The sequence below is a fragment of the Vanessa tameamea genome, chromosome 27 (genome assembly GCF_037043105.1).
Source record: "Vanessa tameamea isolate UH-Manoa-2023 chromosome 27, ilVanTame1 primary haplotype, whole genome shotgun sequence".
Classification (NCBI taxonomy): Eukaryota; Metazoa; Arthropoda; class Insecta; order Lepidoptera; family Nymphalidae; genus Vanessa; species Vanessa tameamea.
Window position 1 is genome coordinate 1,649,102 of NC_087335.1, and position 56,694 is coordinate 1,705,795.

The 56,694-nt window shown below is 32.7% G+C and overlaps 3 protein-coding genes across 6 annotated transcripts; 2 read left to right on the forward strand and 1 right to left on the reverse strand.

The window, feature by feature from the left end:
• Window positions 1-3,866: 3,866 nt before the first annotated feature.
• Window positions 3,867-42,062, forward strand: LOC113404893 (uncharacterized). Of its 2 annotated transcripts, none has more exons than XM_026645967.2 (6): window positions 3,867-4,195; window positions 38,639-38,795; window positions 38,876-39,413; window positions 40,143-40,205; window positions 40,446-40,604; window positions 41,254-42,060. In XM_026645967.2, the coding sequence occupies exons 1-6, from the start codon at window positions 4,000-4,002 to the stop codon at window positions 41,368-41,370; spliced, it is 1,230 nt and encodes a 409-aa protein (XP_026501752.2). In that variant the 5' UTR covers window positions 3,867-3,999; the 3' UTR covers window positions 41,371-42,060. The 2 variants fall into 2 exon arrangements, with proteins under 2 accessions (XP_026501752.2, XP_026501753.2); XM_026645968.2 differs by lacking the exon at window positions 3,867-4,195 and adding an exon at window positions 14,732-14,938 and having other exon boundaries at window positions 41,254-42,062.
• Window positions 42,063-43,663: 1,601 nt separating this feature from the next.
• Window positions 43,664-49,843, reverse strand: LOC113404880 (uncharacterized). Of its 2 annotated transcripts, none has more exons than XM_026645943.2 (4): window positions 49,712-49,843; window positions 48,017-48,257; window positions 45,000-45,156; window positions 43,664-43,929 (listed from the first exon to the last, which is right to left on the reverse strand). In XM_026645943.2, exons 2-4 carry the CDS (start codon window positions 48,233-48,235, stop codon window positions 43,688-43,690), a joined length of 618 nt encoding a protein of 205 aa, XP_026501728.2. In that variant the 5' UTR covers window positions 48,236-48,257; window positions 49,712-49,843; the 3' UTR covers window positions 43,664-43,687. The 2 variants fall into 2 exon arrangements, with proteins under 2 accessions (XP_026501728.2, XP_064075333.1); XM_064219263.1 differs by lacking the exon at window positions 49,712-49,843 and adding an exon at window positions 48,747-48,858.
• A 1,880-nt stretch (window positions 49,844-51,723) lies between these two features.
• Window positions 51,724-56,415, forward strand: LOC113404902 (rRNA 2'-O-methyltransferase fibrillarin). Of its 2 annotated transcripts, none has more exons than XM_026645975.2 (8): window positions 51,724-51,880; window positions 52,321-52,506; window positions 52,986-53,064; window positions 53,686-53,788; window positions 54,570-54,740; window positions 55,176-55,297; window positions 55,535-55,658; window positions 55,946-56,415. In XM_026645975.2, exons 1-8 carry the CDS (start codon window positions 51,868-51,870, stop codon window positions 56,111-56,113), a joined length of 966 nt encoding a protein of 321 aa, XP_026501760.2. In that variant the 5' UTR covers window positions 51,724-51,867; the 3' UTR covers window positions 56,114-56,415. The 2 variants fall into 2 exon arrangements, with proteins under 2 accessions (XP_026501760.2, XP_026501761.1); XM_026645976.2 differs by having other exon boundaries at window positions 51,726-51,880; window positions 52,321-52,353; window positions 52,992-53,064.
• The last annotated feature ends 279 nt before the right edge of the window (window positions 56,416-56,694 follow it).

The window sequence follows — 56,694 nt, forward strand, 5'->3', positions numbered from 1 at the left end:
ATTTGCCTTCGCTGCTCCTCAGGTCCATTCTTTTATCCATATTTATTGGATAAAAGGATGTTTAATAAAATGGCTTTCGTTGGGGTTGTGGGGTTTGTGTTTTAGTGATTATTAGAACGATATATTACGGTTTTAAATTACTTTTTCTATAATGTGCTGGAAGAAATTTCAAGGGACTAGGTTAGAAAAGGCATCTTTATACTTAGTTGTCTTTAGATTCTTTTTTAAATTATTTATCATGTAATAAGAAGAAAACTTCTTTATTTCAAAATATTACACAGATACAGTGATGCTCTGAGGATGGCCATGATCGCGTGCCATCTTGCATTTAACAAAGTAGTCAGCAAGAGCTGGTACAAAAAATATAACATACACTTATATTTGAAATCTGCTTAATAATCCCTTTAATTTTTTTTTTTATAAATATTTGACAACATCACATACATTACTTTGATCCCAATGTAAGTAGCTAAAGCACTTCTGGAAAATCAGAAGTAACGACGGTACCACAAACACTCAGACCCAAGACAACATAGAAAACTGATGAACAAATTTTTAATTTCATTTGATACACAGTATATTTTTTAAAATGAATCTGTTACTCGATTGAATACAGTTAGTAACTCTTTTTTGGGGGACATGTATAATTTTATACCGTTCAAAATGCTTCTTGGCAAATTAAAAAAAAAATGTAAAGGAACGCCTGTTTGCAAGATGTTGTTATTATGTTTGCTCGGTGGTAGGGCTTTGTGCAAGTCTGGGTAGGCACCACTCACATACCGCCAAGTATAAATACTTTGTATTGTTGAATTCCCGTTTCAAGGATGAGTGAGCCAATATGACTACAGGCACAAGGGACATAATAACTGTCAATGTCCTCTAGTGGGCGCCATATTTAATTTAATCGTCAAATAGCCTTGAACTAGCGGATGAACAAGACACTTTTAACATTATAAAATTACTTCATTTGTCACGTATAATTGGAACTTCATAAGATGTGTTAGAATAGATTAACATACATACATAGTCTGTCGAAATCGTAATCCTATTCTTGTCTTCGTCAATTTAGTGAGTGATAAAATTAAACGTTATGTCAGAGTTATTTCCTTCCGCACTAATTCAAACAAGCATTAGAAATGGTAAATGGTCGAATCAGATGTTAGTCTGCAATTTTGTTTAAAGATCATCAGTCCGTCTCTTCAGCTCAATTGGCGACATATTTACTGCTATATACATGAGAATATAGCTATATAGAGGTGACACATACCAGCTGTTGTCATGTGTCCGTATGTTTAGATACTGGATAGAAATGTTAACTAATTTTAAATACGAAAGTGAGTTTGTTTAGTGTCTATTCAACCGATTATCATAAATTCTATTCTATTCTATTCTATTAATTTTGCGGACTCAGAATCAGGAGTTAAGAAAGGACATAGAGTACCTAACACTTGACATGTTCTTAAACGCGATCGAAACCGCGGGCGGAAGCTAGTTTATCTCTCTGATTTTTAGGCTAATCAGGTATTTGTCATAAAAATGTCCATATTTGGAATTTAAGCCTGCTTCATAACGAATTTGATCAAATTAGGTTCAGTGTTTTGGCAGAAAGCGTAACAGGCAGACAGACAGACACAGTTACTTTCGCATTTATAATATTAGCTTAGATGACGATACTCATCAGTAAAATACTAGCCCATGGACTATGCCTAAACTTCAGGTCATCTGTACATTTGCCTGGAGAGTGTCCTAAGTTGCATTTGCCGATCCACAGGCTTCAATCTTGGTTTTCTCTGTTCCAACATTCGTGAAGTCTTTTGACCTACGTGACCAGCTCACTGCCGCTACCGTCTGCTAATATTGCAAACTATGCCAATAATTCCTGTTCTTCCCCGGAAAACCTTATATTAAATTGAATTCGCTAGACCCTGATCGTTGCAGTCCCCGCCATGTAGTCATGTGGTTAATTAATGTTTTCTCTCTTTTAATTACCATTAGCTTTTTGGCTCCCTTTATCAATCGCTGTACCCCAAGCTGAGCCCCGCTTTGGTTAACCCCTAAATAGCAATATAATGTCTTGTTGTATTCCAGTATTCTTAGTTCCCATGGTCAGTGTAGCAATCACGATGCTTTCAAGAATGCTATGTTAATGTTTCCATGAGCTGAGGTGACCACTTACCACGTAGCCCATAGCGAGTCTGCCTTCCTCTTTCCTTACCGAGATAGGTACTGAAGTTAGTCAGAGACAGGAATTTAGGTGTTTTTGTGACTTTTATATTATTAATTTTTATAATTAGAATAATATTTTTTTGTTTAGTAAAATATACTTCAGTAATTCAATATTGCATTATATTTTGTTTTAATTTATCAATTAACTCAATACAGAGTAAATATTTTGTTGCGAGTTTGATTCTCGATTTAAAATATTATGTAACTCGTTGAATATACTTAAAAGCTCGGTGTGCTTAACAAGGCCGGACAGTATTTCACGTCGGCCCATCGCCTGAGACTATACAAGACGCAAATTCGGCCTCACATGGAGTACTCTAAGCTATGCTCTCACATCTGGGCGGGTGCTTCCCAGTACTAGCTCCTTCCAATTGACCGTATCCAACGCAGAGCGGCTCGAATTATCGACGATCAAGGCCTTTCCGATCTGCTTCATTCTTTGGCTTCGCGTAGAGATGTTGGATCATTCTGCATCTTCTACCGATTTTTACACGGGGAAGTTCCAAGTATCACCCGCACCACCTAGATGTCCGAAAATCCACAACAGCGCGATTTTTAAGACATTTTCTGCCTCGCACAACCACTCTGTGGAACCAGCTTTCGCCGGTTTTTTTTCCGAACCTATACAACTTGGGAACCTTCAAGAAAAGAGCGTACTCATTCCTTAAAGGGCGGCAACGCACCTACAAGTCCCCCGGTGTTGCAGATGTCCCATGGACATTGGTAATCACTTTCTACCAGATGAGCCTCCTGCTCGTTTGCCCTCGTTTTTTTTTTATAACATATAAAAAAAACGTTACTTAGATAACATTGATTTTGTATCGTGATAATGAATGCTTTTTTTTTTATAATCGCTAAATCTTACGCCGCGTGATGCTATGGCTTCTACTACGAAATTCGCAAATGCAGGTTCTATTCTGTTTAAGGACAAAAAAACTAAGACTGTCAGTATAAAATTCAAACACTTATATTAGGTAGCGCCCATTAGAATCACTCTTAATTAACACAAAATATCCGAACTGAAAGGTAATTATATGTCTACAATGTTACGTAAAAATTTATAATTTCATGTAATAGAATCGCAAGTCTAGACGAGAACTAAACACTGACGATGTTGACTGACGATTATGACGAAACGATACGGCATTTAAAATGTAATAATATTCAATACGTTTTAGAATATTTATTTTGTGAAAATTGTAACGTCCATCATTTAACAGCTCAGCGCTATCAGCCAAGATTACATTCTATGTGATTGTGCGCTTATTGCGTAATACTGAAATAATCACGAATGAAAACTACCCAATCTAACGAATAAATAAAAAAAAAAGAAAATATAGAAACTTCTTGTACTTTAATACTTATTAATTATTTTATTTTTTTAAAGTTACAGTATTTATGTACAAGGTATGATGGTCACAAGACGTCTTATCACGCTAACTTGCAGTGGTTACGAGTGCGTCTAAAATATTACTCTCGACTAAAATGTTATATATTAAAGCTATACCAGGGACTCTAGTCTTTTAAATTGGATACATGCATGCATCTTATTTATTTATTAGCGCGAGGAAGATATCGCAACGAGCTAACACCTATACGTTTCCCCGCCGACGGGCGGCCATGTTGCGCCGCACCGCGCTCAACCCGCCAGTTTCACGCGGGCATTCGGACGCGTGTCGCGTACCGCGCTCGCGGTCAACTATACGCACGAAATTCGAAATTTGAATATATTTTTTTTAATTTAAACTTTTATTTTCTTTTAATTTTTTAACAATGGTCCGCAATAAGGTGAGCGACGGGATCAAAAGTGATCAGATCGTCTCTGAAGTTCAGAAGCGACCATGTCTCTACGACACCAACCACATGAATTACGGAGATCGAGCGGAGAAGATGAGGAGTTGGGAAGAAGTCTGCGAGAGCGTAGTTCCCGGCTGGTACACGCTCGGGCTGACGGAGAAGTTTGCGGCCGGTATGTTCAGATTACCTTACCGTTTTGCGGAGACGGCGATGAAGGCGGGCGCGTGCGGCGCTCAGTCACTCTACAACCGGTCGGATTGCAATTGTCGCGTTCGACTTGCGTGCTCTTTGTTCGGTCGGTCGGATGCTTTCGAAATGTACCCGGTTCGAAATAACGTTTGCGTTTATATAGCAAGGCACGTGGTATTTGATTTTATTAAAAATATTCATAATTACAAATTTATGTTTAATTAATTCAAACTTTATACTTTTATAAGAAATACGGAAGGAGACGGTGCGTTCGTGCGGAAATTTTCGTTCCCAGACGTATATTTCTCACAGCTCACGACTTTAACGAGTTTCAATAAAATACTTTTTTTTTTCAATTAACTCAGTAATCTAAGATGTATATTACATTGTTAGATATATCTAATAAGGTTCGTTATTATGTGTCAATGGCGTTGGTAGCCATTAATCTGACGATAAGAACATAATAACAGTCCGCTATTGGTATATCGTATGTATTTATCCTTGCGTTTGTAACAGGGCGTCATCTTGCAGTGATAATGTAATTTGACTCTATTTAATTATTTTGCTATCATCTTAATATTTAATTTCAAGTAGGTACCTATCTGCAGTGACGTCATCTATGTATGCAGATGATTTAAGTAGTTACCAAGTTTATGTAACTAAACACATTGTTTTGTTAAGTTATTTTTTTTTTATAATGTACATTTATTTCTTAAACATGGCCGCTAACGACATGTATGTATGGAAATGAAGCGATAATTATTATCTTTTGAAATGAAAATAATGTTAAAAATTCACGATGTGATATTATTTCTGTTCAACAATACTAAATAGAGTCGCTTCGAGTAATTAACGTAGACTGTTTAAAGAATTGTTGGTGTTCAAGGACGAAAAAAAATATCTATTTGCAGATCACGTTGAAGTTCACATAAGTTTAGATTTTTAGAATGTATTCATTATGTAGCTTCAAATATTTCATAATTAATAATTATTCGTTATAATAATATATTTATTAAGTTTAGGTAAAGGGAAATTTTAAGTATTATTCTTTAATTAATAATTACGCAATATCACAATTATTGCACGTACGTTCGACGCATATTACATGTATATATTTTGTTAAAGTAATTTAAAAATAAATTAATTTAAATGCTTTTTTTGCATCGTTCACTCTACCTTATAAGTCAATAATAAAAAAAATAAACACGAGACTTAATTGAATAATCTAAATATTACTGATTCGATTTTTGAATTTACAAAAATCACTAATTTTGATTTCCCGGGAAAATATTGCTTCATCATCACAAATACTTATTTTCATATCAATAATCTGCGCTCTGACAAAAACTCGACCAAGTGTAGTTACGTGTCGCGTCAACCGCTTCGCGAACAAAGTTACCGAGTGCACTATTTACAAAGTGTACATTACTCGCTCGACTCCTTACGTTTCGAGACTTTTTTAAAGTAATCGAGCGTTGTAAATTGTTAATAATGAAAATGCCGCGTTTTGAATTATCGTCGAAGAATGCAGTGGTGGGTACGGTGCGGCGTTCGTGACTCAATCGACGCGAGGGGCCGGCCCATTGCCGTCCGTAGCCTCTCTTACACTCGTGCTCGACTGTATTATACATTGCAGATACAATACGAACTGTAGCTAGATATCACTACAATAAGCGTCAATGTAAGATATAAATTAATTAACATCTCTTTAAATTATCATTCTCGAACCCGTTTCGCTGTCTTGTTACAAAGCAATATGGATGCCGTTGAAATTGATAATCATTTGTTTTTATGAACTATATTAATATGACTAAATTTTATTGTTTTAGTTTCTAGCGAAAATCCGTTAACTTTGAAATTATTATATACATTCTTTTTTGAATCTTAATTTATCTAAGCCAAGTAATTTATTTTAGTTTGTAAATACATTTAGATTAAGGTGCGGTCCGTCATTACTATTATAAATAAAGTTAATCAAACGGCTGCAAACAGCACGCTATTACTTCCACAAAATGGCCGCAAGTCCGCAACTCACTTTACTTATCTAATAGGCGCGGATATTTGACATTTCATATTAATTTAAAATAAGAATTTACAATATTTATTAATTTTTTGTTATTGTTATTGCCAGTTAAATTAAGTTACTGATATCAAATTCCGCATTTTTAAACGTTTATAAGTAATATTTTAAAGTAAATGCTAAATTATATGTTCTCTTGGAAAAACATTTATGTTTTAACACTTATAAGTGTTACGACAATTTCTGACTTTTCCTTTGTTAACTAAATTATCAAAAGTTTTTATTAAAAATAGGCAATTAAATAAATTACCGTTGTTTTTTTGAAAGGGACATTTTAATTTAATGTGTTCTTTACTGGTTAATTATTTAATTTTAATCATTATTATAAAGAATTATTGAAGAACATAATGACTAATGGCTTTTTCTAAATTTGATTTACGCTCGTAGCATTATCATAGCATTTTTTTATTTTTTTGAATTGTCGTTCTAATGAACTCCTTCCAGTTTGCAAGATGAAAACTTATGTTTGTTTTTATAATTTAAATATATATATATTTTTTTTTATTTTATCTTTACAATATGCATATCCTTCTGTGTATGTTGTTATTATCCAGTTTGTCATATTATTGTTTACCTAATAATTATATATAACCTAATGAAATCCAATGACCTTAATGACATAGTTGCGGTAATTTCAACCATAATTTCAAATATCGAATAACTTCTTTCGATCATTGAATTTTTTTTTTTCGTCAATAGAACTACTTATACTACTATTAGTTAATCCTACCATCATTTTAAATTTCGAATAGTTATGCGAATTTTAAAATTATGGTAATGAAAAAATTACCACTTGCATAATAAATAAAATTTCGAATAATGCCAATTTTAAATTTTTTTTATGTCGTAATTTTTTTAAAGAAGTTTGTATTTTTATATTCCGCACCTATCCGATACTGAGTCATATAACAGTCACGAGTACGACGTGCGGAGGTACGCGTAGCTCGACGCACACATGAACACATTATATTAGTTATATGAGTATGTATGAATGTATTCTTTGTGTGTCAATTAATACATGAACTAGTATCATAAAAATTAGATTTTTGATGTACGATCATTAGTGTAAAATTGTTAGGTCGTAGGTGCAACGTTTTTGATGAAAATATGTTTTATTTGCGTTACGACTCACACCTGCTCCACGTTGTTGTTGCATAAACACTTTTATTTTTATAAACACTTTTTTTTTTTTTTTGCACTTATATTTCAACGCCCATTTTTATCTCGTATTGAAAAGATAAGTCTAAGGTACATTATCCACATTTTAAATGTTTATTTAAAATAATATTAATAAATCATTTATTGAATATTAGTGATTACGATTTATGATGTGCTGCATATTATGTTTCACTAATTTTATTTTATTTTTAAATCTTGTGTTTAATTTGGTATAGATAAGAATAAGTTTGACATTTTATTATTAAATAATCGGTATTTCGTCTTCTAATGCAATTGTCACTTTAAGTGTTGTAATCCGTTACACTCCAATTCTTTTAGCATTTATGTCGAAATATGATAGTTTTTTTTAATATTTTGTTAAATTATAATCTATTGAGGATATAATAATTATGTAGCCTGTTACAATCGAAAGACTTAGACAAACAAATATGATTAATATATTATATGTAGTTAGGTGCAACGCTATTGCACTTAACTATTTATATCCACTTTCATTTTACTTCCGAAGTTTCAATAAAAACTTCGACGACATTTAAAAAGGGATTTTCTCGAATACTTAATGAGTATTATAGATAATTCAAGATCTCGACCAATGATATCATGTCAATTCAATGTCGAAGGTTATTATTTGTCTATACTTCTGTGATTGGAATAGGCTGTAGCCTGGAATGGGTGGTACCCACTGACCAATCCAGAGCCTACACAACAGCACGTGTAAAAGATTTGCTGATGCGTGAAGATAGTTAGCGATTTGGCAACGACCTTCATAATACGCTGCTTATCTTTTTAAGAAGTATTAGCGAACTGTATGCAGGGTCAGATTTGGAGCCGAGAGCGCCCAGTGGTTAGACGATTACGGGTTGAAACCCATTCAAGCACCACTCGAACTGAATTTGTGCTCGGCGGTGAAGGAAAACATCGTGCGAAAACCGGCATCTATCTAAATTCAATGAAGCTCAAAGTTTTTTACTTTTTTTTTTACAATTTTGTGCGTTGTTATGCACCTACGTTGTATAGTATCAACTTATGTCTTCCTTTGTTTGGACTTATTTGTTCAATATTGTATCATATATTCACAAAGAACGTTGTATAACTAGGACAAAAGATTCGATACGAAATTGCGTAGATTTCTCAGAGTTTCGTCATAATGGTACAAGAGTTATGACTAATACGGCTAGTTCGTAGTAAGGTATCTTTTTGAAGTGAAATATCTGTTGGGCACCTTGGCGGAATACCGACTCTTATAGTCTGCTGGGCTAAGACCCCTCCTCATTTTGAGTAGATGGTTGGAGTTTATTCCACCACGCTGCTCGAATTCGGGGCGTTGGATACACATGTGGCAGAATTTCATTGAATTAAGACACTTTCAGGTTTCCTTACGATATTTTCTTTCACATCTAGCTCGAGAGGAATTGTAAATGCAAATTAAGCACATGGAAAATTATTGATACTTGCCTGGATTTGAACCAGCAATCCTCGGTTAAGATGCAAGCGTTCTAACCACTGGGCTATCTCGGTTCATATGACGTGATGCTAACCGCCGCCGCTCGCTATTTCATTGTTCGTGGCTCGTATACTATAATTTGTTGCTAAATATTATAATAATAAAAACGAAAGTACGTTTTGTTTATTGATTTTCTTTAACTATTTTTTATTAATATTAATTTCAAAGGTTCACATATCTTAGACGTACCACGAGAGCCACTTTTAGTTTATAAAAACTAGTCAGATGGATAATATACCCATGTGTAGATGGGTAGTAGTAAGATCTACCTTGTCTTTTTTTTCTCCCGCTTTGGTAACCTTCAGAAAGGTACCCGGTAGTAACCGAATTATATATGTGAATCTTACTTACTAAAACCATTGCGAAGGCGGTTTTTTCCTCGGATCGGATGCTGAATCGTGTCGATATAACGCATCCGCGGAACCTCCAATGCTGCGCTCCACTAGTGGCTCCGTGGTGTTTTACTGGGGGCAAAGGTGATCTCGTCCCCCGCACTAAGAGCGAGATCATCTCAGCCGTCGCCCTCTAACCCGTAGCTTAATTCGTCCATTCATTTATTTATTTATTTGGGAAACAAACAATTATAATTACACTTAATAGCAAAAAAAACAAATATAAGAAAAACATAAGTCAATCAAGTTTCCGCTTAAAATTAATACGAACAAATTACAACTTACATTAAAAATAAAAACAAAAACAGAAAGTATAAAAAGCAAGTAAAACAAGTTATAGTTTAATAATATGACGTAAACTAAATTTAAATTCACAATTTTTTGAGTTAAATATATCTAATTCTTTACAATGTATGTTATAATTTTTACACGCACGTAACAATAACATATTCTTTGAATAGTCACACTTACAAAGGGGTACAAAAAATAAAGTTTGGTTTCTCACGTTAAGGCGGGCACATTTAAAAAGTACATTATTAAGAAGACTCTTAGAATCAACAATGTTATGGACAATTTTATATAAAAAAATTTGGTCTCTTATATTTCTACGCACGTTTAACGGGATGATACCAGAGATATCACTATTTTCAGTATTATCGGAAAAGCCACCTCTAAATCGCAATGTTTAAAAAATGTTAACTGATTTTTTTCTATACGTTTTATAATAAGGGTTCCAAACTGTAGAGCAATATTCCAAGATAGACCTAACAAAAGCATTAAAAAGTAGAATAAAGCTAAAGCTATTTTTAAATTCCTTAGTCAACTTTAGAATAAATCCTAGCATTTGATACGCTTTAGCTGTTATATAATTAATATGATAAGTAAAAGTTAGCTTATGGTCTAAGTAAACACCCAAATCTCTAATCTCAGAAACTCTGACCAGACCGGTATTCTGCAATTTATAGTCAAATAATATTGGCCTCAGTCTCCTTGTGAATGTTAGAATGTTAATTTTTTTTATATTTAAGCTTAAAAGGTTTTTATCACAGCTATTATCTAAGTTATTGAAATCAGTTTGAAGTAATAAATAATCTTGAGGCGACTTAATTATTTTGAAAATTTTCATGTCATCCGCATAAAGTTGTATGTTACAATTATGAGTATATCGAATAATGTCATTGATAAAAATATTAAATAATAATGGCCCGAGATGAGATCCTTGAGGAACACCAGAGGTAACGGGCACAAACGATGAACAAAAACCTTTTATAGAAACAGCTTGACTACGATCCCTCAAATAAGATTCGAGCCAACGAAGCAGGTCACCGTGAATACCAACGGCAGCAAGTTTTTTGACCAACAGAGAATGAGAGATCTTATCAAAGGCTTTCGAATAGTCAGTGTATACAACATCCACCTGACCACCATTGTCCATCACTGTAGCAAGTTGATGAGTAAACTCACAAAGATTCGTTTCAGTAGATCTACCATTGATGAATCCGTGTTGCTGGTCGATGATAAGCGGCCTTAGAACGAAATATAACTGATCATATATATTTTTTTTCAAATAATTTAGCTATAGTATTTAGTTTAGATATAGGTCGATAATTTTGAATGTAATGCTTATCACCGGTCTTATAAATTGGTACAACAAATGATTGTTTCCATGCTTTGGGTATTTTACCTGTACGAAGAGATAATTTAATTAAGATAAATAAAGGTAAATCCAAATTACTCCAGCAAGATTTAAGAAAAATGGGATGTCCATGTTTTAAACAGTTTAATGTCCATTGTGGGTGTACTTACACTGGCTCACTCAACCTTCAAATCGCAACACAACAACAACACGGGAAACCATACACGTGCCGCTGTCATTTAAGGTATTGACATATTAAAAAACCGATCAAGTGCGAGTCGGATCCGCGTGGAGTGGAGTATCGGTATTATGTTTCTATAAGTACATAGTTCTATCTCTAGGGTTTCTAAACAAGTATTAAAAAAAAAAACTTATCAAACACATACTTTGTACTTTATTTTGTAGTTTACTAGTTCTCGCTCGCGGTCGCTCGTCAGGTGTTAGACGTAAAAGCGTTGCCTATGTCCTTAGCAACAGAGCGACAGAGTTACTTTCGCATTTATAATATTAGTATGGAAGAATTGATTTATAGTCTCAATAGCGCAATGGTTTTCAGGCCACCTAGCGATGTAAGGATCGCAGGATCGATCCTGACCCCTTGGGCTATTGTCCCCTCCTAACATGAAGTGTGAAAGTATTATAGATTATGTATATATTATTTTAAAATGAAAAAAAACCGTCAATGTGGGCCACGTCTTCCAAGAAGACGACAAGCTTGAAGTCCAGCGAAAGTCTTCTGATGTTTAGTAAAAATATAAAATGCCAAAATGTAAAAAAAGGGACGGACAACTGTGTGCCCGTGGATGTTGTAAAATCTAATCTAATTGTGAAAAAAACATGTCATATTACATTTTATTACAATCGATTCTCGATCGAACCTCTTTATATTTAATATGCCAAGCGTTGCTGTATTTCTTTTAATTTTCTAATATGCGCCTAACATCAACTTTAAATTAAGCAAGATGCCGTTATTGTCGTTTCTTGGTTGATAGAAATATTTTCCAGAAATCGCTTAATCTTCTTGCAGGCATGTACCTATAGAAACGCAAAATTTCATTTCCATCCCCTGGAACAATTTCTTTTAGAAAAAACTCGAACTCACCTCAGAACACGATATGAAATGTCAGAAGGTAATAAGCGACATTGTCTAAAATAATGATTAAATGTGTAGGATATAATGGTATACACCATAACCAGTTTTACAGAAGGCTAGGCAGAAGTAATGACGGTTAGTAGTGTAAATATACGAAGATGTTAGATACCTACGAGCGTTTCAATAAACGTCAGCTAGATAATACAAAATAGGAACCGTAAAACGAAACGTTTTTTTGAATAAGTAGCGTTGCTTAAGAGAATGACATTTAGTATTACTTAATTTTACGTTTATTAGTAATAAATTTGTATGATTTATGTTGTGGATAATTAGGAATATCATATTGTTTGTTTCAAGTGGGTTTTAATGGTCAATCATGCAATATAAATAAATATTTTTTTCCTTATTAGAAAATAAAATTGCAACGATAAATGTTGCCTTTTTCTGATGAAATTTTATCTCGGTTCTAGTAATAATTGTCGTTGGTAGTATTTTTTTTTATTTTGTTAAAATAGGCAAGAGTCTTTGTGCATACAGCCTAGTCGTTCCTTATAATATATTATATGCTGGATTAAGTTTATCTCATATGTGGCACGCGATTTAAGCTTATTTCATGAAAAAAACATCGGGTACTTTCCATGTGATGCAATATAATTATGTGTAGTAGTTTTTCCCTCGGAAAATCTATAAGTTTATTGCGTGTAATTTTTCCATACTATACAATAATGTAGTTCTAAAATCACATAATAGTTATACTAAAAGAGAATTATATTAGGCATTCAATAGTCTTCTTTTGCATAATTACAAATCATTAAGGAAAAAAAAATTTAACCTAATTAAGTGTTATCGTGTCTATAGAAGATTGATAATAAATTAAAGCGATATATATGTACGTACTACTAGCCAGTCCCGGCTTCGTCGTTTTCGAATCTACTCAAATACACACAAATATTACAAACCATTAAGAAGGAGTTACATGCAACCCTATTGAAGGTTTGTATATATATAAAGATTATAAGGCGAATACTAGATCCATAGCCCAGTGTTCGAAATTCAACCATAATATATGTATGTACATATATAGGAACATTTGAGGAAAACATGTATGTTTCCATGTTTCGAACGTTTGTAGTCTTATTTTTTTTATAAATATATAAAAAATATTGTTTGCTTAATAGATCAGAAAAAGGGATTGTATTGTTTTGTCTTTGTTTATATATATATATATAGAAAAAATTAAAGGACATGATTAATAAATATATTTTTATTATTAACTAGTTTTCGTCCGCGTGTTATTACGGGGGGGGGGGGGATAGGTATAAAAGAGGTTTAGTCTTGAAAGCTAAAAAGACATACGGACATGAAAGACACACAGTTTATTTTACTTACATTTATAAAATTAGTGTAGACTAGTTTATATGGTGAATTATTGTTTTGGTTTTATATTTTTTTTATGAATTTATTGATCGAGGCACTTCAATAATGTCGTAATGCTGGTCGATAATTAAATTGTATATTAAAATAATCATGTTTTTTAATTAAAGCAAAATATTATTACCTCAGAAATATATGTCGTTTTTACCTTCAAATATATTTTGTATCGTGTTCAAGATAATTATATTTTTATTTAATATAATTAAATGAGGTATAAAAAACAATAACTATTTCACAAATACGATTAATAAATGTACAAAGAAGTAAATGGTCTGCTAATGTCTCACTGTTGGGCTGAGGCCTTTCTCCTTTTGAGGAGATTGTTTGTGGTCTGTTCCACCAGGCTGCTCCAATTCGGGTCGGTGTTCGATTTTCATCTGACAAATCAGGCTTCGTTGCGTTGTTTTCCGTAATAGTCGACCATTTTTTTTTTATATAATAAAATAAACTCATAAAAATTAATTGGTGTTTACCCGGAATTCAACCCGCAATCTTCAGTAAAGATTTACGTGTTCTAAACGCTAGGTTGTCTCGACCCAGCAACAGATACGAAAATTAATGAATTGCATAATAATAATAATTAACAACGTACAATCGGTAATGATTGCAAAAGGACATAATACGAATTATTAATAAAACATATAAAATAAAATAAACAAATACAAATTTAACGAGAATAACAAAGCTGTTTTCAAAACAAAATTATTAAAAGCTTATTTATTAGACGATGCGATTCGCGATCTATTTATAACTTTATAAAATTTATTCGATCATCTGGCGACTGGTGAACGCGCGAACCGAGAGAAACCTCATTCGGCGAGTTCGCGTCGCTGAGACCGTTCCGTTCTGTGCAACCGAAGTCCCGTCTCCGTATATCAATGCTTTTACGTTATAAAATCGAAACGTGTTTAAATTTTAATGATTTTTTTCATTATCTGTGCTCAATTTTTAATCTGTGTTGTGTTGGCGGGTTAATATATTAGATTAAATTGAAATTAATTGCGCGTTTAACTTGCCGTATCTTAGTTTTCTTAAAAAATAAACGAATTTATGTGATTATTTTCGCTTGGTGTTTTTTTAAAATTTGTTAAATTACCTAATAATATGATAATTAATATTGTTGTAATTTGTACCTGTAGTTGAATGTACGTTTGTCAGACCGCGATGTTTTAATAGATTTATTTTTTTAAATTTGGAATTTGGAATTATTGTTTCAACTAACGATGTTGTAATTATCGTACAGATAAATAATATTGATAAGCAAATAACACAGTTGTGTCGTGTCGTTTATTTATTTTTCGATGTTTAATACAAACGGTTGCTTGGAACAATTAATGTTTAATTAAAAAGTGCATTTAAGGCCATCCTGAAGAGATTAGACGTAGCAGGATAAATAAATCTAAAATGGGTAGGTATTTATTTTAATTATTAATATCCATAGATTACTAGTGATTTTAAATAGTGACGTTCAGTTTTATTGCGATTGGCTTCATTCGCAACAAAATTAACTTTTATTTTAAAATTCTTGCGTGTGTTATCCACACCGATATGCGTTGCTTATGTATATTGTTTTACATGTGTACTGGTACATTATAATCGATGTGTGCGTTTGGAGTGAGTGTGTAGCAATATTATATATCCTATAAATGTCGCGAGAAAATTGTACATTACGAATACAATTTACTACTTTTTTTTATTAAGATTGATTTTATTTATGATATAGGAAGGAAGGTAATTGGGCTACCTGATGATAAGTGGTCACCACCGCCCACAGATATTGGCTACCTAAGAAATATCACCAATTCCTTACATCGCCGATGAGCTACCAAGCTTGGAAACTAAGATGTCCCTTGTATTCTGACTCACTCACCCTTCCAATCGTAACACAACAACGTTAAGTATTTCTTCGGCGGAAGAATGAGTAAGTTAATAATTCTTTTTAATCAACATATTTTATAAAGTCTTGTCAAATTTATACAAAACCTTTAAAATTTAATCTTATACTAAGTTATACTTTATAATGATGGTTTGGTTAATAAATGATACAAGACAATAGTTTTGTATCATTTAATAACCAAACGAACTATTGCGTGGTAATTTTTCGACGCATAATCTTACTTTCTATGTAATAAATAATACATTCTGACGACATAACTTGTGTGTTATAGTTTATTTTAAAATGAATTAACCTTGATATTTCTTTGTAATTGTCTCTACAAACGTGTCAACATTTTTTTTTCATTTATTCTACATTTTAAATAAGGAAATACTGGTTTACACGAGAACCGTTCGAGAAACGATAAATATAATTAAATAAATAAAAAATGAACTCTGAAATGTTATCATTTAAGCGTTTTAATCAAACGTATTAAGTTTTCTGTTTTCAAATTTAAACATTGTGTAAAGTGAAGTAAGAGAGTACATGTCCCAGTGCTGGGCTAAGACTCCTTCGTTTTTGATTGGTGGAAGATTTTCATTTAACACATGTACGCTTCTTTAATATGTTTTCCTTTGCCGCTTAGAATAAGATGTATTAAAAACACAAATTAATCACATGATAATTCTTTTTTGATTCACATGTTCTAACCAAACAGGCCATTACGATTTTTTTTTTAATAAGTAACTCATTTGGTTACTTATGTAGGTGTTTATTATTATTATAAATACAAGTAGGTAAATAATATGACCTTAGCTGAGAATCCGAGACATAGACGCCATTTTGTTTTTGTAATACAATAACCGAAAATGCTTTGTCAGTTGGAGGATCTCATTTCTTACTTTAATTTTAATAAACCTTGGTTAATATATAATTATTAATAATTTTACTTCATGCTTATATTATATATGCGAAAGTTTCGATGGATGAATGTTTGTAATTCAAGGCGGAGTGGATTTGAATGGTATTTGACATAGAGGTAGGTAATACTCTGGAATAGTACATTGGTTACTTTTTATCGTTAAGTATAAGACCACCCCCCCACACTCGGACATAAACTATTTGAATATATATCCTAACTATTATTATCAAAGACAAAATTAGTTGAGATTGAGAGAGAGAGGTGATATGTATATTTATATATTTTTATTACATTATAATGATTTTTTGTCCAAAGATAATCTGGTGAAGGTGCAGTTGTTATTTAATGCGTCTTGTGATATATTTTTTTAATTTTTTGTATGAAATCACGAGGTTTGTCCTTGTCGCTTAAATTATTATCGGAGAATTTAAAATGAATTGTACAAATAAATATAATATAACTTTTTTGACTGTTAAATGATATTAATAAACTTTGTGCAAGACCGTCTGAGTAGATGATATCTTTCATGATTTTTTCTATTCGCCATAAATTAATACTTTATATTGGGAGTGAGCCACACTCACAACACAATTGGATCTGCGATTGTTACTTTCTAAAAGTAAAATAATTATCAGTCATCAAACAAAAAGTGGCAGGAATATGTTATGTTTACGGAGATCATATTGTCTAAGGATGAATGGACAGTTACCATGGACGACTTGAGCACAGATGCATTTATTAAAAAAAAAAAAACATTTGTGTCATTTCTTGGGTTATCATAATACATGAACCACGAAATCTTAGACGATTATCCGAACGCACGTCCCAATTAAATTTTATCTACACTTTATGATAGTTTCTCCAGGCTGACTATGCAGACTTCATACAGCTAAAATACCTGATTCTAGAAAGTAATTTGGAACATTGCTTATGTATAACGTAAGCTAACGCTAAGGAATGAAATTTCAACTTTAGGGGGAGAAACGGGAGAATTAACTTTAGCCAGGGCTGCTAATTGTATTATAAAAAATCCTATATTTTAATACTTTTACGAAATTGTAACACAATACACCCTTGATCATTCTTATCATTATAACGGATATTCCAAGTGAGTGTTTTAAGTATCTTTAGTAATGTATTGATGTCGGTTACAGTGATTCATTTAATAAAAAATATTTCCACGTGTGAGCAATATGCATTTTTTTTTAAATTTATATTTATACAGTCTCACGTCCGTGCCTTTTTGTTTTATCTGCCTATATTGAGTTGCGTTACAATTAAATTAATTTATTGCAAAACATAATTGGTGGAATTATTAGTTTTATTTTCTTGTAGATGTAAAATGCTTGATCATGCCCCTGTGATTGGGGCAGGGTTGTCCCATTATCGATAGGAAAACGTTAAATTAAATGAATATTGAATAATTTGGTGATTCGAATAAAACTGAGATCTTGGTTAAGCTTATGAATAATGTGTTTTACTGCATATTGTATTATAATGTTACATAAAGCTGAATAGTTTGTACTGATGTCAGGTTTTCCGTCCGATTTACGTTAAATTTATATTTATTGAGAAAACTTATAATACTCATCGTTCATGTAACATCAACACGCCCCATGACAACGCAGCTGTCACCGTGTATAAAATATCTGTAATAAGGACTCATGTTTATCTATTAAAAGTCAGCTGGTGGTGGGGCTTTGTGCAAGCCATTGTGCCTCCCATCAGTAGTGAGGTGAGGAGTTTTCTGGCGCGAAATACATAACGTTACATGATAAGAGTACAAAAAGATTCATTAATAGTATAAACACCTCGCCTTTACACCGGTGACAGGAGGGCTGGTTCGTTTTTTGCCCAGAGGATCGAAATTGCGATTCAACGGGGTATAGCTAGCATTCTTTCAACTATTTTTGATTCTTATTTGTATATAATTAAGGACTTTATGTTAATAATTCTTATGTAAATAAAATCCCAATTGGTGATAACAGTGGTAGTCCGTCTACCTATGTGATATATTCATAAATCTAAAAAACATATCTATATAGATATATATCTGCGATTAAGTTAGAAGTATATGTTATTTGATTATTTCCAAGAATATTCATAAACAACGTCAATGTTTCTGCTAAAATTAATTTATATCCGGTTTCTGTTTCCTGGAAACCGCACATTTTCATGAAATATATTTTATATTGCTTTTTCCTAGAATATAGGGGTTGATTTTGTATTTATATCAGTATAAAATCACCTATTCGAATTTTGGAAAGTTTCCATTTTGGAAGCCTCTTCAATCTAATGTAAATATAAATATGTTAGTCGGTAACACACTCCCAATAATTATTTTGAGAGACATCCGTAAATTTTATAAAGTCCAATCAGAAATACTTTTACAAACGTAAACTCGAATCATCTGTTTAATCATTTTTTTAAATGACTGACTGACATACAACGCACAGCCCAAGCTGGTAGGTTAACGGGATGTAATTTTGCACAGGCATTTCTTATGGAATATTGGAAATTAATTCCCTAAGGGGAATTAAATGGGGTATATATGTTTGTATGGTGTAACGACAGTCACCGCAAGACCGTCTGGGTAGGTATTCATTCTTCTGCCGAACAGCAATACTTTTTTATTGATGTATTTTACGACCTCCGTGGTCGAGTAGTGTGTACACCGGTTTCCATGGGTACGTCACTTCGAGGTGCCGGCTTCGATTCTCGGCCGAGTCGATGTAGAAAAGTTCATTAGTGTTCTATGTTGCCTTGGGTGTGGGTGTTTGTGGTACCGTCGTTACTTCTGATTTTCCATGACACAAGTGCTTTAGCTACGTACAATGGGATCAGAGTAATGTATGTGACGCTGTCCAATATTTATATTTATTAATATTTATTTTGGTTTGAATTTTAGTCAGTTCCCAGAGTAGGAGTATGGACTAACAGAGCTGTCTATGATCAGTTGTGACTACTAACCATCAGGTAGCACATTTGGCCGTCAGTCTAACTATAGGTATCATAAAAAAAACCGTCATTACTGATGGTGGAAATATGTCGTTAATCCTCAAATCAATTATAACAGGAAGAGCAAATATAAATAAGGCCAAGTATGTTGGTTACATTGACATTAGAACATAACAGAAATATAGTATGTTATGTTTCAGAAATGAAATAAAATTAAAGAAATTAATTTATTTCATTTAATATTGCACATACCCCAATCCATAGTCCAGACCGCCTACACGTCTAGCCGCATGGCTGCGTGTGACGTAAATATATCCCCGCAAGCTTTGTCGTAGTTGCTTCAAGGGGTCTGCTTTTACATATAAATATATAAGTCTACTTTAAAATTGTTATTTTTTTTTGTTTTTTTTCTGTATTACATGTTTTCACTACGTATATAAATTTAGATTTATATCCTGTATGAAATCAAAATTAAAATATAATTTATTCAAATTGGCATATCCAAGAAATTTTGCATCGATATCTTTCAGAATTATCATACATGTACTTACCCGGTTCGGAAAGTAGATTCAAATGAAACACAACAGTTTTCCTTCGAATCTATTTAATATATTATATATACTTAATTCAGAAGTATATATACAATTAAATTTTTGCATCCTACAAGTCAAAGTAATTTAGTAAGTAATATATTTAAATAGTATTATTTTTAATTAGACTGTTTCCGAGGATTGCATGGAAAACATGAATACTTTAGATTTTGCGAAAACTCCTGCTTGCGAAGCATTATTAAATGCACTTTGAAGTTTCATTTAGCCTTCCGATTCTCGCTAAGTTTATACGTTATAAGCTTTAAACAACAGGTAGTGGGCATATTGACGTATTGCTTTGATGTCGAGGACTTCAAATTAGATTTATGAGTGGTTACTTTAAGCCTTTGTCTTCCTACGTTCTGAATACACGGTTTCACGGGCCACGGTTCTAGATTTAAAAATGAATCGAAACATTTATTAATCATTATTGAACCTGTATATTTCGTATTGCAGGAGTTTTTTTTTTACCCACCACATGGATTTGAAATATTAAGTGTGGACGGCTGCAGTTTCCTGGTTGAGTGTGTCCAGATAGCTGCTGGTGCAACTCCAATGGCATGCCTGTTCCCTTAGATATAAACAATATCCACGTGTAGCTAGAAATTTGGTGATGTACCCACTTTAATTTTTTATACAAATTTATACACCGGCCTGGCGAACGGTGTACTAAATAATTAAATATACAATCTTTGAATCGTCAGTGGCGCCTAAATTGTAATATTTAATAAGATAAATTATAACGCATTGAATTTTCAAACATTCCTTTTATCCCAAGTGACCCACGCTGAGTCCAGCTGGCATATTTTTTAAATTATCTATAGTACAAAAGCTGAAACTAAATTTGTTGTAACATTTATAAATTTTGGTTTCTACAATTAAATAGTTATATAACAGAATTGTTTTCTTAAAATCCATACCCACAGTAAAAAGATAACAGTAATGAATGTGATGTTGTCGAATATTTATTTATTATTATTATAACATCGGCCGTATACTGCCAAAGTGTATCAAAGATCATAGAATCAAAGAGTTTAATATCTCTTGTACTTGTAGTTATACTGGCTTTTAACATGAACCGGAACACTGCAGTGTAATTGAATTTTGGTGGTAGATTAATAAGAGGATCGTACCTTCCTTGACCGTCGTCTACTAAAACAAGGAAATGAATACTGTTAATTTATTATTTTATTTATTTAGAGTCACCAACTAAATATAAACACATTTAATTTTAAAACTTAAAACTAAATGCATTGCGTATTGAGATGAATACATGGTACATAAAGGGAGAAATTGCTTGTAATCAAGACTGATGTAACATTTTAGTGACTAGATATACAATAAAATAAAAATAATATTTTTTTACTGAACTCACAAATATAATAAAATACTAAATAAAGCATATGAAAACTAGGGATTAAAATACAAACAGTTTAGTGTAGTTTATCAAAACTGTGAAAATTACAAATAAGCCAAGAACGACCATACCAAAATAATTACTAGTTTTCATAAATAATTTTAACATTAAAATTAATGATATTGAAATTTAAAAAAAAACAATATTATATGACTACTAATTATAGATACGATCGAATCAGACGTACCTGTATTTAGCAGAACCTATTATAATTCATTTCAAAGATGAAAAATTCGATGAGAGTCACATTGAGAAATTCAGTACACAAATTAAAACAATACACAGTGTGAAGTAGACACTACAAATTAGTTAAAAACTAGACGAAAATTAGAAATAAGGGTACGATCATGGATCGTCTCCGTTTATTGATGAAAAGCACATTAAAATTAAAAGTAGTTCAAATGATCTAAGAGTACAGACGGCGAGATGCGATGTCTTATACTATGTAGAGATGATAGCACCAAACATAGTTCACATATAATATCAACTGACGTAGTATTGATATGTAACAAACTCCTCAACAAACATCATTTACTCCATAAAGAAATCATCATCAACACTTGACACCTTACTTGCAAAATCCTCATGACTCCCATTGAATGACAACTCGCTTAGGTACGACCTGTTTAGGATTTCGTTACCCCATAAGAGAGAAAAAAAATAGCAATACATTAGAACACTGCACACTGCAGTGTTAGCAGTGTACCTACTGCTAATAATACCAAAAATAATCGTACAATGTTTTTTATGATATCGGTAGGCGGACGAGCGAATAGGTCACCTGATGGTAAGTGGTCACTACCGCCCATAAACAATGGCGCTGTAAGAAATATTAACCATTCTTTACATCATCAATGCGCCCCCTACCTCGGGAACTAAGATGTTGATGATGATGAACTAGATGTCCCTTGTGCCTGTAGTTACGCTGGTTCACTCACCCTTCAAACCGGAACACAGCAATACTGATTACTGCTGTTCGGTAGAATATCTGATGAGTGGGTGCTACCTACCCGACGGTTACCCGTACGGAAAAAGTCCTACCACCAAGTATTTTATAATACCACACAGTTGAGTAATAACCTAATAAAAAATTATGAATGGTTTTTCCGAAAAAAAAAATCTCAATTCGAACATGTTTCTGAGTCATATAGCCGGCGTTGTGCGGTCTAAATTATAATCGATAACACCTTAGCCTAATTCGTCAGGGACCTTGGATTTGTGGGCAGTTCGCCATCATTCTATGGAAAGTAGGCGATACATCTACGTCAAAACTGTCGCGTATTTCTTCGGAAAGTTAGAGTAAACCGTAAAATAAATATAAAATTTATGATTTGTATCCCGAGCAACCATTCAATGTGTGCTTAATGATAATGTTATGGCGGCAATACACTGGAAGGAGAGAGTTCGCTTATTTACATTCGTTTACCGAAGACGGCTTTGTGTTTACCAATTTCATATTCGTTTCATTCGCACAAATATGGCAAATAATGTTTTTCGGTTCACTTGTCGATCTTGGTTACATGTGAAAATAATTCAATTACGGCAAATATTTGTCTTGATCGCATAAACTTGGTTGGCGATATTTATGTATAAGTATATGTATATAAATTTATAATAATATGAAATTCAATCTTGTCAGGTCACGTCTAAATTTTAATTTGGAAACTTATAGTATGAGTATTATGTATATTGTTTTATTAGTTATTCCAGTTATAGGCATTAAAAAAACATCTCATTTATAACTATTGGTTTGTAGTCTACGTTTGCGCAAAGGCCATATTATGTAACTTGTACGTATGTGAATATAATATGATATACCGTTTCTCGGTGTACGACGTTATTCGGAAACATGGACAAAGGTTGGTTTGAACTTGATCTTGCCACAGCTGGCTGGATTTATGTTGGTTAACACTTGTTTCAAGCTTTTTCGTGTAGCTCAGCACTGAAGAATTAATACTTTTGAGGAATTCGTCTAGATTTATGTTCACAAATACAATAAGTATGGTAGTATTGAGCCGGATAAGATGACCTTTCCAACCATCTATACTGGTTGACTTTCAGGCAGAACAAATTGTATAAATTTAATTATTTTCAACTGACATGACTTAAAAACTAAGTTAAGTGTACTTAAGTGTAACTACTGAATGTCTCACCGGTTCTTCTCGGTAGAATCTACATTCCGAACTGGTGGTAGCTTTAGAATGAATATAAATTGTTTGATGAATCGAGCAACATTTAATGTTTGTATGTATATAAGAGATCTTGAATCATTTATTCGTTGAAAACAGTTGCTTCTCCAGAATGATTGGGCTGTTGGTACAGCAATATCCAATTTCACTCGGAGCTTTGTTTTCGATACACTCACGAATCACAGCTCACATGTATGTACGTTCACGAGTGAAAAGATTATTCGACCATGCTTTTGCACGTGTTTTTTTTTCAAGGTCGGAAGGACGTTACTAGATTATGCGAAGTTTTTATTATTAGTCGAATTTAATTTGTTTTTATTGAATTTACTCGTTTCCGTGGGCGGGGGTTCGGATGTTTGTCCCAATTTTATGATGATCGGTGTTTTAGTTAAGCCTTGAAAAAATAGTAAACAAACAAATAAACTCACTTTTCTTATATTTATAAAGGATAGTGTAATAAGAAGTGACCTGCCTGCTTCACTGTTAAATAAAAATAGGGGGAACGAATTAAATAATAGTATTTAACAATAAAATGTACTCATTATCATAACTTTTATATAATATATATATTTATTGCTTTTTTCTTTGTGCGTCATCCACGTGAAAACTACATAACATATCGATATGAGACTATGACCAATCTACGCGGAATCCTCCGTATTTGGTTATAGGCTATTAACTTTTTGAATTCCGTTGAATCCGTTCCCCCTCTTTTTATATGTGAAGTTTTACATTTAAAAATAAATTTTACATTTTAAAAATATTTTTTTTTAGCTAAATGTAAAACTTTACAAGTTATACTTTAACGCTTATGTCTTAATGTTTTTGTTTTAATTAAATCGAAATGTTTTTAATTTTATGCTAGTTCGTTTTAATTTTGTTTCGGATAAAATATTGAGAAAACTGTTATGACATTCGCCGTTACATGTCGATGACGTCATATTATACTAAAATCAATGGCCTTCTAAGAATATTTTGCATTTTATGATATAGGTAGGTGGGGGGGGGGGGGGAATGGAGCACCTGATGAGAAATAGTTAGGTTAGGTTAGAAAGTTGTAAGAAATATTAACAGTTCCTTGGTCAACACGAACTACTTTGGGAACAAAGATGCTCTATCTACTTTGTATTAGTTATACTGACTCACTCTCCCTTCACCCCGGAACACAACAACACCTACTACCCCGATGGGCTCAAAGACCACCAAGTAAAATTCTAAGGCAGATGAAAATTATAAAAAATATATTAAAAGTTCTTGTATAGATCATTAACCGTATTAGGTAAGTTGTTTGTTGTTTGTATAGATTCATTATTACGATATATACGCAGATGTATTACCAGCAAAATATAATTTACCAATTCTCCGTAGGAAATTTACACTTTAATTGGGTAAATATAAAATTAAAAAAGTCTGCATACAAATAGCTCATTAGCGAAACTTGTATCTACGATTTTGTATAATAAAATTGTTCCGAGTAGCTGCAATAATTTTCTGCTTATTTTTTTTCCATTAAATAAATTTTTATATGATGCGTAAAAGTTGTGCTGGTTTCCAAGTGGACTAGTACTGTGTTTTAAACTGTAATGGACAAATGGACTACCTGATAGTAAGTGGTCGCCAGTCGCCACTGACCAAGAACCTGCACTGTACGAAATATTACCTATCTCTTACAGTGCCAGTGCACCAACTGCCAACAATTTTGGCAACTAAGATTTTATGTACCTTGAGCTTGTAGTTACTCTGGCTCTGTCACCTTGGTAGGATAGGTACCACCCACTCATCAGATTTTAATGTAACTACAGGCACAAGGGACATAATATCTTAGTTCCGAAGGTAAGTGGTAGGTAGTGGTAGGCGCATTTGTGATATAAGGAATGGTTAATATTTCTTACAGCGCAATTGTCTATGGGTGGGGACTACTTACCATCAGGTGGCCCATTTGATCGTACGCATACCGACTCCATAAAAAAGCCCTTTAAACCAGAACACTATACTAATTACATATTTCTGTTTGTCGGTAGAATAAATGATGAGTACTCAGACGTCACACATAGCCCTACAACCAGGTTAAATATAAACAGATTACAGGCAGATTGAGAACCCCATCCTTATCGTATAAATAAAATATATAAAGGCGTGCGTATGATATATTATTTAAGAACTAGCCGTGTGTCCGACGGGATATCGCTTCGGGAAACGAAGTAACGCCGATCTCACAAAAGGAAAAGTGTTTTTATAAACAAGACAAAATACCAATTACCATATTTAAAACTTAAAATTTGACAAACTTCCATACGAACTTTATATCCTCATTTAACCCCCCTTAGAGGAAAACTTTGAAGTATCCCTTCTTAGTGCTCACTTACGTTTCAGAAGGAATTTCAGTGCAAAATATCATCCTGTTAAACCCACAGGTGTTGCACTGTGTTTCAGGCAGTCATTTTAAAATGTTATTAAGTAGATTAAAGTACACAGAGACAGCCTATAAATATCCCACTGCTGGGTTAGCCTCAGGGCCTCCTCTCCCTTTGAGGAGAAGGTTTGGAGCATTTCACCACGTTACCCAAATGCGGGTTGGTAGATACACATGTGGCAGAATTTCGTTGAAATTAGACACATGCAGATTTCCTTACGATGTTTTCCTTCACCGCCGAGCACGAGATGATAAACACAAATTAAGCACATGAAAATTCAGTGCTGCTAAAACCCGCAATCATCGGTTAAGATGCACGCGTTCTAACCACTGGGCCATCTCGGCTCTTAGATTAAAGTACATATCTACTTATAAAGAATTGGTTGTCATTTCGATACAAATGTATAAAATTGAAGCGTCTGTCTGTCAAAGTTTTTTAAAGTTTATATGGCTGTTTGCAAAATACCAGAACTAAAACAAACATTATTTTTCTTGTCCCTGGTAACCTTCGATCCTTTACCTGATAAGTTATTTCAAATAAATCTGTTGATCGATCAAATGTCACTATAAAGTTTTCCTATAAAATATTACATAATACTTTTTGTACAGTATAATATATATTGTATTGTGTATAAAATATTAAATAAATAAATAGATAAATATTTGTCGGCAAACGACAAATTTTGCTCTATGGTTGGGAAAATGTTGCATGCTACAAAGGCACTAATTGAATCAAAACCATGAACCCATGAATAGTGTATCGATTCATAACTCGCCTTGCGCCCTTCGTTTGTTATTAATCACCATAGACTTATTATTTATGTCTATGGTAAAGGAAATGCTTTCATGTTTAGCTTTTATTATAATTATGATTGTAAACAAAATCAAATAACGGTAAATGTTTAATTTATCAATAATTCTTTACGAAATACGATATGGAACATGGTATAGAAATTCAAATCCTGACCGGGACCGGATTTGGAGGTCTGGAGGCCCTGGAGCCACAAAGGAGTGGGTGTCCTTGACAACGTAGGAGTCTAGGCGTCTAATTATTATTTTACAAATAAATTTGAAAGAACAATTTCATTTCTATGAGTAAGGTTTATCAATTATTTATTTACTTATTGTATCAGTATCTTTTAAAACTGTAATTAAAACAATAATATTATTATAATTTGATTATATCTAGATATCTAAACATTATATTAAAGTAAAATTGTTAACTCGTCAGAACCTCTATTGTGGGGAATCCTCTCTTGCGGAGGCCCCAGGGCAGTTGCCCCCGGTTCCCCTAAATTCGGCCCTGATCCTGACCAACAAAACTTAGTATCCATGTAAGGAAATTGGTTAGGTTTGAATTAACCCAAACGTGTCTTCACTGATTGCTTTAGAGGCGGCATGGTGGAGGAAGCTCCAATCTTTTTCCTCAAAATAGGATGATTGGTCCCAGCTGTGAAATATTAACGAGTTGTTACTTTATATTTTAATTATTTTGACCAAGTCGGCCCCCTTTCCCAGCGTGCAAATTACTTTCTTTAGTTCAAATTACTTTCTTGAGAAGTTTTCGTTGGACGATGATATTTAATTTTCTGTGTGTAAACTGTTTGTGAACATATGGAACACGAGGTCGATGTGAAACTCATCTAGTGCCAAAATGTCCTGATTCACGCATACTACACATTACCTTTACCTAAAAGGAAGTTACGTTTGGCACGCAGTCGGCCATTCACACGGCAATCGTCCGCCTGAGAAGACGTTCTCAATTAGTAGACTAACTCAGGCGAAATAAACAATGTAGCAGGAACTGCGTTTAAAACCCCTATATAATTTAAATATAATGTTTTGAAATTATTAGATGTAATGCTTTATACAAATAAAAAAAATATTACTATAATTATGTATATTTAAACATTCTGTGTTAGTTACATACTTTTAGCTTCATCAATAATGTTCAAATTATTTAATATATTACTGATTAGTTGTCGCCTGCGGTTTCGCTGACGTTTTTTAACAAATTTCATCAAATTCAGTTCAGTGGTCCGTGAAACAGCAATAGACAGAAAAACAGACTTATATTGCATTTTTAATGTAATAGATTAAATTAATCATGTCTCATAAAATTAGCTTAGCACAACAATCTGTCACAGATCCATCATTCAAATTCAATTAAGAATCTAAAGAATAAAAATACTTAATGAAGGTACCTACACACAGCACATAAATCATTAAAATCATTAAACGATACTAATAAAATAATAAACTATAAACCGTGTTTGTTACAACTAATATTGCTTTTTAGATCCTGTTATTATAATTTTTCTGTTAAAAATTTGTTGGATAATTTAATATCGTTTCAGCAAGAATTCGTTCAATTTATTTTTAAATGTTGTAACATTTAATTTTATTTAATATAATCGTCAACGTGTAGGCTGTATGAAGTTTTCCATTGTCTAAGAATGTATGTATTTCTTTATAAAAATTGCTATTTATTTCCTTCCTTGGCAGCCGAGCAGGTTTGATTAATTGATCAATCCTAAATAAATTATAACAAAGTAAGAATAAAAATTCGAATTTCGAACATTATCTAATCAGAAAGTTATTAAAAATATGATTTCATTTTGTATGTCTACAATTATTTTTATATGAATCGTAAAATAAATAAATTAGCCACAATATAACCCGTGCGATAACAATATTGGCTATATACACCCCACGCATCCGCTATCTACAATAGCAGTTACATTTCTATTATCTGGTACGTTAATAGATAGTATATCGTATTGAAAACTCGTGATTATTCTATTATTTTTTTTATATATTATGACTTTTATACTTATTGTCATAATAACTAAACTTGCACGGTCAGTTTAATACACCTGGTTGTGATGTGACTATTGACATTGTGAGGGTTATTTACGAGACAGGGTATCTTGGTCAAACAGAGGGTTATATTAACAGTTAGTTTACATCACTATTATTGTAACAGGACCGGATTCGAGTGATCCAGGCTACAGCACCGGATAGATATTTCTGTAAAAAAAAAAAACATTCCAACTTCTACGATTAACAACGATGTTGTATTTATCCATAATAACATTGTTTATTTTGATAAAAACACTGACGAGAGATACACAAGTAAAACTTGTAACGACGGGTTTCTGTCCCCGTAAAGTTTTTATATTTATATTCATCCTCCGTAGCAAGGTGTTCGCGTCTAGAATGGAACTCCTCAAATACTTTTATCTTTGCCAATTAATAAATATAATTCTCATATCAATTAAAATCGTTTAGTAGGCGCGTTACTCGATTAAAGATTGTACAGATGATAAAAAAGCGTGGAGACATACGTAGTATTCGTTAATCTCTTTCGTCTGTGTATAACGTTGACATTATTATGAAATTAACCACACCTAATAATATAAATAAAATAATATTTTTTTCCATTAGCAACATTTCAATTTGCAATCAAAATCTCATATACAACAAACTCATGATAAGTTAATTACCCTCAGGGCTGATCTGTTAAAACTCACCTCGTATCTCACTCAAATGTTTAAAACCGACTTACGGAGATAGGTTATTTTCTTGCACGTTTCCGTTTAATGCTGCTAGCATTCTTGCCACCATTCCAGTCATGATTTGTACGGTAGCTATTTTTTTTTTTTATTTGTATATATTTAAGCGCTTAATGTAAATACTTTCTGTATGAACAAAATAATGGTCAGATAATCAATGTTTCATATCACTTTTGACATTTTACGATCGTTTTCTGCGTCGTCTCGAGATTGTTCTTACAGAATAGCACAACTGTTCCTACAGTTTAAAGATCAAAACTTACTTAACGCAATAACCTTGTATCGAAAGATACTTGTTTCAATACACAAATAACGTAGGTACCTATTATACATTGAAATATCTAAAAGACATTATATATGTATATGCAGCGTTAAAACTATACATTTAATCTAAACTAATATTATAACTTACGAAAGTGAGTGAAAAACTAACTTATTTCTTTGTATGTTACGCTTTCAAATCTTAAATACACCCCCCCCCCCCCTCATAATATACACCCCTGCCCCTCCCGACGGACGCAAACGAATACTATTATAATTAGACTGTCAAATCTGAGAACACATTGAAATAAGTAGTGGTCAACGATTGGCCTCTAAGTACACGCACACTAGTAAAGTAGCAAAACGCGTGGCGAGTGTCAAGCGTAGCTGTCACGCACACCAAGATAATAATGTTGGCCCCTTTGTTTTAGTTATTTTACTGTGCGGCACTGTATCTCAATAATTATATATAAATTAGATAATTATATGTAATTTCATCCTATGTTTAAACTCTCTGATTGATTGGTTTCTTATTTGTTAGAATTCGATTTTATGTTGAGATTTTTATCGCAAATACACTACGAAGTTTTAAAAGTAATTTATTTAAGTAATATTTGATTCGACTTATTTTAGTGCGATGTGAGTCTTCAATGTCGAATTTCAGTGCAACGTTTCAAATTGTAACGTTTTCACCGCAAATGGGTTTCACTTTTGTTACGTATAAGTACGTTTCGTTTATTTTTTATTCGGAAGTAAATTTATTGATTTTCACTAATTATTATTATATTTCTTATCTCAATCATGTTAGTATATGGGTTAAGTATACGTACAGACAAGAATTATGTCATATTATTTCATATAATATATAAATATTTATAATATATATGATATTATTCTCGATAATACAAAACAATTTTGAAAAAAATAGTACTAGGAATTCATAAATAGTACGGAGGTGTGATGACCTCAATGTATATCTATCTCTTTCTAAACCGCGGTTTTTAATATTCTTTCTCTCTCATATCCTAACTAGTATAAGCAAGAATTGCTTGTATAAAGTTAAGTAATTTCCACTGAGCATTCGTTTTGGCTCGACGCAAACCGCTGAATAGATTTTTTTTTTAATTCGTCTCGGTGAATATATTGCTGGATCACGGCCAATGTTTAAACGTCAAGCGAGTTGAAATTTTTGTACTAGACTGCACTCCAGCCATCTATGAGGGTCAAGATATAATATACCTATTCTTAAAGATATAATAAATGATACTGTTCAAGCTAAATAATCTTTATTCAATACATTTAATAGGTAATACGGCTTTGTGCAAGCCCGTCCTAGGCTCACTCATCAGATATTCCACCAACAACCATTATACGATTAGTATTGTTGTGTTCTGATTTGGAGAGTGAGCCAGTGTAACTACAGGCCTAAGTGACATTACATCTAACGTTGGTGGTGCATTGGCTCTGTGAGCTATGGTAGGTATTTCTCACAGGGCCCATGTCTATGGGCGGTGGTAGTGACTTGCCATCAGATGCCCCATGTAATACATACTATGTATAAAAAAAAATCTAAGTCAAAATATTTTTTATTAAGTCAAGTAGGCTTGCAGAATCACTTAATCTAAATTCTAAACTCACCATTGGTTCGGTATATAGATTCTATCGAGATCTAGTAAAAAATCCAGTAGTTATTGTTTTCCACTTGTTAAATAATACAGCTGTAGGCATGTCAATAAAATGTCATTATATTTTTTTATACATCCCTTTTCAGATTCATTTATATTGGATTTTGAATACTTGCTCTATTCACGCATGTTCGTCGCGATACTGGTAACGAAGTTTTCAAAATCTTTTTTTATATCCTTTTAAATATTCTATTAAGTCAAAAATGTATTTAAAAAAATATATTTTCATGTATAATATTTTTAAAGTGTATCAGTTTATACGCTTTGAATAAATTTCGTTAAATTTATTTTTTATTGGCAACATTAATTTTATTAAACACGTCGAAATAATAAAAAAAAACTATTATATAAGAATTAATTATTAAATGAAAAAGTAAAGTAAGGAATTAATTTTTCTGTCTACGAGTCAATCAACTTTGCCAACGCATCTTTGAAATCTTTTCGATAATCTTAAAAACCGGAGATAATCGCGAGAAAATTTAACGGTCGTAAATATGTGAGTGTTTTTTTTTATGTCATAGGTGGCAAAACGAGCAGGAGGCTCACCTGATGGAAAGTGACTACCACCGCCCATGGACATCTGCAACACCGGGGGGCTTGCAGGTGCGTTGCCGGCCTTTCATGAAAGAGTATGCTCTTTTCTTGAAGGTTCCCAAGTCGTATCGGTTCGGAAAAACCGTCGGCGAAAGCTGGTTCCACAGAGTGGTTGTGCGAGGCAGAAAATGTCTTAAAAATCGCGCTGTTGTGGATTTTTTTTTTTGTGAGTGTATTTTTAAACTAAGCGATTTCAGCTTAAAATACGGGTTCGTAACAAACATACAACCCGATAGTCTCCTATTTTACCATTTAAGAGTGTTAGAAAGTTAGGGAGCCCTCACCAGGAGCTTGTTTGAGCATTACATAAGTAAGACAACTGAGCGTTACAGTGCGCAACCTGTAATGATACATTTTGTTACGTTACATCAGTGAGGTAGAATATTCGAGTATTATTAGTGTAAAACTTTCTGGACTGCAAAAATGACCAAAATCGAATCTTAGATAGAGAAGAACACTCGTCAGTCAGAGGTCAGCGTCAGGTATAATGGTCAAAATCGAATCTTAGATAGAGGAGAATACTCGTCAGTCAGAGGTCAGCGTCAGGTATAATGGTCAAAATCGAATCTTAGATAGAGGAGAATTCTCGTCAGTCAGAGGTCAGCGTCAGGTATAATGGTCAAAATCGAATCTTAGATAGAGGAGAATTCTCGTCAGTCAGAGGTCAGCGTCAGGTATAATGGTCAAAATCGAATCTTAGATAGAGGAGAATACTCGTCAGTCAGAGGTCAGCGTCAGGTATAATGGTCAAAATCGAATCTTAGATTGTTACATTTCAGGCGAATTTTGCCGGCTAGGGATAGCCAATGTCTGCATCTAGCTTAGCATAGTTCATAGTCAAATTAAAAAATAGTCCCTTTAACATACAATATTATACGTGAGATATAAATTGTCAGTATTTGTTCAGCAGTACGATTCTGTAAGTATTCACTTTGTATCTCACTCGTAAAATGTTGACAACCGACTAACGATGATACGCCATTTTGAGACATGTATCCTATAAAATAAACGTCAATGTCGCATATAACATTTTGATATTATACGCTCGTGTTCTGCGGTGGTTACGATTTTCGTGATATACATACACAATATCCCTGTTCGGTAGTGTGAGACAATAGAAAAGTTTCATTCTTTCCTTATGTACTAGTAAATACCCCTCCCGACTTCGTACCGGTAAACTTCATACCTAGTTACCCCTCCCATTTCAGTCCTTAAAGTTGAATTACCACACAAATATAGTTTCTAAGCGGATACTTACGTTGTAAATTAAAGGTATGCTCCAATTTTTCACTTTCTTGATTCACAGTTTTGGGTGGGTCTTAATCAGTCAGTCGAGGAAACAATCTTTGTTATTTTGTAATTGATAGGTATATATTGTTTTTTTATTTAACACTAGTGGATCGCAAGCGGAACTTTTCGTTTATTTAACAGATTTTTACAAATTTCGAAACCTATGACCATGTTTTTTTTTTTTATTTATTTTCATTGTAAACTGACGACGTCTGATCGCAGAATGTACATTTGATGTTTTTTTTTATTACAGTCACTTTTTATCGCTCTCTAAAATGATTTGTTAAACTTAATTTAATAAATTGCAATCAAGAATCCTCTTTATTTTCCTACACATCTACGGCTGGAGCTCTTCAAAATGAGACTATAACCGATTTTTTACGTGCAGCTATCGTCACATAATCACTGGGACAAAAATCGGCTCACGCTATTAATATATAAGAAATGGGCCACCTAATGTTAAGATCAACACCACCATATAAAGACAATTGGTACGAGTGATATTACCTATATCCATTGGCACTATAAGAAATATTATCTATCTTTTTTATCGACGACGCGCCATCATCCTTGGGAATTGAGATGGTATGTCCCTTGTGCCTGTACATATGATATGATTCAGATTCTAAAAACAATTCGGTCTACGTGACTTATCCACTGAGCAATCTCACTTCTGACGACTAACATAGTAACTTATAACGAATAATAAAAAAAATACGACCAATGATGATATGAGTCATTCGGAGTCGTAAATGGTGGGTTATGATAAATCTTAAATATACAGGGAAATTCTATTAATTCAACAATTTATCCTTAATAATAATATCAAGTTATGTGAATTTTGTTATCTTTACATAGTATGAAACAAAGTCGCTTCCCGCTGTCTGCTGTCCATGCAAGGCCGGCTACGATATGGCTTTTTGGGCTTCAGCCCAGGGCCCCGTGGATTCAAGAGGCCCCAGCTAAGTCAAGTCAAAGTCAAAAATAAACGATAATGCGAAAGAATCCATAACTTTATTAAATTAAACAGATCGTATGGTTTGCAGCCCTGCGAGTCCTGCAATTAATCAAACCAATTCAATTAATTTAATTTAAGTCTACGTTCAGATATGTCTTAGGTGGGCCTCTAAGTAGTGTTAGCCCAGGGCACCCTAAACTTACGGTCCGGTCCTGTGTCCATGTATATACTTGGATATTTGAAAATACGCAACGGATTTTGATGCGGTATTTTTAATAGATAGATTCAAGAGGAATTGTTTATATATATAACGAGATAGATACTAATACAAAATAATGAACTACAGTATTGTACACCTCTTAAAATGTCTTCAAAAAAGCATGCAATTTAAATGAATATTTTCGAAGATATTACAGATTTAAAATGCAGGGTCATAGCGGTTTGAATAGTCTAATGACAAAAAAGCGGTGAACGTTATAGGACATTCTATAGTATATTTAGTATCAGCATTGCACTCGTGCGAAGCCGGGGAGGTTCTCTAGTTATTGAATAAAATTGATTTAAAAGAGTTCAGGCACAGGCCCGATTTACATGCCGCACGGGAGTATCAACACCTTCGGTTTTGTCTGAGAGTTGACTCTAGGATCTAACATCAAAATCAAAAATGAAAATTAATATTGTAAAGATGTTTATTTTTACGTTATAATTAGACATTAATTATAAAATGCCTTGTTACAGCCGTTATTAGTAATATTGATAAATAATTATCAAAATCCACCGAAAAGCACTGATAATTATCAATGTGGGGTTTCCAAATCCAACTTGGAAGCACAATGATACCTATTCGGGTTATTTTTACTATTTCCCTCTCTTTATTTTACTTGTGAAATGTTTACATTAATTACTGTGAAAAGTTATGTAGTTATAGTTTACGTCCGCAATACCCGTTCGTTCATAAACGTCTTTGTATTCCTGTTGATACTGTGAATGCGAAAGGTTGTTACCCAATAACGGCTCTTTAGATTCTTCTAGAAGCTTTCGCGTTTCAAAAATTACTCTTAATTTAAATAAATTAGAGATACGTTCGCGGTTAATAATTTATGTTTAAACGAATTCTCAGCGATGTACGTAAGAATTTGTACGTTATAAGTGTATTCAAATAACGAATTAAATGTTTTTCCGTTTATTCGTCGGCCTTCAACTTGACTCGTCCGATCGCGTCGTGACCTCGAGCTGCATAAGTCGGCTGACGATTTTTTTTTTATATTTATCAAGCCTTTTCCTGCTGATACTAGATGTAATATATATTATACTAGTTTTCACCGGTTGCTTTGTCCGTGTGTGATGGGTCTTTTCTGAATCCCTGGCAACGTCTAAAATTTCGGTAACACACGTATTAATATAAATATTGTTTGTATCCTACAAACAATTTAGGTACTACGAGAAGAGGCCTCAATTCAGAATTTGGTAATTACGCCGGTTGCTTTAGTTTTTTTTTTGTAATTTCGTAAAGGTTTCTGGTATATAGTACGCGGTTGAGGTCTTCTATTCTTTTCAGTCTTCTTTTCTATTCTTTCTGTTCTTCTATCTATGTTATTCACTATGAATTTGAAATGATGAAACTATGAAACTGGTATGGGAATTTTGGAAGTAAAATTAAAGTGGAAATAAGTATTTAAGTGTTGTATTATAAATAAAGATATATTGATCATAAACTCTTAGTAGTAGTGCACAATATAGCTGAGCTATTAGCAAATCGCATGAAATACGTAAATCTAAGGTTTGTTTATCTTTTTTCCTACTTCCATTGGAATAGGCTATACACTCCTTTGCCTCGGAAAGCACGTTAAGCAGTCAGTCTTGCGCCTGAGCTCTCTCCGGTTGTGTCAGATTTGCCGTCCCGTCATATAATGAGAGTGCACCTGTTTTTGTACACACACTTGTCCACTATATATCCTGTGTAGTTAGCAAGTCTGCTTTGTGATAATGTTTGTACGGGTTCTTCTCCGTGGAATGCACGTTCCGTTTTAATTGAAACGATATACTTTTGACTTGCATTACGCACTTGATATAAATAAGTTTATTTACTTGTAACTATAATTTCATATTACATATATTTTTTGTGTTGTTGTATCATTTTTTTTAAATTATTTATCGTTATATATTGGTTATTATAACAAAATCGATAATCTCATTTATCCTCTTAATAACCCTTTTTTTATTCTATGATAATAATCAAAATTATAGAATTGAAGAAATATTATGACATTAAGAATTATATATGTATAAATTCTGTCAAAACTGGAAAATGTGCTTATGTTTTAAGTTTAAAATGGCAGTGACTATGATTTTTTATGGGTTATTTAATGTATACAGCATTACGATACGTGGCAGTCGTTTTATTGGTGGTGGTCATTGAAGCTAGCGATCAAACGACCACAAACAAAAACCTTAAATATTACTGCATTGAACGAACTTTTTATATTATAATTTAAATATATATGAATATTTATATAATAATAATAAATGTTGAAGGACCAATTGGGAAATGTACTCCCTAACAAAAAAACAAAGAAATTACCAAATCGATACATATATTTACAAATAAAAAATACAACTGCATTAATAATGTTCTGCTTTTGAAATCGTGTTATAATAATACGCGTACAACCGTCCAACCGTTGCATAAAAAAAATTTAAATCTATCTTTGATTATCTACATAACATCTAATAAATATATCTAACATATCTAACAAATAAAACGTTACACTAAAAATTAAAATGTATAATTATAAAAATAATTTGTTGCTTCTATCTCTACCTTATCAGTGTATATTAATTATGCATTATCTTGAACACATTCGACATTAATTAAAAACGAAACGATAAAGCGTTCTAAAGTACAGGTAACGCCATCTAGTTTAAGTGGCGTGAACTAATTGTTTCAATAAACTCTACAGATATGATAAGCCTGTAAACTCCCACCATCGAAGTGGCGTTTATCTTTGAATTAAGAAGTCTGGTTTCGTTATAAAAATAAAAAATAGTTTTATAAATGTGAAAGTGAGTTTTATTTGTTACGCCTACACGTCTTATTTTATCAACCGATCATCGTTGTCTTTCTAATTTAACACCTAACATCCCCCCCCCTCCTCTCAAGCGTGCTTCTACACGATGCTGCGGGTCAAGTAAATAATAAATCTGAATTTCTCCTCAAAAAACTCTCACGTCCAAACAACTGATATGAATTTAATGAAATTTGTTTTGAAGGAAGCTTATATTCCAAGGAAGGACATAGGCAACCTTTTTATGCCTAACACCAAATAACAAACCCCTAAAACGTGAGTGATGTCGCGAGCGTCAACTAGTTCTACCTAAATTAAGCAAGCAATTTACAGTATGTGCGGAACTATTGTCTATTAAATTAAAATATTCATATATATTTAGCAATGAAATTAAACAAAGGACACGGACGCTTAGTCCATATTAAGTGAGAGTTCATGAACTCTTATCTACCTCACTTAATGTTAAGATAAAATTATCTAAATCTAAAACGACTTAAGCAACAAAATTTTAATATACTTGAGTTTGAGTGATAGCGATAAATAAAAACTGGCACGCCAATACTTTTTAATAGAGACCGATATCTAGAATGAGTTGGTATTTGGGCGCGATCCTCTAATGGGAAATACTAACTGATAGTATTAACTAAATACAAATCAACTCCATACATACATTGCGTCCATGAAAAAGATCGTACTGGGCAGCAAAAATGATGTCTAAGTTGTTACATCCTTATATTTTTATGACATAGTTTTTTTTTACTTTTATTTCCTTCTAATTAACATTTATTTAAATAGTTTTCAAATTAGGTTAAGATGTTGATTGTTTTCTTTTTGTGCATGCTGTTTTCTTCTTTAAGCATTTGTACACTTAGAATATAATTTTACTTTGTTATATTATATTATTATAATCAGTGTACACATTGTTGAAGAACCAAATAAAATAAAATAATCTCATCGACTCGTTGTCATCAAAGACAGACTGTTTGTTATATGTACAAGAAAATCAAATAAACAATACTAGTATATTCCAATCGAAGAAGGGCTAAAAAAAAAAAAAACTTAAAGATTACGTATACCACGCGCTTTCCTAATAGCTCAGGCATAGTCCAAGTCAAAGTGAAAAATCTTTATTTAATATAGAAGAGTTACAGTTGCTTCTTGATTGTCAAAAATCTACCTAGAAGAACCTGCGAAAGACACTCAGCAGGTTATTTTTTTAATTGCCATAGAGATACTCTAATAGTTCAAAAGTAATATATCTTTATTTATAAAAACAGTTGCGACATTCAAAACGTTATTTGTATTTTGTTTACAGGTAAAGAGGTGCAGAAAAGATGGCGTTCGATCCGCGATTCGTATACCAAGGCGTTTCGTCAAGGGAAATGTCAACCGCCAGAGCAGTGTCCACCGGGCAGTCGGAGGTACCAGTACCACAGGCAGATGTCTTTCCTGTTACGAGCTTTGCAAAACAAGTGAGTATTTCCACAATGTTAGTTATGTGAGGAAGTGTGTTTATTATTCCAAAAAACTGAACCAAATCAATTTGTTCCAGAAAACCGCGATACTCCCAAGACAAATACGAATCGTTCTCCGAAGTATCGAACTCGCCCCAACACCCACCTCCAGAAGACATACCACGGATCAAACACGAAATTACAGAGAGGCCACTCGATCTAAAAACTAAACCAGATATCCAAGACAGGCCAGAAACCCTGGACAAGTGTAACCAAGCAACCATAGACAAGAAGTTGGAAATTAAAATTGACGCGAATACAATTTTGCCCGACGACCACTTCGATGACGACAAATTATTCATGAACTCCCTACTTCCTCTATTTAAGAAGATGGATGATGATACGAGACTGCTCTGCAGGATTGAAGTTTTGAAGATCATAAGGTACGCGTTGCAAGGTCACAAGTGTTTCGAAGCATTGAAGATGGCGGAGGACAGCTTCTTCAAGAACAGAATGAGCGGGATTCTGGCTAAGCAAGAAATCGTTGATAATTCTTTGAACTCCAAGTCTAATGAATCGAAGTTGTCGATGACGACGCGCTCGGCTGATGGAAGCAGACCGATTAGGAAACGGAGGGTACGTCTATAAAATCTGTTCTATTATATAAAACATAAGGGTATACTTGATAAGGCTTCATTTTCGAGGAGCTGATTTTGAGCTAATTCCTCCTCACTCCAATGCGAATGGATACAAATATCGTCATCCAATACGTTAATTACCTTACGATGTTTTCCGATGAATTCTAAACACGAATCAAGCTTATTATAGGATCCCAGAAAAACATTCAAAATGCCTCTGCTGCCAAATTTAGTTTACAAAATATGTTAAAGAACGCTTATGACGAAAAGTATTATTAAACGTATTATACAGTAAGTGAGTTAATGGTCAATAGCACGCCTTAGGTATAAAACGATCACTTTTTGATATTGATTATTTACATAATCAGAAATTGGCAAAAAAAACGCTGAGATTTTTTCGCTGATTCTTCTCAGGTCAGTTTATTTTCTTGTCCGAACCGGTAGTGTTTAATTTGACAATCAATAATGTATAATAATATTAAATAAAGGAATTTGATTTATTATGAACCCGTATTGGTGAGGATTCGCGTGTTCTAAACACTGTGAGTAAAACCTATACCAGGGGATCAGCACTAATTTTAATAATGGATTTAACTGCACGGCAGCAGCTAGTGCGACTATAAATATTATTATGAAGATTAAACTTATATAAATAAATTGATTTTATAAATGTAATACAGAAATCGGTATGACATCAGTTTAAATATTTGCATGTATTTTCTTTCAGGCACGTTCTCCATCGCCGCTTCCGTTACCACCCAAGAGACGTGGTCCAGGGCGACCCAGAAAGGTAAAGCACAGTAATTAAACTATTGTTTGGTAGGGTTAGTAATAACTATGTAATAAGACTAAGTTATAAGTCCCTAACTTAGCCTTTAGTTACACCGGCCTACTCACCCTAAAAACCAACAAAAATACTTCTAATTTTATTTTTACCCAATATAAATGACGTTATCTATTCTTAAAATATGTATATCAATATAATGATTTCGATATTCTTTAGAAATTTACGTTAGTAATGATTTTCCAGGTTCGCCCTCCTCCATCGGACTCGGACGAGGAACAGCTGTTCAAGAAACAGTTCCCGAAACTTAAAGTTTCGCCTGTCGAGGTATCTCTCGCGTCAGAAGAGGACTCGTACAACAAGGCCACGAGTGTCGCCCAGTTGTCGACGCCACTGTTTATGAAGGTAGTCTTATAGTACTTATTTTTGGTAATCAGAATATAAAATAATTTAATAGATGTTTGTTGCTTTATATAAAACTAGATGCCCGACTTCGCTCGCCTACGCATCCTTGTCATACATGATTTTTGTAACACAATAGTCGTTTACGTAGCGCACTCAACGCAAGGTCTGAAAAGGAATAAATCAATTGCAACATCTTTCATTGATACTCTAGCTATCCTATAGGCCTCCCCGTTAAGAAGGCTATCTAACAATAAAACATTTTTTTCAAATCGGTCTAGTAGTTCCTGAGATTGGCGAGTCCAAACAAAAAAAAACAAACTTGAACAGCTTTATAATACGAGTATTGATATAGTAAAGATAGAACCTTTTAACAGAGCTTGCATCAGCAAGCTTCTTCAGAAGTTTATGGCGTTTTGGCTTAAACTATTGGCATATTTATATTATTTGGCAGAGTGCAAAATGTGATTCACCTTTTTCTCTAAAATATTTGGGCTCTTTTAGCTTCAGGCGATACAATTTATTTATTTTACCATTTTTACTTTTAATAGTCTTCAAGTTAAACTCGTATTTATGACATCGATAACAAACCGGGTACACAAAACTGTACTTATCTAAATATAACAAAACATTAAGTATTTCTTTCTTTTAGATGTACAATCTGGAACGTTCGAAAATTGCACCTGTGACGTCACCGCAATCCATGCAAGTTTCCATCAAGACGGAACCACTCGATAACAGTCCAACGACAGCTTTAAGTACAATGTGAAAAGGTCCAAATTCGATTAAACGAAAATTGAGATATTTCAACATTAGTAATATAAGATTAATCCGAATATATTCATCCTTTATTTGCTCCATTTAAAAAAAAAAAGCAAATTTGATTTTTAATTATTTTGTTTATTATGATTTAAAGCTTAAGAAGTTATAAAATCATAACATTTTTATAAATTATTTCCTTGCTCATAAATGTCAAAGATGTTTAGTTATAAGATCGTAGTAGGGTTTGAAGTTGCTATCTTATTTGACAGTATTATAAATACTCCATATAAAAGATAACATTTTTCAAATTCTATTTTCGAATTCCGTTCCCTGATTGGTCATTCGTAATTTTATTATCTATATATCAAATATTGTTTGGTTGTAGAAATGAAAATGTGATATTTAGTTTAGAATAAGGTTTTTAGTAGTTAGATTTTTGTCTTTTATTTTATTAATATGGCAACACTAGATTATTGTGTTTAAAAAATTGTATATAATAGAATTACTGTATATGTATATCTAAATAAGTACTGTGCATTACGATAAATAATATTTACAATAAAATACTGTATATAGTTAGTTGTTTATTGATACCTTAAGTAAAGTCGTTATATACCGGTTATAATATATAAAATATATTTTTATTTATGTGTGTGTCAATCACGTGAATATCAAGGCAAGAATCGTTATTGATGTTTATAGGCTTTTTTTTATTCCGTACATTCTTACATCGCTGGGCATTAAATAAAAAAAGGGTCCTTATTAATTGCCCAGCGAAGCAGACTTGTATTATAAATGATATATGCTACTATGGTTTTCAAATCAAACAGTTGTCTGGGTATTATTGACATCAAAAAGATTATCAATTCCATTTTTGATGTTTCGTTGTAGAGAATGGTGAGTGGGGGTTATCTGTACAGGTAGTCTATATTAAGAAAATAAAAACTTTTATAATTTTCTTAATTTATATTTTTACATTTGCCAAATAATATTTAGCTATGGCAACTCTATAAAAAATATGTATATATTTACTAGTCTTTATATATAATTATACATTGAATTATCAAATCATTTTGGTAATTTATTTTTTTAAAAGTTATCATTTATACATGTATATAAATATATATATATAATTGATTTTATGTAAATTATGTATGTTATGATAATTAAGAAACAAATTTGAAGCATTTTTAGTTATTAGTTATTATTAGTGAGTAATTTAGTTAACTAAACAGATTCAGGTGTAAGACGCGCGCGAGTTTATTAGTAGTTTTAAAAGACGTTATTGATGCGAAGTTATATCGATATCTTTTTAGTGATGCGATGCACAGTAATATTTACTATCGATAATTGTTGTTTATAGCCACATAAACAATTTTTTTTTTTTTTCGTTTGTTCATTGTTGTTTTCACAAATACTTTGATCGTTTTCGTCTATAAGTATTTTAGTTTTCTTTGGCACATCTTTAAAATAAAATCAAGCTATTGAGTATCGAATATGTTTAACCTGAATCCGATAAAGTCTTTGCCCAACTGTGGACTATTTTCGAACTCGGAAGTTCTCGAGTTTACGTATCAATAAATGTGTAGCGACAGACGTCACTCTGGGGCTTCTCCGCGCAGGTTAGGTGGTTATACCAATAAACTCGCACGTGTATATTTAATATTTATTTTGGTCAATTAAATCATAAATGGTATGTTAATTGAATAATTTTCTCAAATCGCATGTCGAGTTTATTCAAATCGAAGTCCAAGTTTGTCTTATTTCAATGGAATTTGTACAAAATATGAACAATAAAACCAATTAAAATAAAGTTTTGTTTTTAATTACACCACTTGGAATTCAATTATATTATTTTTTTACCGCATAATAATCTAATCGAAACTACACTAAGCAGTTAAAATACAAAAAAACATTGAACCATCGCATTGTTTCAATTACTAATTATTAATACAACTGCTCAATAAATTTTGTTGAGATTTTATTTTTATTTAAAAGAAATAGACTGGCAAATGCTCGCTGCCCGGTTTAATATTGAAATAGACTACTATCCTTATTTCCCCTTTATTTCTATACTAATATTATAAATATGAAAGTAACTCTGTCTGTCTGTCTGTCGCTCTTTCACTACCAAACCAATGAACCGAATTTGATCAAATTTGATATGAAGCAAACTTGAACTTCAAGGAAGGACATAGGACTCTTTTTTTTGCCTAACACGTGACAACCAACCCCCTAAAACGCGAGCTAAGCTTCCCAATGTGTTAACATTATGATACGGAATCTCAAATAAATCTATATTATGCAAAAGTATTTATTGTCTTTTAATTTGAACGTAAAATATCTTTAGCGGGCTTAGATAAGGTCAGACCACTGAATTTAACAGTCAAGCCCTCTCGTTGCGGAGTGCAGCTCATTGGACCCACGAAATACTTCTCGGACACAGGGAACGCTGATAATCTTAATAAAAGCCACGTTTTATTATCTGTGGAGTATTTGACACAAACAACGTTGCCGACTTTCGATAGTCTCAGCCAGAATTTCCTCGGATTCCCATTGAATACTCCTGCAAATATTTTTTATGATTAGTAATGGGGTTTATTTTTTATGTATTACAATACTGGACAGGACTTAATTGCGCCGCCAATTGTTCGTTGATAATATTAATTTTCTCACAAGTGCTCATAACTTACATTACATTACATTAGCAGCCTGTAAATTTCCACTGCTGGGCTAAGGCCTCCTCTCCCTTTTGGGGATAAGGTATGGAGCATATTCCACCAGGCTGCTCCATTGCGGGTTGGTGGAATACACACGTGACAAAATACATTCGACTCTTGCTAGAGATGCCCAGTGGTTAGAACGCGTGCATCTAAACCGATGATTGCGGGTTCAAACCAAGGCAAGCACCACTGAATTTTCATGTGCTTAATTTGTGTTTATAATTCGTCTCGTGCTCGGCGGTGAAGGAAAACATAGAGAGGAGGCTAATAAATCGAGGCTAACTTAATCGTACAAAACAATATGTGAACACATAATATCTACAAGAAAATTACCATTATCTCGGAGTTTGGATTACACTCGAGTCTTATTCTATGGGTATGAGAAAATCGAGAGTTCATCTAGACATAATATAGTACATGTCTGTATTTTTATCATTATTAGCCTGTTGTCTTATTAATCTCCTAAAACATTATATACATAATAAATACTATTCGGCTATCCGGTACAGACGCTACTTTCACATAGCCTTCTGACACAATAATATAGATACATACTAATCAATGATATTTAAGATAATTACTCCTCAGCTATAGTCTATTCCAAGCACAAGAATTTGTTCGAATTGAAGCAACAACAGGTCGAGAGCTTGAATAATCTATGATATTCATTATGATAAAAAAGGCGCTTTGAAAATCGATGAAATTATAATAGGAACTTTGGAAGTATAATTAAAATGGAATATAAGTAGTTCAGTGAAATAGTGTTGTATTATAAATAATATATTAATCAAGAACTGTTAGTAGTGCACAATATAGCCGAGCTTTGTTTGGTTGCCGAGGTTTGTTTATCTTTATTCCTTCTTCTACTGGAATAGACTGTAGTAAGACGTATTCCTAACAATGTCATACATACCCGTCGCCCAATCGGAAACTCCATTAGTGAGTACACTGCCTATCATAGGTTGGCCGTCGTTGTATTCAATTCCCGCTTTAAGCCAATGTTTTTCATCCAAGTATATCATCAAACCGGCCTGATCGTAGAGCGTGTGGAAATCTGCTTCAACGCATACCTTAAATCACAAGGATAATTAAAAAAAACTTATACCAATTTTTGTACAATACTCCCTGGTTGATCTAGGTTATAAATCAAGAGATTCTAGATTCAAACCTTAAGTCAGGGCAAAAAAACTTTTTATAGAATTAAATCTCAATCGCAGTCCGAAGTTTAGAGGTTAATAGCGTTAACATTCTCTAGCCTCGAAAAGCATATTACGTTATACGATCATACGATCATACGAACTTCCGTTCCATATAAAAATGAAATGAATCTGAGTATTATAATATCTCCCGCGCAATTGAATTGGTGAATATCAATGAGGATATTCCTAATCAAAATCCCTCTGTATGATATTATATTACATAAAATATATACAATGGCTGGACATCACCAAAATTTTACATGAATACCCGCCAAAAATAATCGTTCCGATTTCAAAAGAGATTTTTTAATTTTAATGCAATTATCGTCACTAACCATAAATATAATAAGCACAGTTAATTAACAATACCATTGTATACTCTATTCCAACCATAAGAAGAGAAAAGCCAAATAAACAACATTTAACTGCTTCTATTGAGCAGTATAATAATAAAAGACTTAAATAATAATAATAAAGTCATAAATAGTGAACGGGAAGTTGCTTCAGTTTTTGAACAATTTTTTGCTGACATACCGGTTTCTACAACTAAGTTACTTATTTCTTCTCCAGCAGTTGCCGAATCATTGATGAAAGAAAATGTACGAGAATGCAAATCAAAATTTAATTTAACCCCTGTAAACACCAATGACATAATTTGCACATTTAAGTCATTAGACATTAAGAAAACTGCTGATCTATGGGGTATTTCTGCAAAGGTGATTAATTCAATTATTGATGTGATTGCACCTTATCTTGCAATAATATTCAATGATTGTGTTCAACGTGGTGTATTTCCTGACCTGATGAAACATAGTAAAGTCATTCCAATATTTAAATCTGGTAGCTCTTCAGATCCTAACAACTATAGGCCAATCTCAATACTACCAACCCTCAGCAAAATATTTGAAACAAATATTCTAAATCAATTATTAGCATATTTCAATAGACACAATCTGCTTCATAGAAAACAATTTGGATTTACGAGGGGTCGCTCGACTACCGACGCAGGTATCGAACTTATAAGAAATATTTATGAAGCCTGGGAGAGGTCGCAGGATGCCTTACGGATTTTCTGCGACTTATCCAAAGCCTTTGATTGTGTTCAACATGAAACTCTGGTCAGGAAACTATATCACTATGGAATTAGAGAATGTGCCCTCGACCTTCTGACTTCTTATCTTAACAATAGAATTCAGAAGGTTGACGTAAAAGGGACAAGGTCTCCTGGGGTCTCAGTTGGTATGGGGGTCCCACAAGGATCAATTCTTGGGCCTTTTCTATTCCTCATATACATAAATGACTTGCCCTTTCTTGTTGGGAACAAACATGATATAGTATTGTTTGCTGATGATATCTCTTTGGTTTTTAAAATTAATAGGAAACAGGTACAGTATGACGATGTAAACAATGCTATGTCTGATATAGTACACTGGTTTAGCGTAAATAATCTTAGGCTGAATAATAAAAAAACTAAAATTGTAAAATTTAGCATACCAAACGGGCAAAATGTAAAACCCGATGTACTTATCAATGGGGAATCGATGGATCCAGTTGAAACAATTGAATTTCTTGGCCTTACTCTTGATGCCAAGTTACAATGGCTCCCCCATATAGACGGATTGGCGGGTAGACTTGGTTCTGCGGCATTTGCGGTCAAAAAAATTTGATTATTTACCGATGTTGATACGGCTCGCCTAGTTTATTTCAGTTACTTTCACAGTATAATGTCCTACGGTATTATGCTTTGGGGTAACGCAGCCGCTATCCATACTATATTTGTTCTGCAGAAGAGGGCTATTCGCGCAATCTATAACCTAGGATAGATCAGAGCCAAGGAATCATTAAGGTACAAATTTAAAGAAATTAAGATATTAACTGTTGCTTCTCAATATATATTCTGTAATGTTTTGTATGTACGGAAAAATAATAATGTTTTTATGACAAAATGTGATTCTCATAACATTGGTACAAGGAACAAACACAATCTTGTTACTCCTGTTACTCGACTGCATAGAGTCAGTAACTCTTTTGTGGGGCAATGTATACGCTTCTACAACAGGATCCCAGAAAGCGTTCAAAATGCTTCTGTTACCAAATTTAAAAAAATTGTTAAGGAACGTTTGTGTGCGAAAGGTAGTTTGACAGCACACCTTGGGAATGAAACGATCGCCTCCTGGCTGAAAAAAAAAAAGACCCGCTGAGTTTCTTTCGCCGGTTCTTCTCAGGTCAGGGTGTTCCTTTTTCCGAACCGGTGGTAGTGTTTATTTTGACCATCAATAAGTAAGTATAATGCTTCTATGTTGAATAAAGGAATTTGAGTTTGAGTTTGAGTTTTGACAGCGAATTGCCGCGATATCATTGGTCGCGAGCTTGATTTATCTATGAAATTCACTATGGATTTGCGAAAAAACAGCATTTTGAACGTCGACAAAACTGTTACCGGAATTATAGTAACATTAAAGTGGAAATAACTATTGAAGTGTTATAGTGTCGTATTATAAATAAAGATATATTAATCATAAACTCTTAGTAGTTCACAATATAGCTGTGTTTTTAGAAAATCGCATGAAATACTTAAATCTAAGGTTTGTTTATCTTTTTTCCTACTTCCATTGGATTAGCGCATATTTACCCATATTTGTTTCGCATTCAGCAATATTTTTACCGGCGCCACGCCTTAACTGGGGCCGTAGTCATTATATTTTTACGACTAACTTAAGTTAACACCGACCTCCAAGGTAAAATCCTCAGAAATGCCGACTCCGTAAACATGTCCACTATTCACAGTGAAATTGTACCAAGTACTTTGCCAGAAGTCTGTTTTCATGTCTGTCGTCAAATGCAGTTCGTTGTCCTTCAGGCTCCACTTGGCTGGCTCGTTGAGCCAATTAAATTTGTCTAACGTTATTTTAGAAATTTCAAAAATGGGAATTACATTTAGAATATCCATTTTATCAATTCTTGTTTAAATTCTGAAACAAAGATTGAAATATTTTAATGGATAAAAATAGAAGATTAGATATAGATGATATTCAATGTATGTGCTTATTTTTAAAGGTACCTAGATGTATTTTAGAAACATACATATTTTAATGATTATATAACTGAGGTTATTTGAACATATATGAGAAGTTTCAGTATAAAATAAAACCCCGACCCAACATGAAATATGAAAAAATAATATTAAAATTAAATACCAGCCCCGTCTTAGCTGGTAATTTCGGGTAACGCTTAGTGAAGAAATACCAGAGCCCAGACTATAAGAAATATATATTAAAAATATATACAACCAAAAAAACTATTTGTAGCGGTTGCAATTTTGAGATTTCTTTTTCTTACATCTTTGCGTACCTAAAGCAAATGCTTAATGAATCATGAAAAAAAAAAAACTTATTTAAATAGAATTGTCCCTTTTGAAACAACAGCTGATACTTCTGGTTAAGATAATTAAAATATATTACTGTAATAACAATCGTTTAAAATGTTTTTCGTTGAAGCTTCGGACACAACTTTTTCAATACAATTTTGAACCAAATAGCCAACTTGTTACTTTCAATGAATCAAAACTAGCCCAATATTGAGGACACCGGCTTTTATATTTGTAGGTATTTCTTATCAGTAATAATCAGTGATAATATACGAAACTGTTATTGGAATTTTTGAAGTAAAATTGAAGTGGAAATATGTAGTTAACTGTAATAGTGTTGTGTTATAAATAAAGATATATTAATCATAAACTCTAAGTAGTGCACATTATCGCTGAGTTATTAGCAAATCGCATGAAATACGTAAATCTAAGGTTTGTTTATCTTTTTTCCTACTTCCATTGGTATTGATATATTCCGATATGATGGGTGCACCCTTCTTGTAATTAATTTGGCTCACTACTCAAATTAATTACAAGAACAAGAGACATAGCATATCAGTTTCCAAGGTTGGCGGCAAATTGGCGATGTAAGGAATTGCTATTATTTTTTACGGCACTAATGTCTACGGACAGTTGTGACCACTTACCAAGCCTGTTTGCCCGTCCACCTACCAATGACAAAAAAAAATACTACTTTTTTCCGGGTAAACACATGCAATCGAAATATTACAGCTAATCTTGACATTTACATCAATCGATTAAACAGTAGTTACATTTTGGATATTTCCTATGTCTTATAGTAGTTTAAGATTGGTAACTATTCAAACCTACATACATTTAGTTAAAATACAAGTGGTGTAACGTCATACAATGTTTATTGAAAGTAAAACCTTTTCTAAACAATGACCTCTTCATCGCCATCACTTTAAGTTGTATAAAGCACCAAATGAATCCGCGGCACCGCCCGCGTTTAATTCAGTTTGTGACGAAAATCCTTCAAGAACTTGCATACAACCACACATCTACAAATTTACCCCCATAAATGGTAAAAAAACGTACCTTATATCCGTCCTTGTCCGTTCGAGCTTGTTTCGTACCAAAATTCATCAACATTAGTTCGTTTAGCCGTGAAAGCAAAACAGACAGAGTTACTTTAGCAATTATAATAGTATTGATAAACAACCTGAAGTATGTTTACGTCTTTAACTTATACACTAGTGATGTCAGCTTGTTGGGATGATTTATAAAATAAAGATAGCGGTATCTCTTCCAGTATATTTATCGCTGTTATAGTAATAATAATAATTGAAATCCTTATCATCACCTACTTAAATCAAAATTAAGTTGAATATATTAAAAGATAAGTATTTGGTTGAGGAAGTCCATTTTTTTACGTACACGGTACTTAGCATTCTTTTATTTGTTATGTAGTGTATGATGTATTAGATTAAATTTCATTATTTTAATTTTATTTATTAGCCGTTACCCATTTAACAGTAGTTAATAATGTCAATTTTATCCTTTTTCTGATAATCGGGTGACCGCGACTATCGCTTCCGTTAAATATTAAATTTTTATATAATCGGTAAGCTTAATCCCCCTTTAAATCGACTTCAAAAAACTTGAAAAACTGTTTTGTTTGGAAGCATACTTCCCATTTCGTTCCATTTAAATTTTCTCTCAGAATATTATTTATAATTTTTGAAGTGATAACTTCTTATGGGAGGGTAAACCACTGCGTTACGTAATGCGTTACGGCGCCAATCTGTCTGTCTCCCCTTTCTCTTAAGCATACAGCAGCGGTAGGCAGGCAATAATAATAATGTAGATACACAAAATTCTAATGTACATATTTAAGAATTTTAATTAAGAAAATAATATATTTTATAACTAATAAAAGATTTTATTAATATTATACATAAAATTAAGGTAATAACCTAAGCTTTTCTCAGGTTATTCAATTTCAATATTAAATAGTTCAACTTAGATTACTTTAAGTTATCAAGTCTGTCGGGCGTCCCGAGACACACATTTAGTTTTTTATTATTATTATTTTTATAAGTATCGATACTCCTTGGTGTTTCTCCCAACTTAATATTCCGACTATAGAGATGCTCTTCTAAAGTAAATGATAAAACCTTTTATTTTTATTTATTGATTAAGTTAATATTATTGATGAATACCTGATTTAATAAAGCAGATTGTTGAACTTGTTTTTTTTTTGGTGTGTGCAATAAAATGTTTTTAAAGTTTGAAAAAATGACATTTTATCTGGCGTAGGAGTCTTTTCTATTCTAAAATATTTATACTAATCTAGTGATTATCACGTACAAGTTAACTATTGTATTTTACGGTTTTCGGTTTTCTTCCATACATACATACATATCCTATGAGCACCCAAAGCGAAAACACAGATAGCGATGTAAGGAATAGTTCATATTTCTTACAGCGCCATTGTCTATGGTGATGGTGACCACTTACCATCAGGTGGCCCATATGCTCGTCTGCCAACATATGTCATAAAAAAAGAGTAAAATCGGTACGACGACTTTTTATGACTTACTTCATCGACTTTGAAGTTGAAAGAACGCTCGGTTTTCGACACTTAGTAAATACTTCATAAACGTTTTCGAGCAAAAGTTACCTTCTTAACGCAAGAAGTATTGAAACTCGTACTATATAGGCATACATGTTACACGATTAAAATTTGGAATAAGTGTTGTGTAATGTATTTAAAATAAATCTTAAAAATAAATAAAAGAATCATAATCATATTAATGTTAGGTTTTTTTTACTAATCAAAACCATTTTTCATTTAATGAATGCTTAAATAATTCTCTAACTATTACATTCATTATTATTTTTGCAGGTTATATTATATCAGAATATGTGCTCAAAACATATCAGAGAAAACTTTCATAATATAGTAAATTATGATTATATTCAGTTAATAATCGAATATAATTTAGATAAGAGTACTTTAAAATAACTTATTTTTTTCAAGTGGTAACTTTTTATCATTTTTTTTTTCTTTCATGTACATGCAACTGGCAATTCATAACATCACAAAATGGCATCATTTCCGGCGGTGGTAAGACGGCGCGGGCGCTATGAGCTCCGCCCGCTTATGAAATCTAAAGAGTATATTTTTATAATTCGTTAAAGAATAAGTGTTTCTGTTTTAATTAGATACATTAAACTATCTAATTTAACAAATGGGTAAACCAGGTGAGTAAAAATAAATTTTGTTTTTTGACGATTCACACGCGTGGTTACCGCGTGGTTTTTGTCGATTATTATGTTTTATACTAGTAATTCATTCAAGATAATTTCAATTTAATGCTTTTAGTAAGGTATAATCATAATAATTTATTAATATTTATCGAAAAAATATCTTTTTTATACGACCGTGTTTAAGGTTAAGTTTGAATATGACATGTGGAATTTTAGTTTGTAGCGTCGCATAAATACAACAACTAATATTTATTTAAATATTAATTGATAATTTGTTATAGATTTGAGGCACTCCACATGTTTTCCATTTGGTAAAAACCCCATGCTGTGAAATACCCCCTACTATACTTTCGTCTTTTAAATAATACTTATAAAAATCCCACGTGGTATTTTGTTAGTCTTTGTTATTTTAAACTTTGTTTTTCTGCAAACAGATTTTAGTAGTCCGCGTGGCGGCGGAGGCCGTGGTGGATTTCGAGGCGGTCGCGGAGGAGGCGGCGGCGGCGGCGGTCGAGGGGGCTTCGGTGGTGGCCGAGGTGGTTTCGGCGGTGGAGGTGGAGGAAAGTTTGAGAAGCGAGGCGGAGGTGGAGGCCGGGGCTTCGGTGGACGAGGCGGTGGAGGTATGTTATTCATTAAAATGTCAATTTAATCCGAATTCAAGAATTGATTAATATTACATATAAATCATTAAGATAAAAGTATTTTTTTACTACAAAGTTACCTTTAATTTAGTCAATTTAAACGATTTATATCAATATTTTCGAAGTTTATTAAACACGTATTCTATGTTCTACTAAACTTAAACAATTTAAAATGATTCTAAATGTTGTCTGTTGAACTTATGTTTAACGCTTTACACAATCGTGTGTAAAAAAAATATATTTAAATAATGTACAAAATTGATTTATAATATGTATTAAATTAGCTCTTTCTGTGTTTTAACTAGTTTAAGGTTTAATTAAATGATGAGAGAATGGTCCCTCTAATCTAGACCTATTCATGAAGACTATGATACCACATACCCACTACTGATATCAATAAACAGACAATTCATCATTATGTTTCTGTGAGCTTGTTATTAATATACTGGTTTTCTCAGGCCGAGGACGAGGTGGAGCTCCGAGAGGTGGCCGAGGTGGTTTTAAGGGAGGAAAGCAAGTTATCATCGAACCTCACAGGTAAAGCTTACAATAATTATTATTATTTTTTGCAGTCCTAAGTCATTTTAAAGTATCCATGAAGGTAGTGTTTTTTACCTTAGTAGTAGTGCTGACTGTCTCATTAATCCTTAAGTTCTTGGTTTAAACAAGTTAAATAGTTGCTGGTTTCATGCTGACAATTAGTTACTATACAACGTTAAATGGTTACCATCACAAAACTAAACAAAATAAAGCAATAGTTTGTAAATGTTCTTCCTCTGCTCGGAATAGTTGCTCTAATGGTGCCGATCCAAATTAATACCATGAGGTCACATGGTCTTTCCACTACTGGTATAAAACAGTTAGTCTATATATTGTTATAGTTCTTCTCGGTAAATTCTAAATTCTGAATGAATAGGTTGAGATTTAATATGAATATGAAATCTACTTGAATAAAGTATCATTTGATTCTGGAGAATTCTATGTCAGGTTGAATGAGGCCGCAATATTTATACATTTCTACCTAAATGATGTGTCAAACATAACTTTCGTTCTTCTGAATGCGAATGCTTGAAGCTAAATTATGTTTCTGATTATAATCCTTCGAATAATCGATACAATATATATTGGTTCAATATTTAAAAAGTTAATTCTTTTAAGACATCCAGGAGTGTTTATCGCGAGAGGAAAGGAAGATGCGTTGGTTACGAAGAATTTAGTTCCCGGTTCAGAAGTTTACGGAGAAAAGAGGATATCAGTTGAGGTTTGTATTATGTAATATTATTCATATTTATTTGATCTTTAAATAATATATATATGTTGCATATTTTAGTCCATTCCAGTTGTCTTTTTTTTTTTTAAAGAATATTGGCAATTCCCAAATTAAATAAGAAATTACTAATATTCGTATTTACCCCTCCGTTTTGAAGCTTATCACTTGTGTTAGGAGTGCGGTACGATAACAGACCAACAGGACTAGGATCGATTCTGCTACTTTACATCGTTAGGCGGCCCGTAAGCCACTGCGCTATTAACGCTTCGTTAAAAGTTATTAAATTAATTTTTTCATATACTTATATTTATCAGGGAAAATATTATTATTTGTTTTTACTGTAGACAAAAAAAGTTTAAAATACCATATTATTTTGATACGTGACTTCTATTTGGCTTATTACAGCTTATTCAAAAACATTTCCTTATACAATTTTAGACTTATATACAAAAAAATCTCCATTTAAGTAGGTTCTTAGTTTTTTTTTATTTAGCTCAGTAGAAACTACTAAGGAGAACAGGCAAGAAACCCAGTAGTTACTCTTTTCTGACTTTTTGATAATAATAATATAATTAAAAATATATAACTGTAGTGGACTAGTCTGCAATATATATATATTTTTTTTAAATATATAAAATGATGATTTGGTCCCTCTAATCTTGACCTAACCGTGAAGACCATATCCACATACCCACTTCTGATTATTAATAACCTTATAAATTGTTGATACTGTTTAAAGAATGTATATTAATTCTATAAAATTATATCTCAGAATGAAGGAGACAAGGTGGAATACAGAGTATGGAATCCATTCAGATCAAAATTAGCTGCCGCAATCATGGGGGGTGTAGATGCTATTCACATGCCACCGGGATCAAGAGTGTTGTATCTCGGCGCAGCCAGCGGTACAACAGTCAGTCACGTCTCAGATGTTGTCGGACCTGTGAGTATAGTATATTATAATATATTTACACAACTTTTTTTTTGTAGTTACACTCAAATTTTAGTTTATATTTACAATTTTTATTTTTTTTATCATGCTAACAAATTTTGTTTGTACATCTATGGCAGTTCTTTATGAAGGATATAAATATAGTTTCTTTACTTTCAAAATTATTTTCTATGTTTTTTATTGAGTATAGAATACATCAAACAATATAAACCAATTTTGTACACTATTCTTGTGTGCCTTTACATTGTATTATGTACGAAGAAGTCAAATATATTCAATATATACTTTTATGATGAATACAAGTAGACAGACCTAACCATGAAGACTATTTCATATCCACTACCCACTATACTGATTATTTTTATTATCAACAAAAAATACCATTATCACGAAACAAGATTAACGAAACAAATGTACCACCCCCAGGAAGGCCTCGTGTACGCAGTGGAGTTCTCACACAGATCAGGACGTGATCTTATAAATGTAGCCAAGAAACGAACAAATATTATTCCAATTATTGAAGATGCGAGACATCCGTTAAAATATAGGTATGTTATTTTTAAAAATGGTTTTTTTAATCTGCATATTTGAAAAAAATACACAGATTTATATTTAATATATAAATTATTGATTTGTTATTTTGTAAGTTGCAATACTATGATGATATTCAATATCTAAATATTTCATGTTGATATTATTTGAACTCTCTCTCTGATAAACACTTGAAATTCATAGCAATTAATAATATAACAACAGAGTCTATAAAACCCCTTTTTTTTTTTCAGAATGCTAGTAGGTATGGTTGACACAATTTTCGCGGACGTCGCTCAGCCGGACCAAGCTAGAATTGTCAGTCTAAATGCACAGCATTTTCTCAAGAACGGAGGACATTTCGTAATATCCATTAAGGTATGTATATATTTACTCCTTTTTTTTGTGTCTGCATTATGTAATATTATTTTACTGGTATATGATGGAATTGGTAATTTATATCATATGCTATACTATAATCCAACAGTTTCCAGTCGTGATAGGCGATGTGAGTTGTATTGGTTTAGACAAATTTCCTGTGATGATAACAAAATAACTAAATTTTTCATGTTGAATGAAATTGAACTCTCTCACTGAGGATTAAGATTCGTATTAATAATAAATGTATTTAAAATATGACCTAATAAATTATTTTTTTACTCCAGGCATCATGTATAGACTCAACGGCACAGCCAGAAGCTGTTTTCGCAGCTGAAGTTAAAAAATTACAAGCTGACAAACTAAAACCTCAGGAACAGTTAACTTTGGAGCCCTACGAAAGGGACCATGCAGTAGTTGTAGGAGTTTTCAGACCACCGACGAAGAAAGCGTAGTATTTTTTTGTAATATAAGTAATATAAAATTTTAATGAAAGTGCATCTTAAATTTACTTGGCTTAATTTGATATTCCATGAAATCGTTCAAGAAGAATTCTGGCAATTTTTGCTAAAGAAATATTATTAGAAATTTATAAAAATTATAACTATTTTTAATAAAAAGTGTATTTTTATTAACATTTCTATTAGCACATGCCAATGTTTCAATACAAATAGTTGTAAGTTAGGTTAAGTTGTGGACATACGAGGTGATGTATGTTATAATTTTAAGAGATAAATAAAGACGGTGCGATTACAAATTTTGATGTATTATTTACTACTTATAATATGTTCGAAAATATTATTTTATATTATATACCTTATCAAATATTTCTCATACAATAAATTCAGGCATAGAAATTGGCGTTCCTGAAGGAAACAGTGGTCCTTTTTCCTTTGATATAAATTGAAGAAATAAAAACGTTAGTTTTTGAAACAAATTTTCATCAACAAGAGATGATAACTGAGACGTATTTTTCAGTTCTATTTAAAGCAAAGTTAACAAACAAATTATGATTTTTTTATTTCTTTATCATGTT

Bases quoted from the DNA above. Each gene is read 5' to 3' on its own strand.
- LOC113404880 (XM_026645943.2), bottom strand. From the start codon at position 48,235: ATGGATATTCTAAATGTAATTCCCATTTTTGAAATTTCTAAAATAACG. The intron at 45,157-48,016 runs GTCGGTGTTAAC...TTGTGATTTAAG, and splicing joins CTGAGGATTTTACCTTGGAG to GTATGCGTTGAAGCAGATTT. The intron at 43,930-44,999 runs GTATGTATGACA...AAATATTTGCAG, and splicing joins AGTTTCCGATTGGGCGACGG to GAGTATTCAATGGGAATCCG.
- LOC113404902 (XM_026645975.2), top strand. The intron at 52,507-52,985 runs GTATGTTATTCA...TGGTTTTCTCAG, and splicing joins CGGTGGACGAGGCGGTGGAG to GCCGAGGACGAGGTGGAGCT. The intron at 54,741-55,175 runs GTGAGTATAGTA...TACCACCCCCAG, and splicing joins TCTCAGATGTTGTCGGACCT to GAAGGCCTCGTGTACGCAGT.
- LOC113404893 (XM_026645967.2), top strand. From the start codon at position 4,000: ATGGTCCGCAATAAGGTGAGCGACGGGATCAAAAGTGATCAGATCGTC. The intron at 39,414-40,142 runs GTACGTCTATAA...ATTTTCTTTCAG, and splicing joins GACCGATTAGGAAACGGAGG to GCACGTTCTCCATCGCCGCT. The intron at 40,206-40,445 runs GTAAAGCACAGT...ATGATTTTCCAG, and splicing joins GTCCAGGGCGACCCAGAAAG to GTTCGCCCTCCTCCATCGGA.